The following is a 60948-nucleotide window of genomic DNA, read 5'->3' on the forward strand; positions in this document are numbered from 1 at the left end:
GATGCAGGAGCTACGGAGGCAGCCTGCCGGCCGGACCTGCCCTCAGAGTTGCCCAGCAAAGGCTTCGATTTGGTGACATCTGAAATAAAATCTGCGAGTACCTGGACGTGACAGGAGCTTAGTGAAGGTGTCTCACAGCTGGACATCAATCACAGAGCCTCAGCTTTCTTTCATTTTTTATGTTTAAATTTCACCGTTTGACCCCGATAGGAACCCAAGAAAGAGTCTCACCATAAATGTACTTTTTAATTTTGAAGCGTCGGGTGCATACTTAACCACAATTATTCACAAATGAAGAATTTCACTGAAATAACAAATTGTTCTTTATAACCAGACTATATCTGCTAACCTTCAATCATTTCTCAAAACTTCTTCTTTCCAAAACACTGTTGGAGGACAAGTAGACGACAGCTTGGGACAGTGGCATTTGGGGCGTCAGGCTTTAAAGGAGATTAGCTTTGGGATTTTACCATTTCAGCAGGAACGCTTTCCAAAGGTTAAAAATGCCTTTGAAGTCCCTGGGCTCAAACAGCACCAGGGGCAATCGGACTGTAGTGCCTTTATTGTCATTCAAAGCCATGTTCCTTAATTGAGGCGGCACAAAGGAGAGGTACCATTTAAAAGTGACAGGAGAGGTGACTCAGCGAGGGGTCAAGTTTACATAATGCCCATAGATTCCTGAGCTAAATCACAGACAAGCAGACTCATCACAGGGGCTAATTATTTCTGCTGAAAGGGACCAGAGGCTGCAATTTAAACTCTGTGCTCCATTGAATGCGGGTGCAGCCTTTTTTCTCTCTGCATTACAACCATTCAAAAAGACCTTAATGTGACCATGAGATGCTCCAGAATGAACTCGGCCGTGAGCCTCATGCTGAAGCAGCAGCCAGAATGAACAGAGTTTTTCTGAAGCTTGTACTGGGAAGGATTACAGTGGACTGGCTCCCTCTGTTAGAAATAGAAATTAGGATTAATGTATGTGCAAACCATTAGCAACCCAATGAATTTGTTCAATTTAAGAAAGTAATTGATAGCTGGATTGTTTAGGCTAATGAGACTTCCGTTCGGCTTCCACCCAGATGTTGCATAAATGTTCCTGTTGGATTAGAGGATATCACAGTAGGTGCTATAGACAGCAAAGTTCCGGAACCTGGTCCCGGATTACAAGTCCCTGGGCTGTCCCAGCGTGGAACTTTTGTAGTTCCTGGTGACTTTTTTTGTCACAACAGGAACTGGGACCTTTATGCTAAATAAGAACAGCAGACAAAAAAAGTCTGTAGGTTAAACTTCACACATAATTTCATACAAAACTACTTTGCCTCGCCAAAACAATGGAGAATATATAAGTCGTTTTGTTAATTATTTGTTAGTTATTGACCGGATCAGTTGCAATCAAAACAGGACACAGCCTTTTATTTTTATTTTACATATATGACCCCGGACATGTTCATGACTCTTATTAAATCTGGCCAGCAGATCAACCTTTCGTTTTATCCACAGAATAAAAAATGACGTGATGTTATTCGGCTAATAAGCGCTGGCACGTTTCACCACCGGCACTGATGATATTAGACAAAAGTATATTGGTTAGTGATCAAATTTTCCGACGCAAAAAAAATGGATTCATTTATGTATTAAATGTAATTGAGGTACAAAAATAATTCCATCTGCTCAGTTTTTGCCCCAGCAGTTTCTTTCTGCATTTCCATGTAGTTTCCAACTTAGTGCCGGTGCTTGTGGTCAACCAATCAACCAACCGAGTTTGTGCGGTGGAAACACGACAAAAGTTCCCGGTTCTAGGAAAAGGTTCAGGTTCCAGGGAAAAGTTCCAGTGCTATGAAGGTGCCTACTGTTTGCCAGCCCTGTTAAGTCCAGAAATAAGCTGAAGTACCTGTTTGGTTTTGCCTGCTGTGAGGAAACACGTTTCATCATCCCAACCCTGTCACCTTAGAAACAACAGTTTTGTTCCAGAGCATCATTGTCAAGGTCACTCTTTCTGTTTTATTTCTGAGAAGAAAATATGAAAACACACAGCTGAACAGAGCCCAAGCCTGCTGCCACACCCCGAATACACACTGCCGTGCTCCAGAAGCACACAGACATGCTCCAAAACCCTCTTGCCATTCCTCGAAAACACACAGTCACATTCCAAAGACATGCAACCATGCTCCACACACACTCCTTATATCTGTTCACAGCATTACAGGAGAAATACATTTTATTTTGCAAATATGAATTATGAATGAATTAGGTAAGAAATTCATACTGCAGAGGATGAACTGGATTTATTACAGTCATAGCATTAGTTCGTTTATATGGCTGTATCAGTCCGTATCCCAAACACTGGACCAAAGACACTTATGCCATTTTATTCTAAATGTTTATCCTGTGCATTTTTTTTGTCTTTATTAAACACATAAGATGTTTGCTTTACCTGTTTCCTGTGTGTGGGAGGCACATTGCAGATTGGGATGCAAGCATTCTGAAACAAGGTAAGCACAGCTTATGTCCGAGTGCTGCGTCTATGCTTGGGTGCGTTCGGAGTGATGCTACACAAACGGTGTATTTATCTCGAGCTCCTTATCAGATTTCAGGTTTCTTCAGGGCTGCAGGACATAAACAGATCCCAATCCATGCATGACCTCAGAGATTACCTACCGCATGACAGAGATGCAGGTATGGTGCATTCAGACGTGCGATAGAGTTCCTCATTTACACACTTATAAGTGGCTGATGCTGGAATTATACATAAAACGAGAAAACAGCATCACGATACTCCTTTGACTGTCATTGGTCTTATCATTTTAATCAGTTAAAACAATGTCTGTAAGCCCAGACTTGGTCAGGGGCTTTTCTTCCCGCTAGATGCCAGGTTTCCATTCAGAAATTGACTGCATATGTTTTTCAGGAAGATCATTGTACTGAAAGTATAATCTGCCACTCATGTGAAACACTGAAGATGCTTCCTCTGCCAAAATATGAAGTCTTACATTGCTGTAACACTTGTGTTTTGTGTTTAATTAAAGGACTGTGTGGCAGCTGCCAAGGTACCCTAACCCAGACCCTAACGCTGACTCTCTGCCCCCCTGAGACATATTTCGGGTGTCCCTTACTGGCTGTCCTATAACAGGAATGAGGTCAGCATGAAACATCATTAGATGATACTATCCTAGTATGTAACATGTAAAATTATGAAGTCAGAAATACGATTTTGGCAAATTCAGATCAAGGTAGGAAAAAAGAAGGCTGTGTTTGTCACTGATGTTGCAAGCTATTTTTGTACCTTATGTTGGGCTGGTGTCCCCCCCCCCCAGGGGGTCCACAAAATGAATGTGTCCTGTCCAGGTGATCTACAAAATAAGTGTGCGCACTGTGATTGCTGGCATCCGATCCAGGGAGTCCCCCAAATGATTATGTGCCCTGTGATGGGCTGGTGTCTCTTCCAGGGTGTTCCCCAAAATTAATCTGTGCCCTAAGTTGGGCTGGTGTACCATTCAGGGGGTCTCCCAAATGAATATGCGCACTATGATGGGCTGGGGTCCCATCCAGGGGGTTCCCCAAATGAATTCTCGCCCTGTGAAGGGATGACATCCCATCCAGGGGTACCTCAGCAGACTATCTGTGGTCACAGAACTGACATGAACACACACTTCCAGTGAAGGAACATGCAGACAAATTGGACAGATCGCTGAGCCAAGGTAAAACCCCATATCCGTCTCTGAAGTAGGATCAGAGGCTGCCGTTTATGGTTGGTTTTGGCCCAGTTAATAAAGATTAACAGCACCGAATGTCTGGAATATAATTGCTCCTCCCCCCCCCCCCCCCCCCCCCCCCCCCTTCCTAACTTAAACCGTGCATCACAGCTAATTGCAGAAAAGATGGCCTCCTCTCCTTACTATTGAGTGCACCACAGCACTGACTGCCTCAGGCCCAAAGGGGGGGGGGGGTGCAATCAGCTTTGACCAATCGGTAATGAGGGTTAATCAGCTGATCGATTGGCCGCTGAGTGCCGTGGCCCGGCTCCTCTCTGACTGGCTCTAGCCCAGCCCCGGGGCAGAGGGCCGGGAACTTTTAATTATCAACAGCTACTCCAGTGACTGAATGGTCAATGGCTTCACTGCGAAGGCGCTTGAATAATAATAGAAAACAATGCAAGCGTGTGGGAGGTGAGGCGGGGTGGGGGTGGGGAGCTGGGGGGTAGAAGGGGGCATGATGCACTGGGATTTGTGTATCATTTGATAAGCAGTGAGTTAATTACTTTGTAGAATGAAAAGCCAGGCACCCTGAGAAAGGTGGCCATCGGCCGGCATCCCCACTTGCCTCTTTGTGGTTGTTTCTCGTAAATGAGCTGTACTGGTGATTTACTGGCCCTTTTAGTGCCATGTGGAAGCTGGCTGACAGAAGCAGAATGGCGTCATATCAGAGGCAGAACCTCAGAGCATCTCGGTGGCTGGAGCACATCACACTTACCAGCTGGGGCGATGCAAGAGAATCACCTTTTACTTTGCTGGTGGCATTTGAAAAAATGGGACCTGAAATGGGGCGTCCAAAAAATGGAGCCTGAAATGAGGAATCCAAAAATGGAACGTGAAATGGGGAATCAAAAAGCTGGACCTGAATCGGGGATTCCAAAAAATGGGACCGAAATTGGGAATTCAAAAAATGGGACCTGAATCTGGGCTTTTAAAAGAAATAGGACCTCAGCTGGGGAATCCAAATATAGGATCTGAAATTGCGACTCCAAAAAATGGGATCTGAAATAGGGAATGCAGAAAGTGGGACCTGAAATGGGGAGGCCAAAAACAGAAATGAAATGAAATGAAATGAGGAATGTGAAAGTTTGAGGGCTCTTAAGCATGCTGTAATCCCAGACACATGCTGCCTGGCCACACTGAGCTGTATACAGCTTCATTTACTATTTATATTACCATCCGCTGGCTTTATGTAGCCGATTCATAATTGTCCAGTTTTTCTAATTAATCACAAAAGATTTTTTGTTTAGCCTGAAGCTACCGTGGGGGTGACTCGCCATGGCGAATCAGAACCCATACATCAAACAGAGGCCTGCCTCTTAGCCTGGGCCTTCTGCTAGGGAGTGCTCCTCCCCCTCCCTGAGCCCCGTCCCCTGACCGCCCCCCCCCACCACTCTGCCATGTGCGCAGGCTCTTGCCCCAGGGCGGGGGGAAGCACACGGTTCTGTCCTCTGTCTTGTGACTTGTTATTTTTATCTGATGCTACTTTCCAGCCCGTGTGTGCGTGTGTGTGCGTGTGTGTGCATGTGTGGGTCTGTGCGTGGGCACGTGCTTTGGCATCAGGTCCCCACACACTGATTTACAATGTTTTACGTCAGACAAGCAGAACAATCAAGCAATTCTGAGAAAATGCCGCAGAGGTGCCTCACCACCGATGTTGTGCATGAACAGACAAGGTGCACATGCAGTGACAGGACCAGCGAACCGTTGAAAAAAGGACAGACATCCTCATCACCCAAGCTGCGCTGGGTGGCTTGTTTACTGTGCTGGAATTGATCAATGGTGCATTTTCATTGACAGATTCTTGTTAAAAATATTTTTTAATGTAATATCTAAGGACACACCTAACGTTTACTGTTAAATACCTGGTTAATATGGCTAACAGAGCAATCAACAGCAAATAAAACTGTGATGACATCATCATGAAACACATCAAAACACACACGCTCCCCCGGTACGGAGGAGGACGCAGCCCCCGGTACGGAGGAGGACGCAGCCCGTCGGGGGCACACACACACTCCCCCGGTACAGAGGAGGACGCAGCCCGTCGGGGGCACACACACACTCCCCCGGTACAGAGGAGGACGCAGCCCGTCGGGGGCACACACACACTCCCCCGGTACGGAGGAGGACGCGGCCCGTCGGGGGCACACACACACTCCCCCGGTACGGAGGAGGACGCGGCCCGTCGGGGGCACACACACACTCCCCCGGTACGGAGGAGGACGCGGCCCGTCGGGGGCACATACACACTCCCCCGGTATGGAGGAGGACGCAGCCCGTCAGGGGCACACACACACTCCCCCGGTACGGAGGAGGACGCAGCCCGTCGGGGGCACACACACACTCCCCCGGTACATAGAAGGTCGCAGCCCGACGGGAACCCTACTACCCATACACCCTCAGAGTCAGAACAGACTTTTTATTTCTCTGGAGAAACATTGAATTTATACTTTTTAACTCAATAAGATTCTGCCTAAAATTGATATTGGAGCAAGATTGACAATGAGGCATCAGACAGTCACATGAGAAATAAGCCAGATCTCAGAAAGGCTTGATCAATGATGGCCAGGAGACAAATGGGCTGAGATCTTTTAATCTCATTTCAAAGGATCGTACTTAATTCTCCAAAATGCCACACAATCTTCTTTTGTCCAAAAAACCTTCTGTGAAAAAAGGCAGTTTTAGCAAATATATGTCTGTGGTGTTATTGTGTTGTACTGATCTCGTTTGTGTCCAGAAGTAAACCTAAATCTCACTGTAAGTTCATGGTTCCTCTATGACTGCTGGGACTTCTGAGCTCACGCTGTACTTCATGCCCCTGAAATTCATAGTACCTGTATCTGCTCCTGACCAGGGAGGTATCTCTGGCTAGGCCTGGCTCCCGCACTTTTTGCATAGGCACACCCAATTAATAAGCTGCTTTTTTTGTAATAAATCTGTTATTATTAGGCATTTTTCCACCACAGGAAACTTTATCAGAACCATTTTCTGGAACAGGATTTTTTTTTGTGTTCCCAACACAAGACCCTTGGCTCAATTGTACTTCCTCAGAGCCAGTTCAGTGTTTCCTTTTTTAATTTCTACTATGGAGTAGGTACTTTTTTTTCAATCATAAACTACATGTGGAATTATTTTGGTACCACAATTATATTTATTGCATTAATGAATATGTTTTTGCTTGCTTCTCCATATTTCTGCACTGGAAATTCAATCAGTAACCAAGATATACTTTTATCTGTTGTCAGCGCTTATTATCAGAATAACGTTCCAGCTTTTATTTATCCTGTGGAAAACAAAAGATTGATCTTGCTGGCCATATTTAATAATGAATTATAAACATGTGTCGGGTCATATACATAAATTACAGCTCTGGAAAAAATTAAGAAACCACTCCATATTTTTCAAGAATCTGCATTGTTAAATCCAGGTTTAATCCTGGTTCTGCTGGCAGAAGGCTGCACAGTTGTTTCCAGGTTCAAAATTTCTAAGACAGCAGTACACAAGAACAAGGTGAAGCAGGAGGCACTGGGAACAACTAAATACCAGCTGGGTAGACAGTAAAAGCATCTTAATAATGCCAGAGATGACCATCAACTCATCCAGCAGAACCTCATGAATCGGAGGATGACATCAAGTGACCTTCAAAAGGAATGAGAAACATTAAGTGGTGTGAAGTGCACTGTTAGGACAGTTTGTGTCAAGCTCTTAGTAACAGAGCCTTAAGTCCCATAAAGCAAGGAAGAAGCCCTTCATTAATGTGAAGCAAGGAAGAGCCAGGCTGGAGTTTGCAAAAAAATGTATATTTTACACAGATGTATTCCAAAAAACTGAGAAATAAGTGAAACTAAAAATATTGCTGTGGTCTCATTTTTGTCTAGAGCTGTGTAAGTAAAAGCCTATGTCCAGATTTTTATTGTGATAAATCCCCCCAATATCTAAGAAATTACTAATGAAAGGATTTGTTTGTGTCCTTTTTTTGTGGTAACAGTGTAGTTTTGTATGCAATTATATGTTAAGTTTAACCTATGAGCTTTTTGCATCTCCAATGCTTTATTTAGCTTAATGATCACAGTGTCTGACGTACGGTGGGAAAGTGACACACAAAAGGGTCCAAGAACTACAGAATCTCCAGCTGAGATAGAACAGGAACCAGGAACTAGGTTCCCAAACTTTTCTGTGAACGTTAATATTAACTAATATAATTTTAAAAAATTATGGATAGATATGACTCCAGGAGGACATCAAAGGGCCTAAAAATGTTCTCCATTTTTGCAGTGGCCTATTAGTCCAGCTGCTATGTAACCGATTGAGTGTTTCTGCATCAGAATCGTGATGACAGGTTAGCAAAGTTGGTTGTGAGTGTTTAGTTGTGTCTGTGATGTTTATGGCTTATGATGCATGTGACGTTCCTTGTTCTAACGTGATGCATTTTAATTTGTGTACGAGGGGGTGCTCTTGATTCATTGTTATAGAATGTTTGGAAAAACCATGAGACTACTTCAGACTATTAGCGTGCGGAGATGGCTGCGGTAGCTGAGAGACAAACAGGCTGCCACTAAAGTTCAATAAGTTTGCTAAAGAATTTAAATAATACGTTGCTGTGTTGGAGTCTGATTTTAGAACTTTACAGTTACATTTTTTATATAACATGGCTTTTATGAAGTTGTTTTCTTTGCCCCAACATCTGCTATGGGGTGCTTTGTTCAGATTCTGAATATAGTGTCTAGTTGTACTAACTTATCAGAGCAGATTGCTTTGATTTTTATGTCTATTGAGGGATGTCATTATGATGACACAATAGGCCAACGCATAGCATTTGTAATGTACTTTAAGTGCTATTGAGCTATATTGGACTGTGTGGCCCACCCACTTTTATTCTGGCCTACCTGCATTAATAGGTCACTGCCCCTGACGCTCCCCTTCCGCCGCCGGAGTGCTTAACATCCTCACTGGTGTGTGTGAGCGTGAGCAGAATGTCCTGAGTGCAGGGTTTGTTTTGAGTTCTTATGGAGACACAGAGTGAACTCCTCTTGTCCCCCCCCCTGGGGAGATATGCCTGCAGAGGCAATGAGGGGCAGCTGGGGGGTGTCGGCATGGCGAATGGGTCCTGCAATGTCCCTTTGTCCTCCCAACAATCCAGAACAAGCGTAGGGAGTGACACTGCTGACGGCCTGAGTGCCAAAGGCTTTCAGGCACCATTCTGTCACATGGTGCCACCCGTATCTACTCCGAGCTTCAGGGAGGTTCTGTCACACACTGCTTCTGCTCTGCTTCTACCTCGATGGTCTGTTTATTTTGAAGAATCCCCCCCTCATATTTTTCCTTTCTCCACCCTGTTTTCCTTGATGGTGTCAAAAGCAGACATGACAGTGTAAAGCAACAAGTGCAGCTTATAAGTATTGGTGTAGTTGGATATGTTAATTATACAGAAGAGGTTTGTAAATGTGCCCTACTGGTGTGTCACCTGACAGCTGTATCCCCCCCCCCCCCCGGGTAGATGAAACCAGCAGTATGATCCAGAGCTTCAGGATGTCCAGCATGACCCCTAGGGTGTCCGGGGTGTCAGTGACGGCTTGTGTGGCTGCATGCTTGCCCCCCCCAAGGCAATGGCATCAGCGGGCTGGACCGACAGCGTCTCAGAGACGGGGCTCAGTACAGCACACTGTGCTGGACATCTGGCTACTAACGGTAATGAGGTCACAATGTGACAGGAGCATGATGAATGGCTGCTTGATCCCGCTTCCTTTGGTCAAGCGATATGTCTGCGGGGGGTTTGCCCTGCTGCTCCGGCCCCTCGCAGCCCAGACAGCGGCTGGCACGCCAGGAGCCTTTGGTAAAGCTGCCCAGTGAGGACACTGATGGTGTCCATCATCGGTGCTTATGGAGCCAAAGGAGCGACGGTGTGGGCTTTCCTCATTCGGCGGGAATTAGACTCAGCCGTTCTGTTACAAAGGTGTATCTGTCATATTTAACTGCATCAAGTTCAGCTAGGGACTGACAGTGGTGAGAGCACGGCCTCCTTCAGCAAGGATGGGTGGAGGTTTAGGAGCAGCACAATAGATGCAGGTCCTCCCTAAGTGTGAAGACAACAAGAGATTCATTAGGAAGGGCAGTAATGCAGGATTTGACTGGCTTGGGCTTGTTCCTCAGCAGGTCGTCTGAGGGAGGATATTCAGTGCAGTTAAAAAAAGTATTTGCATGTTTTAAAGTCGCTGTAATCTCCAGAACAAAGCAAAAATGTCATCCTCTCATCATAAATATGACAGGATGATCGTAATCAGCGCACTTCCTTCTCGGCAGCCATCTGTGCCCTCAGTTTCTCTAACAAACAACTGTACAAGTCTTAATGCTACTACACAATTCACATAGTGAACCTTGAACATCCTTTTATTCTACTGACAGAGAGAAACTAGCCACTTCTTTCCGATATGCATTTACTATCACGCCGTTTAAGGATGCAAATGAAGGCACATTTGACAGAAATATTCTGGTGTCAAAAGCTGAGATAATTAGTCAGGATGATTTTTTGTTTCTGTATGGGGGGGGGGGGCGAGGTCAGGCTTTTGAACTGAGGGAGAATTTAGCCTGTTACTGACGTGTACCTGTGTGGTTGACGGGAGCTTCATGGCAGAGGTTTGTGTGTACCCTCTGAAGGTGGATATACAGACGTGCTCTTCACGCCTTTACACAAAGCATACAACTTAGTGAGGCTCTTGTTTCATTATTTTCACTCTAGGTTCAGTCCTCCAGGTTACCAGCAGAGACACCCGCCCAGTGACTAGCCTAGGATGCCTTTTCATGTCTGGTGGCACTGGCCGCTTTGTGGGGCTGTCTGGAGGCTGGACTGCCTGCCGTTAGACTCCCTAATGTCCAGATGCTTGGGCTTGTCCTCCACATTCCAGCCTATTGTTTCTTGAATGGCTCTTTTACTCTCCTCACAGCCAGATGTGGCAGGAGGCCGGCTGACGTCTGGACCTCCCGGGGCAGCTCTGCGGGTGTCTCCACAGCATTTCCATGGCATCTGAGCTAGCGTCTCCACAGGCATCTCCATGGTTTATCTGCCGGTGTCTCCACGGGCGACTCCACAATGTCTCCACTGGCATCTGCAATCGGCACAGCATCTCCATAACGTCTCTGCCGGCATCCTCACGGACATCTCCACAGTGTCTACACAGCATCTCCGTGACGTCTCTACTGGCCTCCCCGCAGGTATCTCCGCAATGTCAGCATCTCCATAGCGTCTCTGCCGGCACGCTCACGGACATCTCCACAGTGTCTCCACAGCATCTCCATGGTGTCTCAGCTGGCGTCTCCACAGGTCTCTTCACAGGTGTCTCTGTGGGCATCCCTGTGAGCATCCCTAAGGTCATCCCCACAAACATGTCCGTGGGCATCTCTGTGAGCATCCCTATGGTCGTCCCCACAAACGTCTTTGTGGGCATCCCTGTGAAAATCCCTATGATCGTCCCCACAAACGTCTTCGTGGGCATCCCTGTGAGCATCCCTATGGTCATCCCCACAAACATCTTCGTGGGCATCCCTGTGGGCATCCCTATGGTCGTCCCCACAAACATCTACATGGGCATCCCTGTGGGCATCCCTATGGTCATCCCCACAAACATCTCCGTGGGCATCCCTGTGAGCATCCCTATGGTCATCCCCACAAACATCTCCGTGGGCATCCCTGTGAGCATCCCTATGGTCGTCCCCACAGACATCTTCGTGGGCATCCCTGTGAGCATCCCCATGGTCGTCCCCACAAACATCTCCGTGGGCATCCCTGTGAGCATCCCTATGGTCATCCCCACAAACATCTCCGTGGGCATCCCTGTGAGCATCCCTAAGGTCATCCCCACAGACATCTCCGTGGGCATCCCTGTGAGCATCCCTATGGTCGTCCCCACAAACATCTACATGGGCATCCCTGTGAGAATCCCCATGGTCGTCCCCACAAACATCTTCGTGGGCATCCCTGTGAGAATCCCCATGGTTGTCCCCTCAAGCATCTTCATAGGCATCCCCAGAGGTGTCTTTGCGGGCATCTCCACAGTCATTTCCGTGGGCGTCTCCATGTTCACAGCAAGGCTGTGAATGAGCTCTGGGAAAAAGCAGGCATGTTCAGCATCTACTCTGAACACACTGAAGACCTGACATATTCACACCAACATGTCTGCTTCAGGTGCAGCCATCACCCTGAAGATTCCTGAAAACAACCAATGTGGAGCTTTTGTCTTTTCTTCTCATTTCAGATCCATCCCAAAAGAAGCTTGAGAAATACATGATGCATGTGTATCTAATATACCTGACTATACCAACCAATAAAAATACCATACATACTACAAAGATTATTAATTAATGTTTTTTATTAATTTAGTTCAAATTAAGATATTTACAAGGGTTTTTATTACTTAAAATTTTGTAGAATATTTGCAATATGCACTGTCCCCAAACTACAACTGGGTTCCTTTCAGACAGACAGGTCATATTTCAAAATGGATATATGCCTGAATAATCACACTGTCTGTGAGTATGAGACTGGTAGATGCGTGTACAGTACAGTATTTTCCCGTGACAAGGATCATACGGCACGCAGTACATATTAGCTAGTGTTGCTCTGCCGTATGCATGGCCACCCGAAATGTATTTTTACATGCATTTACTTAAGTAAATGTGCAAACTGACGTAAGTCACATAGGTTGTATGTCAGGGACAGTCTGTATTTATTTCAACATCACAACAGTCATGTGTAACTTTGTAGAGTAAAGCTGCTGTCTCACTAATGAGCAGACAGTTGTGTTCTTCTGCCTCCAGTCCTGCAGGGGGAGCTGTGTTTGCATATCTCCCCCACAAACTATGAGCCGCCCTGGAAGTGCTGTCAGTTTATAGCGCTGGTTTATTATTTGAATGGCACATCATTTTTCAGGGGAATTTCCAGCCTGAACCGGTGGCCAGTCTGAGGTGTGAGCTGCTACCCCTGACATACCTTAAACGCAGCTTTTAGAAAACAATATTAATCTTTGTAATTAGGCATGTGCATAACAAATCGAAAGAGACAACAGCACAGGTCTAAGCTGTTGTTGTGTGCAGCCAATAAAACGATAAATTCTGTGTTACTTTATATAAGAAATTCCCACAGATGCCTGAAGAGATTTTTTTTTCTCCCTGATTTTTTTTTTCTGGACTCAACACTCCACTCCCTTTAATGTGTAGTTTCACGTCACCTAAAGTGACATTGCAGAAGCTGATTTCAGGGTCCCCCCCCCCCTAAGACTGTGACATGTGAGCCCTCCTGTGATGCTCCAAAGAAAAAGAAAGTTGAGCAGGCAGAGCTAGAAGGTTCATGCTTGACTTTCAAGGCAGAACCAGACAAGTTACCTGCTGGTGTAATAGGCATTTGTTGATGTGTGTGGCGCAGCTGTAAAAACCGTGACAGATGCCACCTTTTTTGTTTCACATCCCCTTTTCCTTTCCTTCTGCTCTGAAATTGATTTCTGCTTGTTTGGTTTGGCAGTAATAAGATCAGCCGAAGGATTACATTTCAATGGTGTAACACCACCATCCCCAGGCAAATGATTTGTCCAAACTTAATAATAAAATACTTAGGATGTATTGTCAGATGTAAACAGTTCTTCTAATAAAATGGTGCCTGAGGTAAGAGTTCTTTAACTTGTAAAACCCTATTTGTGTTAGCCTGTACATTCTGCTTTTCAAACCATTATGATAATATATATCCTATTTAGCTTGACAAAAAGTCACAATAAATGCAGAGCTCTTAAAGGGGAGGTTCCGAATGGGTGACAGGCAAGCATAAATAAAATGATCCCACACAAACACAAGCAAGTAAACAGTTGGCCTGACACAAGAAAAGGCCTTAAAGGATCTCTGAGGCGAACAAAACGGGTCAGCTGCACTCACACAACTGGTCCAAGACATCAGACCCGATTATTAACCCCCCTCCCACCTGCCCTGTAAAAAGTGCCCTTTTTAAACAGTCGGGTGATTATAATTCTGCTGCACTCTGAGGGATTTTACAAGCTGAACATGCCATCCTGTGAGCTGCTGAGGAAAGAACCTGAACTGTGTTTTTCAATAACGGGCCAGTTTAGGTCAAGAACCCCCTTAAAGTGGTCAAGGTGCTTATGATAAACTTCACATGGAGGTGAATCGTGGAGGTGCCAGCTGGCCCCTGAAACTCCACATGGGGGGGATTCGGCCCCTGACCCTCCACAAGGAGGTGAATCATGGAGGAGCCAGCTGGCCCCTGAAACTCCACATGGATTAGAATCGGCCCCTGACACTCCACAAGGAGGTGAATCAGGGAGGTGGACGCCAGTCCCTGAAACTCCACATGGGGGGGATTCGGCCCCTGAAACTCCACATGGAGGAGAATCGGCCCCTGAAACTCCACATGGAGGAGAATCGGCCCCTGACACTCCACAAGGAGGTGAATCAGGGAGGAGCCAGCTGGCCCCTGAAACTCCACATGTAGGAGAATTGGCCCCTGACACTCCACATGTAGGAGAATTGGCCCCTGAAACTCCACATGGAGGAGAATTGGCCCCTGAAACTCCACATGTAGGAGAATTGGCCCCTGAAACTCCACATGTAGGAGAATTGGCCCCTGAAACTCCACATGTAGGAGAATTGGCCCCTGAAACTCCACATGTAGGAGAATTGGCCCCTGACACTCCACATGTAGGAGAATTGGCCCCTGAAACTCCACATGGAGGAGAATTGGCCCCTGAAACTCCACATGTAGGAGAATTGGCCCCTGAAACTCCACATGGAGGAGAATTGGCCCCTGAAACTCCACATGTAGGAGAATTGGCCCCTGAAACTCCACATGGAGGAGAATTGGCCCCTGAAAGTCCATATGGAGGAGAATTGGCCCCTGAAAGTCCACATGGAGGAGAATTGGCCCCTGAAAGTCCACATGGAGGAGAATTGGCCCCTGAAACTCCACATGGAGGAGAATTGGCCCCTGACACTCCACTCATATAACTCCATTATCCACACCGGCCACATGGGGCTCTACCCAAACCGATCAGAACAGCTGTCTGTTATTACCAACGTCAGGGGTTAAACCAACAAGGCCGCATCGACTCTTGCACTCCCCCCATAATGGGGAGGGTGGGGGGGGGGTCATAAAAAGGCACCGTGTGCCAATTGAGCGCCTACAATTAACAGATTAGGGTGATAAAGAGGTTGCATTGCTGCGAGGCATATGATGGGGGGGGGGGGTAGCCCCCCACACCTCCAGGGCACGCTAGGCAGGAGTGCGCTCTGCCGCTGATGGGGAGGCCAGATAATCTTCCCCCCTCCCCTCAGCACTATCTTGCAGAGCCCACGCCCTGGAGCACCTCGCTAAAATACCTGTTCAATATTCTGGGGGTGGGGGCATGCCGCGCCGTCTGCAGTGGGGAGATACAAAAGCTGCGGAGACAAAACCCGAGACATCTGCTAAAGCGATTTCCAGTAAATATGTTTGACGATTATTGTTTACAGTGACACTGGTAACACTTGAAGACATCAAACCGCATTTATATTTGCTATGAAGCAGATGGGCCCACAGCTATCCATTAAAAACCTGTCAGCGGCTTCAACTCGCAGTTACTTTCACATCTTTGCTCTGCAATTTGTATTAATTGCCATTTGGGATAATTATCATTATTAATTTACAGAGAATCAATCTGTTTTTGTTTCCCCTATCACATTCGTCGGACATTCAGATGCAAAATTATTCTGGTGTTTTCAGGTATTTTACATTTGTTCTGTAACTGACATAGAAAACTGCACCACAAACAAAAACCTTTACTGCACTAATATCTCTTGTGAGTAGCAGTACACACTAGCAGCAGTTAGCGGTGACGTCCCAAAGGGGTGGAGGCTCAGTACATCCCTGCAGGACGCCGACAGCTCCCTGTGCCCTCCTTCCGTGGCAGCCTGACGAGCTTGGGCACACACACACACACACACACACACACACACACACACACACAGGGGCCATCCGCAGGCCTTCGGGCATCTGCACTTTATCAGAATTCCGTTTGGGTTTTCTCTTGCACCTTTAACTGCTAATACACTATCTTCAGCTGCTCCTCTGCCACTGCCACCATAAAGCACTGTACATCTAATACATTCAATCAAATGTGTTAAGTAATAATTAACCCAACCTCCCACTGCTCTAATTGCATCTTATTAAAGACCATATGATTCTATGATAAATATGGAGCAAAGTAGAGCTGTTTGATTTGTAAGCACAGAACAGGAACAATACAAACTGAAGTAACCAACTCTTAATTATCAATGAGGTTTCACATCTTGTTTGATAGCCTGAGGCGATGCTGCCTTACACTCCTAATGGGATCTTTAATGTAACTTGTTTTAACACAGTGCTTGTGTTCTTCCCCTCCAGTTTAAGCAGTGATGCTCATTTAGCTGACTGATAAAACTGTGCCAAATTCCCCATTGCGTCTTTTGGCCATAAATAAACGTAATCATTCTGTAAATCAAGTCGTGTCCTGTTACAGTTACTGTGAGCTCAGGTCTATTTACACTGATCAGATATCAATGACCTTGGGACAGGTTGAGCGAGTGGATCACCTGCAGTGCAGCTTTATGGGGAAGCTGTGTCCGGGTGCGGTTCGGTTGTTATGTGTATGACTTTGTGTCACATCATGGGCTGGTCATCCATAGTTCCTCATAGCATTTGCAAACACAGCAGTCCAGAAGCACAGAAACCAACTAACCTGGTAGAAGTGCAGCGTCTATGCTGAGCCTAAGCTAAGTCTTTACTGAGCCTGTGCTGCCTCTGTGCTGAGCCTGTGCTACCTCTGTGCTGAGCCAGTGCTGAGCCTGTGCTGAGTCTTTACTGCGCCAGTACTCAGTCTTTACTGAACCTGTGCCAAGCCTGCTTACAAAAGCTGGGATCCATCACCACTGTCATATGTGATGATTTGGGTCATTCCATTCAAAGGAAATACACCTTCATTGACTTTCTGCTGTGGCTGTAACTGGGTTTGTTAAGAAAATGACGCTCTGTGGTTTTGGAGCACCTTCAGCCATTGGCTCATTCCAGCACGATGTGCCGAGAAGCACTGCTGGGGATCTGCTGCCATCAGGTACCACAGCACCTCCTCCCACTGTGGCAGCCCCCACCCACACCCATAACACGCCAGGGCAGCCTTTAAAAACCAATACTGACACCCTGCATGATTATGTTCATCACATGCAAGCCCCACTTCAGCTATGTTATTTATATTGTTTTGCGTACTGTGCGTGTTCACATTTTGTGTTGAATTTTGCATATGTTTGTATCACTTCACATTATCTTGCTCTACAGATGTACACAAGTAATAACAATATTGATAAATACAGGCATGCATACATATTACATAAAAAGTTATCACTGAAATCAAATGACATAGTTTCAAATTGATTTTATATATATACGTGTGTGTGTGTGTGTGTGTGAGAGAGAGAGAGAGAGAGAGAGAGAGAGAGAGAGAGACAAAAAAAACTGTTATTTTAACTTTGATGTTTTGGGATCCATTTTTCAAGTCCCAACACAGATCTGTGAATGCAATCAAAAAGCTAAAAATGCCAAAAGTCTCATTTTTTGTTTGGTTACTTATGGTTAAGGTTAGGGCTGGGTAGGGGTTAGGGTTGTCATGTTGGGATTAAGGTGTTGCCCATAGAAATGTCCCCACAAAGATATAATTACAAACCTGTGTGTGTGTGTCTGTGTCTGTGTGTGCGTGTGTGTGTGTGTGTGTGTGTGTCTGTGTCTGTGTGTGTGTGTGTGTGTGCGTGTGTGTGTGTGTGTGTGTGGTGTGGTGTAATATACAGCATGACCAGAGAACCAAAGGAGTATTCCGGAGAAGCATTTGCGTTAGACGTTGGGAAAGTGAGGCAGTAGATTTGTATTGATTAATCAAACTTGAAATATTCGTCAATTCCTGTCAGGAAAACGCATATGAACCAGAGGCCTGGTTAATATATCTGTAGCATATAAGGTTATATTATACAAATGACAGTAATAATAAATGATGAATAAAAACCCTTTCTATAGGCCTATTTATTAGTTGGGTGCTTTTTTATCATCCTCTTCAGTGTTCTAGTCTAACTAGGTATATCTTAAATATATTGTAAGAAATTAACGCTACAGTGCTGATTTAGTGCGATAATTCACGCTGGTTTAGTTGTATTTTGAGCTCGTGTAAATTAAAATGAGATTGAGGTTTTGTTCTCCCTGTTTATTTGGCGAACAGCAGCTATGTGGTTTTGTGTTTCTGTCGGAAGCTCCATCCGCGCTCTTTAAATATACCATTGATGTGCTAAAGTACCCAAGCTTACTTCAAGAGTAATGCGATTAAGAAATTACGGGATTTTTGGTTTATATAGTAAATCGCAGTTTGTGGACCCGAAATCCTTAACACCAGAAATCCATCCAAACACAATTACCGGGTCTTTGAACCTCTTTGACGCCCATTCGGATGCTCTAAAGCTTTGCCGTTATTTAGCAGGATAAAGTAAGCAAATAACCAGCAAAAATGTGATAAGAATCCCGAGCCAAAAGTTGGCGGTATGCATTCTAATAAAATTAAGGAAAAAAAAACATACAAGTGAGCTGCGGGGCCGAGCCTGGGAGTTCATTAGGGGTCCCCGTCCGCGCGCGCAGTAAGTCCTTTATCACGGGGCGGCACCGGCAGCGCCCGCAGCCATCACCGCCCGGGGCAAGGTGTCGGGACACCAGGGCCGCTCATCAAACTTCATAATAACGCCGCAGCTGCGGTGTCACCCTTTGTGATGGGACAGATAGCGGCGAGATGGAGTAGTCCTCTGCTTTGCTGTGAAATGATCATGTTTATTAATTCAGTCAGACACATGAGCGCCTCTCTTTCTTACGATTCTCTTCCCGGAGAAACATGCGATTTTGTAGCAAATGGTCCATTTTACTAGAGTCATTTTTCACCGTTGCTCCACGAAAAATAGGGCAATGAATCTACATAGCTTAGGTCAAGGGAGTGTGAATTGTAACAATCTATTACTATGTTTTCCTTTGGTTAAAATGATAAAATTAGTATTTTGCATACCAAAAATAATAAATATAGAATAAAATGCATTCATTATTAAATAAACCTTTGATTAACTCTTTTCGATAGATGCCCCCTAAAATCCCTGTTATTAAATCTAGTGCATTAATAAAGAATAATGATAATTAATTGTTGCCTAAAGGGTAAATGAACTGGTTGTTATAAATATGTTACTGTTACCCGATATTTTTTCCTGTTAATGCTTACAGGTTTCTGTGGGAATAAGTATAGAAATAAATGTTGGAAAGCAGTTTTCAGGTATCCATATTCCTCTCGTCACACTAGAGCCCACGCCGAGAGCAATTATAAAACCTGATGCCAGGGTTTGCGGCCGTAGATGTACATCAGCTTCTAATTACATTATACTCAGTCGGAAAGGATGGTACCGAAATCTACATCTTCCATCGTATACAGTATGAATCTTTTTACTGTTAACATTCACATGAGCAAGCAGAAAAGATCTGGCGCTACATGTCCAAATGATAGAAAAACAAATCCGCGACCCTGAGTCTCACTGTCCATGGCACAAATCGCTTTCGCTAATGCTTCGTCGAGGCAGGTGCGTTTATATACATTAAAATTGCTTTAAAATATTCACCCTTTGTGCCAAGCTGTATTTATCCATCTTATTATACAACACGTCGCCAAAAGCACAAATGCAATGCAGTATTGAATAGCACAACAACAACAACAACAACAATAACAACAACAACAACAATAATAATAATAATAATAATAATAATAATAACAATAACAGTGGTTGGTATATTATTGTTATCTTTCTTTTTGATGTTGTTATAGAAAATGAAAACAACACGGGTTAAACTGGAAGAATGATTAAAGTTGCCCCACCAACTTTGCGTTTAGTTACCATGAATTAACCCAGTGGAGACCTTTAAACGCCGCATGGGGTCACCATGGCTGGAGGGTTTGGCGAGTTACGACACCGCGATATCTTGAAATACCAGATTGTGCGTTTAGAAAAAGCAACGTTTAATATGCGCTGTAAGTGTAAGCCGTGCCACCGGAGGTTGGTGAAGAAGGACCCTTCGTGGTGCTGCTCACTGGAATTTAATTGCTAAATTGCTTCATGTTGTTTGTGCTCCATTGTTCTCCTCCATGAGGTTTTAACTTATGTTAAAACATATGCCATTGTATAACATATGTAATATACTAAATGTTTGTCTTATCTGGCTCATTTCCCTTTTATGAGAGATAAAGTGAAAGGAAAGCGTTGTTACATTGTTTCCATCTAAAAACAATCTATCCGGCATTTTCAATGATTATGCAAATTTCTGAAAATTGTACGACAGGTTTTATATATCGTGATATCACCCTTGCAGTTCAATGATCTAGTATATCAAGTCAAGAAACGTTAATAATTAAAATCCATGTTTTGTTTCTCTCTGAACTGCCCACTAAGAACGTCACGAGTAATATTTACATTGGTTGACAAATATTTGTATAGAAGGCATGGGAAATACCCCGTGACAGTAACGAGAAGCAGAAATACAAAGTGGCAGATCTGAGAAAGACGAGCATAAACAATGAGTAGCGTTATATATATTTAGTTTAAGAGTACGGATTAAAGGCTTACGCGTAAATTATTTTCTGAGAGAATTTCTCTAGGGTTACATAACTTGTAAAGTATAGGCAAGCTATTCTAATACAACGGCTATATTAAGAAACCCGTTTATTTTCTTAATATCGAACTTAATTTTCGTGGATGGCCAAAAAATACCCTACATTTTAAATATGCGATGTTTGGCATAATTTCATGGGTTGCGCCAATAACTAAATTATCCTGCTAATAAAAGTAGCCGTAAAAATCTGTGATAAAGTTTTCTTCAAGCCCCAAAAGATTGAACTCGTGATAATCACAAAAGGTGGCTGAACAGACTCCCTTACAACGATTTAAACGTGGGGGTTTACAGAAGCAAGTGTTTGTTGGACAAAGTCGTTTATTGGAATGTAGGAGGAACACGGATAACAGGTATCCATTCGTCCCTTTGTGTGTCTTTGACTGAGCGCCTAACTCCGGAGAAACCGATTACAAATGAAGGAAGTAATGGAAACCTCTCTAATCAAACCTCATTTCGTGTTTTATTATTCTGTACAAAATATGTACATAAATACAATTTTAAATGGCGTTGTTTGTCTAGCGTGGAGACGTTTGTTAAATGCTCACGTCATTTGCGAGGTCTAAGGTTTGATAAAAAGAGACAGCTCTCAAATTGAGCTGATTGAAATGGCGTGTGCCTGTCTGACGGGAGCCAGCGCGAGGGACAAAGCCCGTCGAAGCCATGACCACTCGAGCAATTATTCCTCCACGCTGAATTTGGATTAGTGCGATGGAAAGAAGCATATGTTTGGCCTGAGGCGGCACCCCCCCTCCCCCCCGGCTGGCTTCATAAAATGCGGAGGGAGAGAAAGACTGAATCCAGAATATAAACTATACCAAGGCAAGGAGGAACGTTATCTATATCTCGCTAACTATACATATAAGTATTTTCATGTCTTTCCATATTCTCTGTGTCATACTGCTTCGGTTGCATTTATAAAATTTGAAAAATAAAAATATTTTAAGAACCAAAATTATTTTTAGATGTCTTTGGTTAAACGTAAGTGGAGCATGAGTAAATAAACTGTCCATAAACTGAAAAGAACATTTCATTCAGGCATGGTTATCAATTTTCCATCCATATTCTGAGCACTTAACCTGGCCAGAGTCTCCAGGTGATTATTAATTTTATATTTCAAAAACTAGATATGTTTGCGCTTAAATAAGTGTATACCACTTGAAAAAAACAAACAAAATTATTGTATACATTTTAATGCTCACTGAGTAATTGAAATTATGATAGTATGCAGGTTCTTGGGGCCTTTTAGCTGAATTCCCTGTAACGTGACACATCAACTGATACTCGTCAGAGCGTTGGGAACTCCGATTGCAATTTTAATACAAAATGAACGAAAACGTCCTCTGAGTAACTAATAAATACCTTGCCAAGTTTGTGACAGAAGGCTTAATACAAATAAGGGAATAGGACTTAAATAAAGACCTTCCTTTCATTCTTTACTATTGTTACTGGACCGTTAGCAAATAAAAAACCTGAGAGGAAATAAATACTGAAGCCCTACTATGACTCTCCCAAGAGTAACCAAGAAATTATTTTGAAAGAATTATCCCCAAAGGGAGGCGACAACCTACAGTTTTAACGTAGAAACTGGCGAGAATTATTTCAACCATTGTGTATGTTAAGGTCTTACGTGTGTTTAATTTGACTCTATTCATTTTAGAATTTGTTTGTTTGTTTATTTATGTAATTTTTACTTTATAATGATGCAATTTATTTTTTGTTTATTGCAACGGTACTCCGAAATAGATTGCTTCAGCCTGGAAAATAGTAAAGGAATTAATCCTTATATGTGAGATTTTTGCATCGCTTCGAAAGACTGTACCCTCTCTTTAATTACGGAAAATCCAGTTGACTTCTTTTTGGCAGGCTACTTAATGTTTGTAATCGATGCAATGATGCCTCAGGTAATCATAAAAATAATAGCTGATGAGGTCATGGACCTTTCCCACCAGATGGGGTTCTGTTTTACCCCCTCACAGCAGTTAGGGAAGGGGGTAAACACCGCGAATGGGTTCATGTTAAAGCCCAGAACAATTAGTCACTTTGTCGCTTCATTAAAAACGTATGAAATCACGTCACATGATGCCGCCACATTTATACAGCAGAATGGATGTGCGAATTTTACATTATTTCATCTTTGTTTTAGATGATTTTATATTATGCGGCTCATAAAGATTCATTCATACTCACTGAGGCTTAATTTTGATATAAAACAAAATTTCACCAATGTAGCCTATCATAAGTAAGCTTGCATTGATCAATAACATATGCAATTAATGAAATAAAAACGAATTCATGAATGTCCTTTTCATAGTGTGAATCTAGTATTGTTTCCGTAGTTTAAACTATGTGCTCTTCTATTTGATTGCTTGAAACAACACGCTTTCTACGGGTTTTAAGATAAACACAGTCTGTAAATATCACATGCAATTATCCAGTTAACTTCAAGTTAACGTTATAATAGTGTAGGAAAACTTCGTGTCGTCTGTTACAAGTTTAAATGTCTTCAGTTTGTGAAGCCAGGGGCTGTTGGCGTAGTTTGAGAGAAAGTTCGTTTATAGAAAAAATACTGCATGTTCAAAGAAAAACAACAATTTTAAAAATACTGCAGTTACAGGCTGTTAGCTCGTGCTAATATTTTAACTAATTACTGCTGTTTACCAAAGTAGACGTCTTATCATGCAAAAAAAAATATAATCGTTTTTCACTCCTTTCTGGTTAAAATACTTTATACTGTATCAAGCACACGCTAACACTTACGCCTACAATGTTTAAACATAAAATTATAAGATGACATAAAGGAAGTTCACCCACACGCTGCAATACGCCTGCGCGGATGGGATGCGCGTGTGCGCGCCACGTCTACTGACGCATATACGAAAGTAAGGACAGGTATGTGCAAAATGCAGTAATGAGCAAATTCTGTATCACAACAGAATAAACTATATGGCTTTGGATATTGGTTTTTGCATTAAAAGGCGCTGATCTGAGAAAAAAAAACTGCAATTGATTTATCTTAAAACGAAGGTTAAGGAGCCTGGGTATTGAAAATCACAGCGGTCTAAAATGTCGGGTGTTTTGTTTTTAATTATTACTTCAGGAGCTGTTCAGCCGGTGCCTCTAGAGCTAAACTAAAATGACAATGCTGCACAATTTCTTAGGTAGATTATTTTAGGTTAGAGCAGCTAAGAAGAGGGCAAAGTCGTAGGATCTTCCAGCAAGAGATCGTTAAAACGTAACCACCATAATTAATTATTAAAGAGCATGATGTATCTTTTAGATGTATATTATGATAAATGGTGATATTCAAAGTGTATATTGTTCTGTAAAAATAATCTGGAGCATTTACACTGAATATATTTATTAAATAACATTTCCACTGACACTTCAATAACAGCAATAAACTGAAAAACAAGTAAATGTCGTTTTAATACGGTTCCCTACAAGATGCAGGCGGCATTCCTATTTATGAGTGGGCTATTGTGCGCCCCTTTAGGCTCGACCAGACAATCCGAGGGGCGGCCAAGAGAAAGACCCCGGACAGACAACGGCGCGGCTCACCTGCTACATAACTGTGACTTACAGTTAAGTCAAAGACACGTGCTTCTGTACTTGATTTATCTCTAACTGCTGTTTTTTCCACCGGACGGTGATAAACAAAATACTGTCCAATTATTAATGTTAACATTTTTGCTTAAGTTGAACAGATTTCCTAATGACGCAGCCTTCCATAATAAACCAGCACGCACAAAAAAAAGAACAGGAAATGAACCAAGCAAATGTGCGTTAAGACGCGGAGATAGTGCTTAAGCATGCATCACAAGGCAGCCAATCTCAAACTAACATACACGTGCTTCTGTTTTCTTGGCCAACTGACAATATCACGATGAAGAGACGCTTTCAAAAGCTTTAATGCAGGCCTACATTCACTGCTTGATGATTAGTGTTTTATTTTATTTTAGGACTGGTACTTTAGACTTGGGTTTAATACCTTTCTCTAGAATCCGAACAACTACTATAAAAGTGTTCAGGTAACATTTGTTCAGTGACATATCGGAAAGATCTGCATTGAAATTAAAGTTTTACTGTACTGTGTGAAGCAACGGTTCAAACTGTTTAGAGTACAGGACAGTCGTCAAGGTGACTGTGAAATCAAGTGGTGTAACTGCACCAAAGAAATAAACAAACAAGCAAATAGGTAAGCCAAATAAATAAATACATACATAAACTGCCAAGAAGATATACTCGCTGCAGCAACAAAAAATGAAACAGTTTATAAGTAAATAAAATTTGACATGAAGCGTATCAAATATTTATTTTTCTGGGCAACAAAGGACTATAATACATTAACAGGCAAGGGATCCATTGCCAGCTTAGGTCTATACAAGACACCTTAAACCTCCGATGGGTACATTGGACGTGTAGATATCAGATGGCCCCAGATCAGATTTTTAACTGATTCAAATAAAAAAAAAATCGAAAGACAATATCAATTTATTGCTTTTATGGTGCTTCAAGGGAAGAACGATAGGTGAAGAGTTCAAGTTGGCACAACACAGAGGTCTGAATAATTAAAAATACATATATAAAATAAAAAAATCCAGTTCATATTGTCGTCTGGGTCTTGCTTTGCGTCATTCAGCAAAAACTGTACGCAGTAAGAATGAACAATCGAGACAAGGAAAACTAATTAATATTAAATTTGCTTCAATGTCGCCTCGGCATGCTACAAGCGTAGTGAATGGAAGTATCCCCAAAACACCCCAACTTCTGTTTTCTAATAACCATAAAACCACATGAAAAACTAATATAATAATTAACCCACTAAAACAGGAGGCACCAGATAAATAAAAAAAGTTTCAACAGACGCACCGTATTTACAATTCCCATTAAATTACACATAAATAAATATATCCATAGCAGAACACAGATTCCCTTACATAACAGTGAATCGTGTTGGAATTCAGAGTTCAAATTGGTCGCCAGGAATTAGTGTACAGCTTAAGTCATGACATTTTATTCACAATACTGATAATATTCATCATCTTTTTCTTTGTTCACACGGCTACGACCGTAAATCGAGATGGGGGGGGGGGGGTTGCTAAATATCAGTCCGATATAGCTCATAAGAAGAAGGCATACAGAGGAAGCCCCCCAATGTGGCACAGAGCCTTCAATCCGAAACGGTCTTCTGCGCTTTTCACGCACTCTTCCTTTTCTGGTAGGAAAGTTGTCACTTCTAGTGAATCCGTAGTCGATTTGTGGTAAAACAGAAAAATCACAATATCAGAAATTGGCACGTAACTTCTTGATGAAGATATATGTTATGTATATGTTGGCGGTGAAATCACTTTCTGTGCTTCTCGTCCTTATCTCCACTTTTAGTGCCGCTGTCTGAGTGGCTGTTGGGGTTATTGTTCAGGTACATTTTGTCCATGGCCTTAATCGCTTCTGTCAAGTAGTTCTGTAACGCCGTAAGGGAGGCGCACAAGGCCGGGGTCCCGAATCCATGGGAAATGAGGCTGAAGTGTGTCAAACAGCTCTGAATCCCGGGCTCGAGAATAGGCTGCGGCCGGGAATTCCCCAAGGGCGAGCGGTCCTGGGAAAGCAGGTCTGTGAATTCCTTGCAGATTTGTCTAAAAGAAATACAACACAGTTATAAAACTAATGTCATTAACAACACACGTGCATTTAAACAGGAAATTTCTGTTTAAAATGTACTCGTCATTATGACTTGTCCTTTACTTGAATAATGTTCCTGAACGTGGCTTTTATTGAATACGGTATTATAAACAGCTCTAGTCACCTGAAAATAAAATGACGCAATATCAGCTGCTTAGTTGGACATGAATGAAAAGCAACACTATATTGGCACGAATAGCTGTATTACGTTACAGCTCCTGTCATTTGTTGGGGGTACGGCTCATATTAACCAACCGAGTGAGAAGCAACTTCGCCATGTTCATGTTAACCTGTTATGCGTATTACAGCTCGACTATCATGTTTTACGTGATGCTTGTATAAATGTCTGAAATTAGGAAGAAACAGATCATATGCTTTGCAAAAACATGCAGAATTATTCCAGTTCTTTGCAACAAGAATAAAATATAAAGGCACTAATAAAATTACCTCGGGCGAATTATGTAACAATCGATGGGGTGTTTACGGGGCACACTGAACATTAAACAACATAGTAGCACTTACTTTGTTGCCAATAGCATGTTTTTTCTTTGGACTTGTTCATTTGGGTCAGAATGCTGACGGTTTACATATTCAGCCATTGCTTTGGCTGGAAATTCAGTCTCGCACACATAACCAAAATCTCTGGCGAGATGCACTGCTTCGCCTAAAAAGGAGAGGGGGAATTGATTATGTATCGCTCTAAATGACTGACATCAAATCTTGAGCAATTAACACTTTCACTTAACACATTTTCCATGTAATTAACTCAGGAAAGCCCGCATTGCAAAATGTTAACTTAGACTGCAATAGCCTTTAATAACAGTTATACAACGGGTAGCACGATACCATACACACTTGTCAAGGTTTATGAACTATAAAGTAAAATTAAATTAAGCGAAATAATGCATAACAGTGGCGCTGGACTGACTACTGTTTATTGTAAGGTAGTCAAGCCTTTTAAAGTTTCTGTTTTATGAACATCGCCATTACGTACTCGAACTCTGAAAATTTATGGTCATTCTACTGACGTCTGACTTTTTTTATTAATCTTTCTAGATTTTTATTTTAATTTCCCTAAACAGTTGGTATTTACTGCAAGGTTTCCTGCCATAAGACCCGACTCCGGAAGAACGCATGCGCCAATTAAGGCATCAAAGCTTGAGTCCAGCAAACCCGTTCTCATAAAATGGAGCGAATCATAAACAATAGCAGCACTTCCCCTCACAAATAATTTGCTGACCTCTGTTCGACACCATTTTCTTTATCTCAAGCAAATTATATATTTGTTCGCGTTTATGCATGTAATTTGCTACATTTAAAAGAAGCACTGATACATTGTATTCGGTCTTATAATGTAACAAATAACATGCACAAGGAACCAGGTTTCCCCATCAATATTCAGATGGCACCTACGAAATATGTATCAATTCAGCATAAAATAAATGATCCATAATCATGTGCATATGAGTGTCACGGAAAGAATGAATATTTGGAAATAATGCTTTAATACGAAACTGTATAGCTAGATTATTATTATTATTATTATTATTATTATTATTATTATTATTATTATTACTATTATTATTGTTGTTGTTGTTGATGATGATGATGATGACGATGATAGTAATAAGTAGTTGTGGTTTCAGTAGTAATAGAATCATTATCTTTATTATCACCATGTAATCATTATTATATCACAAGTTAAAAATAAAGACATGCTCTGCAAAGAGATATTTGTAGTATTACCTAAGATAATCTAAGATTGTTTGGTATTTCTCTGATGTCAACGTGCACTTTCACTCCGATTAAATGCAGCAAGTTTACGACGTAAGGAAAGGTACGTGCTCCTTAGCGCACCCAGGCCTGGACTGGCAGTCTGGCATTCCGGGCATTTTATCGTCGGACCGGTGGGTATGTGGGCCGGTAAAAATGATTGTTTAACACCCCCACCCCCGGAAGGTCGGCAAAATTGTCAAATTTATCGTGGGGACCCCAAATTCCAGGGGTCGATTTTTAATCCCAGTCCAGTCCTGACCTGCACGTACGTCACTTCACATTAGATCCTCATCATAAGGGAAGCGTATCGTATTGCAGGCAGCGCCAAATAACCGGCGCAAGGGGCTGAGCTGACTGCACTAACGACAGTACTCACCCTCGACTAGTGACGTCAACAACGTAACATTTGCCGCCTTGCGTCTGCCTGCTGGTAGGTTTAATCCAATCTTATCCAACTTTTCTCGTAAAGACCTTCCGCCGTTTTTGGATTTGGCTCTGCGAAAAAAAATAATAAGAATGATAAGATTTTGAATTGTACATTACATGGAAATATGTCTATGTTAGATACATGAAATGTTTGTGACAGCAAGCACATGAATGACAGCAAGCGCCTGAACTTCCAAATGAAAAAATAAATCATTTTTTTTTACTTCTCCCTATTTGCAAATCAAATGAAATTCAACATTTATAACATGGTTTTGATTATATATTTCTTTATCTTTATTATAACTAAACGAATGTTTACGACTGGGCCTTTCATCTGAAAACAACACGCAATACATATGTGGTTAAAGGTTTGGTCACTCCGGATACAGACAGAATTTTACACTTAACGTCAAATGTAAAGTTCATTGCTGAATCTGATAAACTACTGCTAAATATTGTCATACCTGAATGATTTAAAAGGAGAACATAAATAAAATTTAAAGCATTGCGCATATATGAAGAGGGCTATTTTTCCAAAACTTGTAACACAGATATTATAACCTGATTTATTTATGTATTATTCATTCATTTCAGTGATTATTTACAATAATTTGAATGATTCTAAGTATTGGTGACCATATTTTTAAATGACTTTGAATATATTTAGTATTTCTACCCCAATTGTATTAGCCTGAGAAGCAACCGTCGCCTCTGGAAAACGGGCCGTGTCGTCACGAGTGGCGCGGCTCTTAATAGAATCGATGGCCGTGAGGGATACAAGCTGATTTCAAACCGACATAGAATGGGACATGTGTGGCTATAGTATACTATACAGTTAGCTGGAATATGCAGAGTATGAATAATAACATTAAAACAGCAAGGTCTTCCTCACCTCCTGAGCACACCACCCAGCAAAGAGGCGTTCAGGCACTCCGGCGGAGACAGGCGTCTCTGCACTTCTGCCACCGTGACTTTGTATTTCGATGTTGAGCTGAGAAGCGACAGGCGACCCGGAACAGAACAGAATACTTCGTTCGGATTCACCACTCCGCCGAAAAGACCGTCCTTATTTATAGGTATCGAAGACACGGCATTGCTGTTGTTCTTGGATAAAGAAACAGGACCTAAAACAAAAGAGTACTTCACATACACTGGAAATCGCTTTCATTTGCGCAATGTAAATACAAGCTAAAGGCACACGAAGTGTGTACCACGTGTGCCCCCTCACTCAAAGGGTGATTTAATTGTTTTATATGATAGGTCATATTAATATGACACTCATTCTACAAAAAGGAAAATACACATCACAGTAGTATTTTTCGATTTAAACGAAGTTGGACGTACTTAGTGGGACTATATTATATTAAATAGTACAGTCTATATATACTATATATGCTACACATTTATAAAATATATGTCTATAAAATATCACACATTTTATGATAATATATCTGCAAAGCATTGCTCTCTGTCACAGTGGTATGCTACTTTCCTATATAAAAATGCTATATTAATAAAAACAAGTGTAAATTAAGCAAGAATCCAATACATAATGTGTAAAGTGCATAATTTATGTATATTATGATTTTTGTTCAAATGTGCATAGAAATGTGCAGACTTATTAATCCGATTCATAAATCCAGCATATCAACCCCAGGCCCCAGCCATGCAGAAAGTTCACACCGAACCAACGTTCACTCCATAAATCCGCGCTTATACGTAAAATAAACAAAACCACTTTGTTTAAAGCGCGCAGGTGTAGGTCAAAACGGGATCTTTATACGCATTATGCTCCTCTACGTGAGGGTTCCGTCTGCGTATCCAAAGACAAAGAGACTAACACTTCGGGATAGATCACTCGTGACATTAATGGCTCAGGGGAGGGGGCAGAGACAATAGGAGTTAAACGAACTCTTGAGATTACTAATATAAAAGCCAATTATCACGTTGATCTGGAAATTGTATTTCTGAAGATTTATCATCTCTCATCTGACCATATAAAAGGTTCGGCAGAAATATTGTTTGATACAGCGTGATGTTAAGAATCATTCCAAATTAAAAGAAAATGAAACGACCGTTATATAATTTTTATACCATTTAATACGCACAGAATACTCCCAAGCTGTAACCGAAAATGTGGGTAAAATATTGAAGATAGAGGTGATACGATGCACTGACAACCATTACAACAACAACCCCGATAACAAAAGGCCTAATAATAATAATAATAATAATAATAATAATAGGCTTCAGAATAATAGTAGTAACTTCATGTGGATACATGACAGTTGTGCTGATTCTAATAATTAGATTCTAATAATCAGTTCTAAATTATTGTAAATATTTTTTCCCGTTGCAATTGTCCAAGACAGAACGAGTTACAGTCCCAGGTCGTCTCTGAGTTCTTTCACGTGTAAAGAGATAAATACGGGACACCGACAGATATACTTTGATGTACTTTGAGGTTTAAAGTGAACGTTAACTTTTGAATATATCAGCCTCTTGCAGCCACACTAAACCATGTTTTCTCCGGATTAACAACGGGTTGTCGCGTGCTACGCCAGCTTTCTGAACTGCTTGCAGATCGCTGAGACACGCCTGGCCTTTCCAGGAAACTGCTTACCTTTCTTAATTACAGTCTGGTCTGGGATGTGTAATCCTTGATCTTCGACATGCTGCAGTAAAATACAAAACATTTATATCTTCTCAGTATGTAAGCTAAGTAATTTAGTTGTAGTGTCTGGTGTAAATAAGTTGTTTTACAAGGACAAAGAATTTCCGTTTTTCTCCCTGAGATTTCAATTAATAATAATTCAGAATCGCTCCTTGACTTCCCTTTCAAGTCTAAGGCCTATGTCCACGCTTAAGCTGCTAATTACTGTACTATATACAACAATGCATTACACGATCCGATATAACTAGATACAACTTATCATGTTTACATTTTACCAATCGTATTTAACATTCACCACTTTTAAGTTGCTGGGGGAACAATTATTTTCTATTTTCCCAGCGCAATAAGAGATAAATGTAAATCCAGCTCTGCATTTAATTTATGCTTCCGCTAATTGTTCGCTGATTCCTGGCGGATCGCACTCTCCGGCTTCATTACTGCCGAAGCCTCTGCGCTCACATTTGAGTTCGCCCGACGCTCCATTCAGCGAAACACAATTAAAGTGATGGGGGTGGCATTTAAAAATTACGTCTGAAAATGACAGGGGAGCCTGAACATGCCATCCATGAAATAATCACAAACTGGACATAGTCTAACATCACAGGCCTGATTTTAATGGCTTGGTTTTTCCCACTCGCTCTCTATGTATCTTTAGTACGTTTATATATTTTTAAATGTACATCATTGAGAATTTACAGCAGTTAACTATCTGTTATTATTTTGAATTACTAATATAATAATAATAACAACAATAATTATTACTAGTATTATTATCAATAATAACAATATTGTCACTAACAATACAGACAAAATCGAAGTACCAATAAAACAACCTTTGAAATTCTACCTCCTTAGAACTGCTTGTTATGCACATGGTTGCGAGCAAACTGGTGTAAATAACTGGTGCTTTTTGCTAACTGTTCGTTTACCAAATTAGTTCAATAATAATAATAATAATAAGAAGAAGATTACGGTTACATGTAGGCTAAATAAAATATATACTTGTTACCTGTACATCATCTAAAGAATGAGGTATTCCATGGATAGGGATAGAATCTGTGAGTCCAGAGTCAATTCCGTGACCCGACGGCAGTAGCACTTCTCTCCGGTAGTCCCTACACAGCTGATGGGGTAAGCTGCGATGCTGATGCAGCAAACTGCTCTCCTGGCTCTGCCTTTGTCCCGGCCAGCCCGGGTGCTGCGGCTGCGGCTGAGCGTGAAGAGGGTTCAAGGAGTAGGGGTCGTTGACGTGCGAGTAAGGGTCCTGAGACTGGGGATAGATGGGCTGGTAAGGTGGAGGAAAGTAGGGAGGCTGGAAGTCGGAGTTCGGAGTGTGGGAGAGCGGTGGGGCGCTTGCATACGGAGACTGACCCACGCTCCCCAGCTGAGGTAACCTGGCTGTCCCATTGCTGGTGCCGTCGTGACGATCCTACAAAAAAAAACTCAGTCAATAAATCCCCCTCCCAAACGAGAGCCACCTTTCCTTAAATTCTTTAATAAACACTCATTAAACCAGCACGTAAAGTACGATCACGGCAAGCACAGCACTTTCTCACTGGCTGTTTCTTTGGAAGGTATACATTAGCACACATTTATGTTTAATTAACGTTTAATTAAGTAATGTTCATTTTCTGTTATAAAGTTAAGGTATAATAGCAACACTAAGCTACATGTAGACGATAAGAGATGACGTGTTTAAAAACTAATTTAATTCCTGCTATAGTGACATCATTATAAATATTTTGTTTCCAAATTCTAAATGAACAAATACGAAACATGCAACCCCATGCAACTATGATCACAAAACATCTGCAGATTAAATGCTTTTTCCTCTATCTTTATTTAAAATATTTTATATTAAATCGTTCATTCTTCAAATTTGTTAACAATGCGAGGTGATGTTAATAATAGTAATAATAATAATAATAATAATAATATTTTTTAAAACGAAGGTAACCTTTCGAAATGCAATGTTGCAATGTTGAACTCATTTAGTGAAACTCACCATTGCGGAAAAACTGTGCACTAACATCTGCGAAGCTGTTCGGTTATTTCAAGCAGAAAGCTTTTACAAAAACGCTGATAAAACAACGAAAATAAATAAGACCAAACAAAATAACCCAAAACGCCGCTACTGCAAAATCAGAACGTCAGCGTTAAAACGTGCACTGTCGGGGCGCGGTAATCCATCAGAATTTGGTTAAATTCCTTTTGCCCTTCATTTGATTTTTAAAATTCAGTATTTTGTCTTGCGGATTATTATACGAACTTTCTTATATCCTTCTTCTTCTGGTTCTGTCACTGAGCTGTTGCCTCGCTTGAGCTCATATTAGCAGCGGTCTGCTTCTCCGCTTAGTTTCCTAATACAATATATTCATGACTATTAATATTACACGAATACTTAATAAGAGAAGAATAGTTGGAAATCGAGCGTGAAGCGAGGAAGCAACTCAAGGCAGAGACTGTACTAAATGACGTCCATTGAATGAAGAATCAGTGTATCTAATCAGAGATGGAGAGGAAAAGGGAGTGAGGGAGTGAGGGAGAGAGGGAGACAAAAAGGAACATTCTCCAGCGTCTGGCGAATCAGAGAGAAGGGGGAACATTTTAAAAGGTTTGAGGCCATGCAAAAGTGAAAGAAAGGTAAAATGAGGGGAGAACAAGGGCAAGAGCAGTGAAAGAACCAACGAACATCTAGATTTTGTTCGGAAACCCAATAAATTTTCCCGGTACCTCGATTGACATATTTTATCGTTTATAGACACCGATTGTCTATGAACTCAGTCCTTTTCAGGTTCTGTCGTTCTTTCCAACAAATTTAACCTCGTATATCCAAATTTGAAGGATGGAGAATGATTTAGCTCGGACCTATTCAGAAGTTTGTCATACAAATGGACAGACAGTGTATGCATATCCAGTCTACTCTCGCGATCATTCGTAATGCTTCAAAATGCTTTTAAGCCAACCGTGAAAAGTACTTATTTCTACATGAAAGTGTATATATGAATAACCTTAAAATATGCATTATTATGAAGAATATGCAAATGGTCTGAAATCAAGTATACGGAAAGAATCCAATATAAATATATATGCATGTTATTATTATTATTGCTATTACTATCTTTTCGGTTTTACGGGCGTGTCTAACTGCAAACGCGAACTCAAACCCGTTTAACTGGCTGTACAGCTCCTGCTGCAACTCCCAAATATAACTCTAAACCTTAAGTATCTTTATGGTGCAGTATTACAAGAACAAGAATAGATCGAGCTAACACGCAATATGCCTGCTAATTACGGTGAAACAATTACACAGATTTTTGTTTGTTTTAAAGCAAATTTGATCAGTGCACAGTTTCAAGTCCTTTCTGTCATTCGTCGCATCTGTCGTTCGTCGCAAATTTTAGAGTAATAATAAGTATATATCCTTTAATGATAATAGATATTATTATTGTTAGAAGGAAAAATTAAGCGATACACGTAATGCAAATAATTTATTTTAGATTTTTTTGAAAAACCAATAAGATATTTCAGTACTTTACGTTTACATGTATTTGGTCTACAGTTTGTTCATTTTGCTTTTAAAGAAACAAATGACTCTAGGAAACTTGTTACTTTTACCTGATATTGCTAATACTTTTAATCTTGTTATATATTAATCATTAAAATATTGTTTTTATATCTGCTTGTACAATACAGGCTTTTCCACTGCGGACATTTAAATGGAAGGATAAAAATAAGACAATTTGAAGGTTTATTTTTATAATTTAGTAGAAAAAAACTGTTTCTTACCTCACAATCTTCGTATTTAATATTATCTGTTAATTTCCAAAGCATTTTCATGGGCTGTTGTGAGTATTGTTCCTCTTTTATGTAGTAAATTCTGCCTTAGCTGAAACTATTTTGTTGGGTTGGCTGTCCGCGCTCTCAGATCTCCCTCTAATGGTGGAAGTGAAAGCTCCCGCTCAGTCGTGTATTAACACACTCGGTCCTTCATTAGCATATCAAGAGCTGTTTGATTTCCATCTTTCCAACACCAATATGCACAGGTTAGAAGAGCGGGGATTTCTCTGGATTATGCGTCCGATCGCAGAAGCATGTTTGGTCTATACCATCTTACATACGGACGTAATGAAGTCCGGAATGAATTTTAAAACGCAACAGTCCCAAGACTCAAATAGGAACGCAAAAAAATGAATGAATGAATTAATGCATTACACCCGCGCACACAAACACACACATAAATAAACTTAATGAAATATTTAAGTATATCGCAGATTTTACTGACGAACGCGACATATGTATACCTGTACAGTAAAAGCACACAATGAATTGATTAAAAAGTAATTTAAAAAAAGGAATGTATTTTTCCAAATAAAACAATAACCTCAATACATGTATTGACTTTTTGAATTATATTTCTTTGTTATTTATCCCCGTACTTGCCGTTGACTTGAAACTGAACTGTTGTTTTAGTCCTGTTGAGAACCAATCTTACTATTGTCATGCAAAATCGAATGGTTCTCATGCTTATATTAGGTCGATTGACAACATGTATGTTACATTTCAGAAATGTTAATTAACACAACAACATACTCGTTCAATTTGAATGACAAGCGGCATTGCTGCGGTTCAGCACAATTCGACGGCGACAGAGAGCAGACATGCCGACCGAAACAGGCCGCCAACTCCCATCGATATTACCATTTTTGGCGGGGTGACTTCAAATTCTGTTGTCATTAATGAGAGAGTCTCAGGAAAAAAAGTGGGAATTATCTGCGCTGAAAAAGTTACAACATCTAGATCTGTGACTTTTTTAAGACTGAAACCTAAAAAATATGCTGAACAAATCAGCGTTGGGTTATACATTCCTTGCATGAATTGGCCTATGTAAGACATTTAGAACCGAATCCTAACTTTTCAGTTGTTTTCAAAACTTACCCAAGAATGTTTTTTTCCTCAAATAATTTAACTCGTCAAAATACAACATATAGTATTCGTTATTTTCCCGTTGTTTTTTAACATTTGGCGTACTCTGTTGCTTTAATCTGTGGATACCAAAAGTCTATAATTTTGTATTTTTGCCTTTCATTTTAAATACGATGGTTCAAATGCAATGGTTCTATCTGCGAAAAATGATAAACAAAACTGTACCTAATACAGATTATATAAATGATGTCCTATTTATTTTTATGTTAATTTAATGATTTTCACATACAACAAAACAGGACTTGCATTCCTTCGCCGTTACAATCGCTATGAACGTGTAAATTTGGATACTATATTAATTTCGCAATTGATTCATTCCTTGCCTAATAGCCTAAAGAATACTTTTTAGGCATCTAATCAGACCTGGCCTACATCACTTCCGGGGGTAAAATGCATTTTAAAAATTGACAACATTTCGAAATGTTTTAGATTAGTTAAACTGCCGAAGAAATTGTAGTTAAAACTGGGCCTTTACAATACCATACAATAATAGCAATTAAATATGTCATAAATTAAACTGCATTTGGGCCTACCTGCCAATCCCCCATTTTGGCCATTATTGACATTATCCTGTCTTCTTTCTCTGTATGGCGGAACACTCTCCGCCTTATCTCATTGAACCACTGATCTCAAAGCCAATTTCTGCTTTACCTGAAAAGGATAATCACACCTGGTCCTAAAAACAGTATGCCACCTGGTGGCGCATGCGCACTACACGAGACTGGAAACTGCGAAGATACTGAAATTAATAAACGCGCCATTTAAGTCGTTGAACTGTCTTGATTTTGACGCTGTAAAAAACATTCATAATGTTTTTTTTAATTGCCGGCAACAGGCCAATAAACTAACAAGCAAGCTAACAAAAGCATAAATAAATGGCGCTAGTTTGAGAAGTACGTAATGTAAATTGTAACAGCTTTATGTATTGCTTATTTGCATCATGTGTATGTGTTTTTGTTTTTATAATACTCCGTGAAGGGTACTTTTTAAAAAAAAGTTTTGCTGCTTGAGTGTAGTGACATTATTAAGATTAAAATCATAAGTAATTCGTATGATTGTAATAACTCTTTTATCTGCATTGTATCTGGATAACCACGATTACGGAACTTGAATTACAAATTGTTCAGTACCGGATTCGGCTACAGCCGTGCATAATATCTATTTTAAGTCGAGTATTATACTTGTACATATACGTGAAGTATAGCCTACATATATCCGATGGTCTTTCTTTATCTTTGTGATTTTACTGTGCAAAACAAAACGGCGACTGTTGCGCCTGTTAGTAATACGTCGGATTTGAGTTGAAGTTAATTGCGATTATTTAGGCCTAGTTTAAAACAGACATTTCACTGAACATGGTAACGTCATGTATATGACGAAAATCTGCTTTAAGTATACTGAAATATTCCTCCAAAAATGTATGATGAAATTATTTTAGAATATGTATTCAGCAGTAGTACAATACTAAAATGAACTCTTGTGGTTGGGGAAAACTTTGAAAACATACATAATCGCTTGGCTTGGCGCGCACAGGTAATAAAAAATACTAAATAGGCTACTATTACTTCAGAGTTCGTTACTCCACGGTCCCAAACGGGGAGCGAGGCTGTGCGAAGTCGCGTGCTTAGTATAATCTATAAAGAACATATCTCTGATCGCTGTCTCTAAATGTACATAATTACTGCGCTATATATTTAATACATATTTGATTAACATTTTGTGTAAAAATTCAGTTAATGTGTTTTAACTGTTTTGCGTCTCTACAGATATTCTAGATATGTTTAAAATATTTACTGTCTTTAGTATTTTATAGCCAAAACAGGAATTCATACGCTCTCTTATTTAAAATAAAATAATCTGGCATCTTGATTTCATAATGATAATTTTCACTGTTTTCAAGGTGTAATCTGTGACTATAACAGTACCGCTTAAAAAACAGAATGTGGAATTCTGTTCAGCTAGAGTATAACCGCAATGTAATATACAGAACTTTACGCAAAGCCCGACAAACATCTTATCATCATCCATCTGTCAACCAACCGCGTATCCAGGACAGGGTCACGGGGGCTGTACAATATCTTAGGAAGTATTGGACATAAGACGTTGGAATCTCAAAACCGAGAGGTGTGGGGCCACGGTGATCCCTCTTATTATCGGATAAAAACAAATATGCAAGTCGGTTCATTAAATGCATCGCGTTATGTTTTATTTTTTCGTCCGTGAAGGTATATTACAGTACTACATACACGAAGAGAACACTATGCAATGATTCACAATTAGAGCACATTAACTAAAAATGCACTGAAATCTTGAGTCTGTTTATAAGTGGACGTGCAACAAGACAAATGTTCCGTTAAATGTAGGCTTACTTATCAGTAGCACAGACACAAGAAAAAAATGCGTTTAGTATTTTATGGAGTATACTGTGTTATTAGCATGTCAGTCGCCTGAAGTTCGTTATAGTCTAAATTACAGGATAACTTACAGTAAGATCATTTAAAAATGCATTGCTCTTTGTGTGAGTGCGTTGTCGTTGTTACAGGACATTAAATGGCATAACATAGCATTAACAGAATGTGAACGTGACCGTAGTTTCATACAACAAAGTCACTCGACATGTAAGGGACATTTTTGTCCAGTTGCGCATCGAACACTAGGAACAGAAATACATAAATGCATGAAGTACATGCACTGGTCTGTAATATTACAGTGATGCGATAGATACATTGAAGTTAAATTAATACTCCTGGCGAAGTAATTTTGTGCATGTTAAAGCTTGCATACTTGTACCTAGAAAAGATTAGAGTATGTGTGTGGGGGGGAGCGACTGTATATGTCTCCAAAATGTAATAAAAACCTGCTATTTTGATGTTGTAGGGGAAAACTCGTGTTTATATAATCTGTGACTGCAATAAAAAATACTAAATAAATGCCAAACGTCCTGCATTTTGTTTTGTTACTTATGGTTAAGGATAGGGCTCGGTAGGGCTTAAGGTTGTTATTGTTGAGATTAAGGATTTGCCCATATAAATGAAGGGACGGTGCCCACAGACATATGAATTCAAACGTGTGTGTGTGTGTGTGTGTGTGTGTGTGTTAGAGACTGAGAGAGAAAGAGAGGAGGCGATAGCAGTCATAGGCCTATTCCATTCTTGTAACTAATAGAAACTGCACTGTTGCTGTGGTAATCTTTTAGAGTTAGTATTTTGAATTTTGGAGATATCACTAGTAAAATCTGGAATATGAGCGGCACTTGGCTAAGCAGAGTATATGTAATATGGAACAAAACATGTAAAGACACGAAAAGGAAGCTCAGATATTGCGCACAGGAACGGTGCAGGCAATGAAAAAGTTATGACTGTTAGCACGGACGGTAATCCAAACACTTTCATCTTATTTTCACTTAGTCTGGGGTATACACACCGGATACCAAGATACCGCTCCTCTAGTGAGATTTATTGCTCACATTTCATGCACTTTCGGTAACCACTTATCCTATTCAGGATCGCGGGAGCCCAGAGGCTATAGGAAATCAGAATACCCGGAGGAAAGGCCACGATAATACATGCAAATTGGGCCAGGGTGGAGACTCGAACCCTGATCCCAGACGTCTGAGGCAACAGTACTAACTACTGGGCTAGCGTGCTGCAGCTGTTCAAATTCACTTTAAGAAAATACCGGAACCCTAGGGCGTTTCAAATAGGAACGCGAGCGAAAAATCCAACAGGTGTCTACAGATATACTGTACTAATGCACGAAATATATGTTGTCCGACTCGTTTTACATTCATTCTCTGTGAAGCGCAGAGAACTCATACTTGGTCGTCTGGTGCCATCTAGTGGCAGCCCGGCATTATTATTCGAAAGAGAAGTGTATTTATGGCCTTTTAAAAAATTCATTCTCGTTTGAATAATACGTATATCATCTATCTATCTATCTATCTATCTATCTATCTATCTATCTATCTATCTATCTATCTATATGTGCTACATCCACTTTTAGTAAATTTACACTCTTGTGTCACCTATTTGGAATATTATGCTGCATGCGAATGTTAACAGGATAAATTTTATGTCCAAAGGTGAGTCTAGAAATATCCATAAAAATCCACAAAGCTTTATATGCCATTGGCTAAATGCATGTTTATTAACTCTGATGGAAATTTAGAGTTTGTTGCCAGTTTCAAGACTGATATCTGGACTTTGGCCAGTCAAATCACCCAAAGAGAGTGAATCACCTTTTGTTAGCCTGACGGCATTTAAAAGTAACTTCTAACTTCAAAATGTGGTCCCGTTTACGCCTCAGCGTCCGTGGAAACTGATTCGCGGCGTGTCACGTGTTCAGCAGTCCTCTCGTTGGTTGGACGACCAAAACAAATCCGGTATTTTTTTCAATAACCCTGGGTGATGTTAGAAGTTAAGTTGTTTCCACCCACCGTAATGTAGCAGGAGTCAGACCTCCTTGTACACATGAATCAGCATTTGTTGTGCGTTAATCTAGGGGAAGCACATGTGGGTCATACTGTGTCACTCCGTGATCTTTTAAACTGACCGTCTGACCGTTTCACTGAGGAGCGACGGAAATCGGTGAGATGGAATCTTTTTGTCAACGAATTACTTAACCAGTAATTCAATCAATCATAAGCATTTTTTAATTTTGATTTCTAATTTTTGTTAGAAAAATATTTTCGGCGCGATTTTCATAGCGTATGTTAACGTGCCTCCGTGCTTTATTACCATCCTCCCCGACAGCCGATCCTATAAATGGAATCTTTAACGATAATGTCTGTGTACTTAAGTGATTTTACTTGGATACTAGTTAACTAACATTCACTTTGTTCTGTAGACCTGTACAATTAAACACGCAGAGTGTATCTCTTTTTAGATCTTCAAGATGTCCACAGACTGGGCTGGGTATGGTTACGCTGCCCTTGTTGCTTCTGGGGGAGTATTTGGTTATGTCAAAGCAGGTACGTCACATAATTTTTTTTTTAACATATTTGTGCTGTTTGGCTGGGTGCATCCCGCTTTGGAGATTAGGAAAAATGAGGAAAGCTCTTCTAGCTTGGGGCTGCAGTAATCGCTCGGTGTCTCTGTGGTTCTTCAATGCGATGTTGCCCCCCCCCCCAGGTAGCGTGCCCTCCCTGGCTGCAGGTCTTCTCTTTGGCAGCTTGGCTGGCGTTGGTGCCTACCAGATGTCTTGTGACCCAGGCAATATCTGGCTGTCCCTAGGTGGGTGGACTTGTGCTTGGGAAGCCTCACTTTCAGGGAAGTTCTATTAATTGCTTGTTATTGTCGTGAATAATTAGCATAATCACCTCCAACTTCTTTCTTTAACAGCCACCTCAGGAACCCTGTCTGGAATCATGGGAACGCGTTTTCTAAAGTCCAGGAAGTTCATGCCTGCTGGACTCATAGCAGGAGTGAGGTAACAATCATCTGTACTGGCAGCACGTCGTGAGCTTGCTCTGTCTTCTCCGCTATGTTCACGAAGAGCCGTACTGATGCGTGCTGTACCGCTGCAACTACAGTGACACTTTGCCCAAATTCATGTAGTCAACAGTATCCTCTAAAAATGTGATACACTTTCTAGAGTAATTTACAAGTAAATGTAGATTTCACCTATCCCGTCTTGATTTATGTGAAACGCACAGATGTATGTACAGGTCAGCGCCAGCTTGGGGGATCATAGGTCAGGGTCAGCCAGTATGCAGCACCCTAAGAGTAACTGGGGGTTTTCTGGCCTTGGGATTTTAACCAACAACCTTATCAGAGTCCAAACCCACTGAGTGACAGACTGGCTTCCAAACATGGTTACACCGTGGTAAAATACAAGTTCACAAAGAGTATCTGAAGACAGTATTTTGCAGTGTGCTGATGTTATGTAGTATAGCTGTGTAAAGTTCCTGTAGCTAATGTTGTGATGCCCTTTTCCTTATGCAGTCTCCTGATGGTTGGAAGGCTTGGGGTGGCTCTGTTGCAGAACCGTGACGGGAGCCAGTGAAGCTGTGTTTGCAGATCAGGATCTCCACCATTACTTTTGTAAAAAAAAAAAAAATGAATAAAATAATTTAAAAACAGTTTTGAAATTTTGTGAATATAACTTGAATTATGCATATGACATTGGGTAGTTTCATGTCAAAGTTAAACAGACAGTTTTGTTCTCTGGGTCATATTTCACTTACATTTTCCTATAAACATAACATGCAAACATTATTCTAAAAGCTATAAAACCCAAGTAAGGCCCCCAGGAAAAGGCTAGAGATTCACTAGTCAACCAGTTTTTTCTCTTCTTGCACTGTTGTCTGCTAAGCTAGATAGCTCTTGTTTATCTGCCTCTGCTGTGTTGAAAAAGGTGTGGTGCTGGTCTCTCCTTAGCCAGGGAAGCTCTGTCCACACCTAAACAGGGCCGTGGTTTCCGATAACGAATGATCTTAGTGAATAACGAACAGGATAAAAGATGTAGGTAAATAATGAGTGAGTGTTTCCCAAAACCGTTAGTCATCCGAAATTTAACAAACGATCTTAAAGTGTCGTACTTTGGCTTCTCCCCAGTCACACCATCAAGAAAAGCACAGGCTGTCGGTAATGGGAACATTACTGTATTTCACTTGTCAGATGTATGTTATATAGATGTTATATCAGACATGCAAATGTAATAATAATAAATCAAAATGCACAAAATTAAGACCAAAAGAAATTTACCTATTTGACAAAAGTATACAATTGGGCTGAAAACTGATGTGGGTTTCCTGCAAAAAGGAACAGGGATGAGCAGCAATAGGAAAAGAAAGCAACACTTCTCAAATGAAGAGGTAAAACATCTTAATAATGAGGTGTTCAAAAATAAATGTTAATAAAATAATTACTGCAATGTTGAGCAGCATATCATGCAAGAATAAAAGCAGAGCAGGATTAAGGGGAAAATTTCAGACCCCCCCCCCCCCAAGGACTTGTCCAGGCACCAGAATCAGGTTTTCCACATGCCCATAGCACACTGTATAACAGTGTGTGTTCTTTGGTGTGCAGTGTTATACCCCCAGCCATGGTTTGGGGATTCAGCACTGGAATCAGATCAGCAAGTATTAGCTAAGAGGATGCCTGCTGTCTCCCAATAACCAGCCACCAGCAAACTTGCCATCCTTCGCAACCTGACACTCCAAAGCTGGACCAGATATAAGCGTCGTGTGTAACTCCCAGGCCACTTGGCAACAATGTCTGTAAAATGTCCTTGATGGTTGCATATCATATGGACCCTAGCACCAAGAGACCTTTTAGATGGGTGCAGATGGGTTTCAAATGGCTCATTATTTCTATTAATTGTTTATTACTGAGATGGTCCAAGGGGTTCATGTCTTCATGCAGTGATTGATTAGCTTGTTATGTGCCACGGTTGTGTATGAATTATACAGAATTCATACATATTCAGAATGTATGAATTGTGCTTTATTCCATTCATGAATTGGATTTCCATCTAGTAGTCAAACCAAAGCAGCAGGCGCGCCAAGCAACAGCCAATGACATTTCAACATCATAGAAGACGTCTGAAAAATTTTAATGTATTTAATAATTAGGGTTGTGATCTAGAGACCTGCGCGGGACGAATTTTTCTGTCCTGCTCCTGCCCGCTCCCGCAAGTTTCGGTCCCGCTCCCGCAAAAAAATATATATTATTTTCTCCAGCTCCCGCCCGCAGTATTCAAGTTTTGTCCCGCTCCCGCCCGCAAAATCCCGCAGGTAAACATATAAGTAGTTTTATTTTTACCACTTCTTCCCGCTACTCTGTTATTTGTTTCACTTGCTTCCCTTTTCAAGTGTGTATAAAAAAGAAACGGAAAATAAACAAATATGTTTCGTTTTATTTGAGTTTAATTAAATGGAATGATGAACATGGACACGAACGAGGAGCTTTTCAGAACATAGAAATACACTCAGAACAGTTAGAAATAGGCTAATAATATTGCAATGAAACAAAATAATAATAAACGTTGATTTCTCAAGTGGTCAAACAGAAAAGCATTTGGCCTAATACTGCTTCAGAGCGTTAGCCTTTAATGTAGTCGTTCGTGTTGCTTTTGTGCAGTAGATAAATAATAGAGTACTTGTTTTTAATAAATAAATTTTAAGATAATTCCATTTTGCGGGAGTCCCGCGATTAATTCTATTCTCCAGCAACCCGCACATACATGAGGACCTTACCGCCCGCACCCGCAATCACCCATCAAATCTTGTCCCGCGCCGCACTCGGTGCGTTGGGTCCCGCGGGACTCGCGGTTCTCCCGCGGGAGTGCAGGTCTCTATTGTGATCATCGTCAGCGTGCCACTCGAAATTCCTCCGCGTGCCAGTTGTGGCACGCGTGCCTAGGGTTGCCGACCCCTGTGTTACATTATTAGCGAAGTTAGCAAAGGATGCACCAAGTGTAAGTTGTTATTTTCATCAGACATTTATTTGTACTGCTAGTTAAATGTGTTTCCTATTAGAAAACCTTAGAAAACATCGATCCGTCTTCCAACTGATTATAGGTAGAAATACATGTCAATGTCAAACTTAGAAATGTTTGTAGTTCATGCAAACATAACCAGTGAGGAAAGTGACTTTCCAAGATTTGGATTCAAAGTTGCAGCCTTGGTGTGGCCATACAAGTTAGCAATGGGGGAACCAAGATAGCAAAGGGGGGCACCAAGTTAACAAAGGGGCGCGGACTAGGCAAGGGGTGCCAAGTTAGCAAAGGGGCGCCGACTAGTCAAGGGGGCGCCAAGTTAGCAAAGGGGAGCCAACAAGGCAAGGGGGCGCCAAACTATAAAGGGGCGCCAACTAGGCAAGGGGGCGCCAAGCAAGCAAAGGGGCGCCGACTAGGCAAAAGTGTCGCCAAGTTAAAAAGGGGAGCCGACAAGGCAAGGGGGCACCAAGTTAGCAAAGGGACGCTAACTTGGCGCCGACTAGGCAAGAGGGGTGCCAGGTTAGCAAAGGGGCGCTGACTATGCAAGAGGGGCGCCAAGCTATAAAGAGGCTCCAACTAGGCAAGGGGCACCAAGCTAGCAAAGGGGCGGCAACTAGGCAAGGGACGCTACGTTAGCAAAGGGGCGCCAACTAGGCAAGAGTACGCCAAGCTAGAAGGGGCGCCAACTATGCAAGGGGGTGCCAAGCTAGAAAGGGGCACCAACTATGCAAAGGGGTGCCAAGCTAGAAAGGGGCGCCAACTAGGCAAGGGGCGCCAAGTTAGCAAAGGGGCGCCGACTAGGCAAGGTTCGCCAAGTTAGCAAAGGGTCGCCGATTAGTCAATGGGGTGCCAAGTTAGCAAAAAGGTGCCGAATAGGCAAGGGGGTGGCAAGTTAAAAAGGGGCGCCAACTAGGCAAGGGGGTGGCAAGTTAAAAAGGGGCGCCAACTAGGCATGGGGGTGGCAAGTTAAAAAGGGGCGCTCACTAGGCAAAAGGGGCGCCAAGTTAGCAAAGGGGCGCCGACTAGGCAAAGAGCGCACAGTTAGAAAGGGGTGCCAACTAGGCAAGTTAGCAAAAAGGTGCCGACTAGTCAATGGGGCGCCAAGTTAACAAAGGGGCGCGACTAGGTAAGGGGCGGCAAGTTAAAGGGGCGCTGACTAGGCAAGGGGGCACCAAGTTAGAAAGGGGCGCCGACTAGGCAAGGGTGCGCCAAGTTAGCAAAAAGGCGCAGAATAGGCAAGGGCGTGGCAAGTTAAAAAGGGGCGCCGACTAGTCAAGGGGGCGCCAAGTTAGCAAAGGGGCGCCGAGTTAGCAAAGGGGAGCCAACAAGGCAAGGGGGCGCCAAGCTAGCAATGCGGCGCTGACTAGGCAAAAGTGTCGCCAAGTCAGCAAAGGAGCGCCGACTATGCAAGGGGGCACCAAGTTAGCAAAGGGACGCCGACTAGGCAAGAGGGGTGCCAGGTTAGCAAAGGGGCCCTGACTATGCAAGAGGACCACCAAGTTAGCAAAGGAGCGCCGACTATGCAAGAGGGGCAACAGGTTAGCAAAGGGGCACCGACTATGCAAGAGGGGCACCAGGTTAGCAAAGGGGCGCTGACAATGCAAGAGGGGTGCCAAGCTATAAAGAGGCTCCAACTAGGCAAGGGGCACCAAGCTAGCAAAGGGGCGCCAACTAGGCAAGGGTACGCCAAACTAGAAAGGGGTGCCAACTATGCAAGGGGGTGCCAAGCTAGAAAGGGGCGCCAACTAGGCAAGGGCGCCAAGTTAGCAAAGGGGCGCCGACTAGGCAAGGGGCGCCAAGTTAGCAAAGGGTCACCGACTAGTCAATGGGGCGCCAAGGCAAGGGGGTGGCAAGTTAAAAAGGGGCGCCAACTAGGAAAGGGGGTGGCAAGTTAGCAAAAAGGCGCAGAGTAGTCAATGGGGCGCCAAGTTAGCAAAGGGGCGCCGACTAGGCAAGGGGCGCCAAGTTAGCAAAGGGTCACCGACTAGTCAATGGGGCGCCAAGTTAGCAAAAAGGCGCCGAATAGGCAAGGGGGTGGCAAGTTAAAAAGGGGCGCCAACTAGGAAAGGGGGTGGCAAGTTAAAAAGGGGCGCTCACTAGGCAAAAAGGGCGGCAAGTTAGCAAAGGGGCGCCGACTAGGCAAGGGGCGCACAGTTAGAAAAGGGGCCCTGACTATGCAAGAGGACCACCAAGTTAGCAAAGGAGCGCCGACTATGCAAGAGGGGCAACAGGTTAGCAAAGGGGCACCGACTATGCAAGAGGGGCACCAGGTTAGCAAAGGGGCGCTGACAATGCAAGAGGGGTGCCAAGCTATAAAGAGGCTCCAACTAGGCAAGGGGCACCAAGCTAGCAAAGGGGCGCCAACTAGGCAAGGGTACGCCAAACTAGAAAGGGGTGCCAACTATGCAAGGGGGTGCCAAGCTAGAAAGGGGCGCCAACTAGGCAAGGGCGCCAAGTTAGCAAAGGGGCGCCGACTAGGCAAGGGGCGCCAAGTTAGCAAAGGGTCACCGACTAGTCAATGGGGCGCCAAGGCAAGGGGGTGGCAAGTTAAAAAGGGGCGCCAACTAGGAAAGGGGGTGGCAAGTTAGCAAAAAGGCGCAGAGTAGTCAATGGGGCGCCAAGTTAGCAAAGGGGCGCCGACTAGGCAAGGGGCGCCAAGTTAGCAAAGGGTCACCGACTAGTCAATGGGGCGCCAAGTTAGCAAAAAGGCGCCGAATAGGCAAGGGGGTGGCAAGTTAAAAAGGGGCGCCAACTAGGAAAGGGGGTGGCAAGTTAAAAAGGGGCGCTCACTAGGCAAAAAGGGCGGCAAGTTAGCAAAGGGGCGCCGACTAGGCAAGGGGCGCACAGTTAGAAAAGGGCGCCAACTAGGCAAGGGGCGCCAAGTTAGCAAAAAGGCGCAGAGTAGTCAATGGGGCGCCAAGTTAACAAAGGGGCGCCAACTAGGCAAAAGGGGCGGCAAGTTATAAAGGGGCGCCGACTAGGCAAGGGGCGCCAAGTTAACAAAGGGGCGCCGACTAGGCAAAGGGGCGCCAAATTAGCAAAGGGGCGCCGACTAGGCAAGGGGCGCCAAGTTAACAAAGGGGCGCCAACTAGGCAAAATGGGCGGCAAGTTATAAAGGGGCGCCGACTAGGCAAGGGGGCGCCAAATTAGCAAAGGGGCGCCGACTAGGCAAGGGGCGCCAAGTTAACTAAGGGGCGCCAACTAGGCAAAATGGGCGGCAAGTTATAAAGGGGCGCCGACTAGGCAAGGGGGCGCCAAATTAGCAAAGGGGCGCCGACTAGGCAAGGGGCGCCAAGTTAACAAAGGGGCGCCAACTAGGCAAAAGGGGCGCCAAGTTAGAAAGGGGCGCTGACTAGGCAAGGGGGCGCCAAGTTAGCAAAGGGGCGCCGACTAGGCAAAAGGGGCGCCAAGTTATAAAGGGGCGCCGACTAGGCAAGGGGCACCAAGCTAGCAAAGGGGCGCCAACTAGGCAAGGATACGCCAAGCTAGAAAGGGGCGCCAACTATGCAAGGGGGTGCCAAGCTAGAATGGGGTTCCAACTAGGCAAGGGGGCGCCAAGCTAGCAATGGGGCGCTGACTAGGCAAAAGTGTCGCCAAGTCAGCAAAGGGGCGCTGACTAGGCAAGGGGCGCCAAGTTAGCAAAGGGGAGCCGACTAGTCAAGGGGGGTGCCAGGTTAGCAAAGGGGCGCTGACTATGCAAGAGGGGCACCAAGTTAGCAAAGGAGTGCCGACTATGCAAGAGGGGCACCAGGTTAGCAAAGGGGCACCGACTATGCAAGAGGGGCACCAAGTTAGCAAAGGGGCGCTGACAATGCAAGAGGGGTGCCAAGCTATAAAGAGGCTCCAACTAGGCAAGGGGCACCAACTATGCAAGAGGGGCACCAGGTTAGCAAAAGGGCGCTGACAATGCAAGAGGGGTGCCAAGCTATAAAGAGGCTCCAACTAGGCAAGGGGCACCAAGCTAGCAAAGGGGCGCCAACTAGGCAAGGGTACGCCAAGCTAGAAAGGGGCGCCAACTATGCAAGGGGGTGCCAAGCTAGAAAGGGGTTCCAACTAGGCAAGGGGGCGCCAAGCTAGCAATGGGGCGCTGACTAGGCAAAAGTGTCGCCAAGTCAGCAAAGGGGCGCTGACTAGGCAAGGGGCGCCAAGTTAGCAAAGGGGAGCCGACTAGTCAAGGGGGGTGCCAGGTTAGCAAAGGGGCGCTGACTATGCAAGAGGGGCACCAAGTTAGCAAAGGAGTGCCGACTATGCAAGAGGGGCACCAGGTTAGCAAAGGGGCGCTGACAATGCAAGAGGGGTGCCAAGCTATAAAGAGGCTCCAACTAGGCAAGGGGCACCAACTATGCAAGAGGGGCACCAGGTTAGCAAAAGGGCGCTGACAATGCAAGAGGGGTGCCAAGCTATAAAGAGGCTCCAACTAGGCAAGGGGCACCAAGCTAGCAAAGGGGCGCCAACTAGGCAAGGGTACGACAAGCTAGAAAGGGGCGCCAGCTATGCAAGGGGGTGCCAAGCTAGAAAGGGGTTTCAACTAGGCAAGGGGCGCACAGTTAGAAAAGGGCGCCAACTAGGCAAGGGGCGCCAAGTTAGCAAAAAGGCGCAGAGTAGTCAATGGGGCGCCAAGTTAACAAAGGGGCGCCAACTAGGCAAAAGGGGCGCCAAGTTATAAAGGGGCGCCGACTAGGCAAGGGGGCGCCAAATTAGAAAAGGGCGCCAACTAGGCAAGGGGCGCCAAGTTAGCAAAAAGGCGCAGAGTAGTCAATGGGGCGCCAAGTTAACAAAGGGGCGCCAACTAGGCAAAAGGGGCGGCAAGTTATAAAGGGGCGCCGACTAGGCAAGGGGGCGCCAAATTAGCAAAGGGGCGCCGACTAGGCAAGGGGCGCCAAGTTAGAAAGGGGCGCCAACTAGGCAAAAGGGGCGCCAAGTTAGAAAGGGGCGCTGACTAGGCAAGGGGGCGCCAAGTTAGCAAAGGGGCGCCGACTAGGCAAGGGGCGCCAAGTTAGAAAGGGGCGCCAACTAGGCAAAAGGGGCGCCAAGTTAGAAAGGGGCGCTGACTAGGCAAGGGGGCGCCAAGTTAGCAAAGGGGCGCCGACTAGGCAAGGGGGCGCCAAATTAGCAAAGGGGCGCCGACTAGGCAAGGGGGCGCCAAATTAGCAAAGGGGCGCCGACTAGGCAAGGGGCGCCAAATTAGCAAAGGGGCGCCGACTAGGCAAGGGGCGCCAAGTTAACAAAGGGGCGCCGACTAGGCAAGGGGGCGCCAAGTTAACAAAGGGGCGCCAACTAGGCAAAAGGGGCGCCAAGTTAGAAAGGGGCGCCGACTAGGCAAGGGGCGCCAAGTTAGCAAGGGGGCGCCGACTAGGCAAGGGAGTGGCAAGTTAAAAAGGGGCGCCAACTAGGCAAGGGGGCGCCAAGTTAGCAAAAAGGTGCCAAATAGGCAAGGGAGTGGCAAGTTAAAAAGGGGCGCCAACTAGGCAAGGGGGTGGCAAAGTTAGCAAGGGGGCGCCAAGTTAGCAAAGGGGAGCCAACAAGGCAAGGGGGCGCCAAAATATAAAGGGGAGCCGACAAGGCAAGGGGGCACCAAGTCAGCAAAGGGACGCCGACTAGGCAAGAGGGGTGCCAGGTTTGCAAAGGGGCGCTGACTATGCAAGAGGGGCACCAGGTTAGCAAAGGAGCGCCGACTATGCAAGAGGGGCACCAGGTTAGCAAAGGGGCACTGACTATGCAAGAGGGGCACCAGGTTAGCAAAGGGGCGCTGACTATGCAAGAGGGGCACCAGGTTAGCAAAGGGGCGCTGACTATGCAAAAGGGGCGCCAACTAGGCAAGGGTACGCCAAGCTAGAAAGGGGCACCAACTAGGCAAGGGTACGCCAAGCTAGAAAGGGGTGCCAACTAGGCAAGGGGGTGCCAAGCTAGAAAGGGGCGCCAAGTTAGCAAAGGGGCGCCGAATAGGCAAGGGGCACCAAGTTCGCAAAGGGGCGCCGACTAGGCAAGGAGCGCCAAGTTAGCAAAGGGTCGCCGACTAGTCAATGGGGCGCCAAGTTAGCAAAATGGCGCCGAATAGGCAAGGGGGTGGCAAGTTAAAAAGGGGCGCCAACTAGGAAAGGGGGTGGCAAGTTCAAAAGGGGCGCTCACTAGGCAAAAAGGGCGCCAAGTTAGCAAAGGGGCGCCGACTAGGCAAGGGGCGCACAGTTAGAAAAGGGCGCCAACTAGTCAATGCGGTGCCAAGTTAACAAAGGGGCGCTGACTAGGCAAATGGGCGCCGACTATATAGGCCAAAGGTATGCCAACTAGGCAAGGGGGTCGTCAAGTTAGCAAAGGGGCACCGACTAGGCAATTAGGGCATCAAGTTAGCAAAGGGGTGCCAAATTAGCAGAGAGGTGCCGACTAGGCAAGGAGATGCCAAGTTAGGAAACGGGGTGTCAAATTAGCAGTGGGAGCACAGACTAGGCAAATGGGTGCCAAGTTTGCAAGGGAGGTGCCAAGTTAGCAAATGGGACCCTGCCAGAAGTGTGATGGGGCAAAAGAGGCCCCTACTATGCAAGGGGGTGCCAAGTTAGCAATGGGGGAGCCATGTTAGCAATGGGGGATGCGAAGTTACAGTGGGGGCGCCGACTAGGCAAAAGGGCACCAAGTTAGCAACAAGGGAGCCAAGTGAGCAAATGGGACACTTCCATCAAAAGTGTGAAAATGGCAGCAGTTTAAATTTTCCCATTAAGGTCAATCTGTGAATTCTGATTGGCTGATGGTTGCTCTCATTGACTTTGAATATGTGAAATTTAATTGGCTGGAGGAGAGGACCTGGTATCGAGGCCATCGACTAAATGTCACCAGTTGCTTTAGTGTGAACTCACGACTGTTTGGTGAGTTTAGCTTCAAAGCTTTAAGAGTGGCAGATGTTTGAAAATCCTCTGAGTAAAAGTCAATTGGAATAATGGGATGTTCAGAGTGATGGGGGGAGGGACAGCTTACAAAAGCATAAGCACACTCCACCACTATGGGACAAAGTATGGAATGTCTGTTAGTTGTACTACTAAAACTGTAGGAGGTGTATAGAAAGTGTATAGAAAATGGGGGGTGGAGAATAATAACAACTAGAAAGGAAAGTTTGTGAACAAAGTTGAAAAAGCCAGCTATATAAATTAAAGAGCATCATTTAAATTGCATTGGAATGATGTAATGATAGGGATGATCGGAAAAATGTAAATTTTGGGAATGATTTGGATGCTGGGATGATTGAAATGATTGTAATGACTGGAACGATTGGAATGTTGGAATGATAGAAATGTTAGATGACTGGATTGCTAGAAAAATTGGGGTCATTGGATTGATTGGAATGATTTGAATGTGGGAATAACTGCAATGTTTGGATTCATTGCAAAGTTGTAATGATTGGACTGAATGGATCGGATGATTGGAAGGATTGGAATGATTGAAACGATTGGACTATGGGAATGATTGGGATGATTGTAATGATTCGGACATTGGAATGATGGGATAGATTGGAATGATCAGAATGATTGGAATGTTTTGATGATTTGAATGATTGGACCATCGGAATGATTTGAGAGATTGGAATGATTGGAAAGTGTGAGAATGGCAGCATATCAAGTGTTTCTAGAATGGCAGATGATCTAATTGACCAGAAAATGATGGCAAATTTGACAGATTTTCTACATACCTGTTTTTAGATTGGATGAAATATGATTGGATGCAGGATTGTGGGCATCCATCAAATTTTGCCAGTGAAGAGCTTATAAAAGCACATCCCCAACTCACAGCTATGGGACTGTCAGGCTGCGGGGAGACACAGGACACAGGACCCAGTCTGCGCGAGACTTCAGGTTTATTACAACCATCAGAACAAACAAAGCTAAAATGAGGAGCTGAAATCTTTGTCGGGGACGAAGCGGAGAGTTCAGTTGCCGGGGAGTCAGTCCTACGAAGTCACTACACCTGGGGGAATAGAAAGAACAGGAGGCAGGAAGAAGCGGGAGCCGGGGTGACAAGGGATCCAGGGCAGGCGGACGAAGAGACGGGAGACAATTGCTCAGTATGGCACATTAGTAGCAATGGCTACCGTGGGGCTGCCGTTGGATGCAGCACCGGACCGCACCGCACCGGTTTAAGGAGGGAGGTGTGGATGGTGGGACAGATGTGATACATGCTGGGTAACTGCAGCTGGTATGACAAGGGTCCCACTTTCCGGAGTACCTTGAATGGACCTATGAAGCGGGGTGACAACTTAAGGCATGATGGCAATTTCAGGTTTCGGGTCGACAGCCAAACCCGTTGTCCGGGTCGGTAAATCGGGGCTGGGTGACGGTGATGGCGACGGTCAGCCGCAGTCAGCTGTTGTTGTGAGAGATGGATGAGGGCGTGTCGAGCTCGTGACCATACCTCACGGCTGCACGTGTACTAGTCCTCTACGGCCGGAACCGGACAGGGAGATGACTCCCAGGGAAAAAGCGAAGGTCGGTACCCTAGGACACTCTGGAATGGGGTGAGCTGGGTAGCTGGATTTGGCTGGGAGTTCTGGGCGTACTCCACCCCACCTAAGGAAGGTGAATTGCCCACTCCATGGGGCGGTCCTTACAGATAAACCGTAGCATCTTGGACACCTCCTGGTTGGTACGTTTGGCCATACCGTTAGACTGCGGATGATAACCGGAAGACAGGCTGAGAGAAATGTTTAGTTTCACACAGAACGCTTTGAATACCTGTGATGTGAACTGCGGTCCTCGATCTGAGACAATGTCCTCCGGGATTCCGTATAGCCTAAAAACCCAGGTCAGTAACAGGTCCACCAGTTCGGAGGCTGACGGTAACTTGGACAGGCGGAGAAGACGACACATCTTTGAGAACCAATCTACGATGGTGAGAATGACTGTATTCCCCCGGGAGGAGGGCAGGTCGGTGATGAAGTCCATCGCTATGTCGGACCAGGGTCGTGTAGGTACCGGCAGAGGGTGTAGCAGCTCAGCTGGCTGGAATGTGTAAGATTTTAGCTGGGCGCACTCCGGGCAGGAGGACACATATTTGTCCATGTCCTATTGCCACCGAGGCCACCAGTAACGGCACGCGAGCAGTCGCTGGGTGCCCGCTACTCCCAGATGCTCAGATCTTACCCGTTGGACACCTAGCTGGCGCCCCCTGGCATTCGTTAGCGTTGCGGATGGACTCGTCCAGGGACCATATGATCGGAGCTGCGAAGCAGGTCGGAGCCACAATCGGGGTTGCTTTGTCCTCGCCTATGGGAGGATCATATTGTCGTGACAAGTCATCTGTTTTCGTTTTCTTCTTTCCCGGGAGAAAAGAAACCTTAAAATCAAAGCGGGTGAAGAACGTGGCCCATCGTGCCTGTCGGGGGTTTAACCTCTTAGCTGTCTGCAGATACTCCAGCTTGCGGTGATCCGTCAGCACCATGAAGGGATACGCCGCCCCCTCTAGCCAGTGGCGCCATTCCTCCAAAGCCAGCTTGACGGTTAACAGCTCTCGATTCCCAACATTGTAATTCCATTCCGCTGGAGAGAGTTTCCTGGACAAATACACTACAGGATGACGACGGCCGGTTACCTCATTGCGTTGAATGACGCCAACATATTGATCATATAATAAATTTACTTTCTAGAATGTTGATTTTGATCTTGTATATGTACGACTGAGTGAAGTGTACTTATATTTCCGGGACTGTAAGAGAAAAGCTGTGTGTAACAACATATATTTGTCTTATAATGGCCCTGAATTTGTGTATTTAACTGTGTGTTTATGTGTCACAACCCGCATGCCTTTTTCCCCGTGTTCCCTGTGGCGTGGCGCTAACGAGTCACACCTGTTCCTCATTTAACCCTGCCTCTCATTTCAGCCCTTGTGTGGATGATCCCTCTCGTCTGCTCCCTCATCTGTGGTGTATATAGTGCTTCCTGGCCCTGAGCTCCCCAGTCCCGTCATTGTATTGTTGCGTGTGTGATCCTGCTGCCTGCCTGTGCTGCCCCTCTGGTTAGCCTGCGCCTTGTGTTCCTCCCCTGCTCCCCCAGCCTGGTTTTGACCCCTCGCGGTCTGTTTATTTTTGCCTTTTGTGTTGTGTTTTGTTGGAATAAAGGCCCTTCTGCCTTCCCCAACGCCTGCCTTCGCCTACCTCCTTCCCAAGTCATGACTTATGTGTGTTGCCATTTTTGAAAAGTCTGCAGTAACTTTTATTATGTGTCCTTGGGTCGTCAGATGGAGTTACTTGTGTATTAAGTATATGATAGTATATTATATTATTATTATGAAGTACAGTATATTAAGTTCTCTTTTACAATGGTGTACAAAAGGACAGTCAAGCTATTTCATAGGTAACACAAAAGTTGAATTATTTCATTCTGAATAACGTGACATTTTTATAACAACTATACAATATATGTTGTGTGTGTTAACATATTTAAGTCTAATTCATATTGAAATAAATGCCGGCAATGCAGACCAAGCTCTGACACCGGTTGTACAGGGACCGAACAGCCCTTATAAGGCAGCCCGGCACCCCGTACTCCATACCCCATAGTCCCCACAGGACTCCCCGAAGGACGCAGTCGAATGGCTTCTCCAAGTCCACAAAGCACATGTAGACTGGTTGGGCAAACTCCCCTGAACCCTCCAGGACCCTGCCGAGACTATAGAGCTGGTCCACCATTCCACGGCCAGGGCGAAAACCACACTGCTCCTCCTGAATCCGAGGTTCGACTATCCGACGGACCCTCCTCTCCAGCAACCCCGAATAGACCTTACCAGTGAGCCTGAGGAGTGTGATCCCCCTATAGTTGGAACACACCCTCCGGTCCCCCTTCTTGAAGAGGGGGACCACCACCCCGGTCTGCCAATCCAGAGGCACCGCCCCCGATGTCCACGCGATGCCGCAGATGCGTGTCAACCAAGACAGCCCCGCAACATCCAGAGCCTTGAGGAACTCCAGGCGGATCTCACCCCCCCCCCCCCCCCCCCACCGGGGCCCGGCCACCGAGGAGCTTTTTACCCACCTCAGCGACCTCCACCCCAGAGATAGGCGAGTCCACCCACAAGTCCCCAGACTCTGCTTCCTCATTGGTAGGCGTGTCAGTGGGACTTCGAAGTATTCCTTCCACCGACCCACAACGTCCCGAGCTGAGGTCAGCAGCGCCCCATCCCCACCATGAGGTGATGCTGCACCTCTTTCCTGCCGAGCCGCTGGATGGTGGACCAGAATCTCCTCAAAGCCGTCCGGAAGTCGTTCTCCATGGCCTTGCCAAACTCCTATACCCGAGTTTTTGCCTCAGCGACCACCGAAGACGTGTTCCGCTAGGCCCGCCGGTACTTATCAGCTGCTTACGAAGTCCCACAGGCCAAAAAGGCCCGAAAGGACTCCTTCTTCCATTTTATTTCTAATTCCTTAAATTCAAAATCAAGTACCATTTTTGTGCATTATCGTAAGGTGCATTATTGTTATTTAGTGCAAAATACTGCATTAATGACTTTTTTCCTGATCTATTTCGGGCAACCACTGTGTCTCTGCAACAGAATAGCAGTCAAAAGTTCAAGTAAAGAACGACATAGATATTAAGTTGACAAGCTGGTTGAATCACTAGTTAATCTTTGAACGAGATATAGCTGCTTTGGTACTTTTAGGAAACTACTTTAGTTACGAAGACAGTGGCACCTGTAGAATTCTACCCAGTAAAAACATTTCTTCATTCAAATATTTTTAAGTAACTGATTACAATAGCACATTTGAGTCTGCCCAACATTTTAATGACTAATTGTAGTAATAACATTTTAATTAGAAGGAAATGCTATACTTTTGGACTGACAAAATTAAATTGGCCCAACTGAAATCAACTAATATAGCCAACAACAGTTAACGGATAAAATCTTAAATACAAGGTGAACACCATGGAATTGTCATACATAAAACAACTGTTATGGACAGACAACTGAACTGAGCAAATGATTAACTTCTTATTCGGCTAATTGGCCAATTTATTGTGGGTAAACTTAAAAAGAATAATATAATCAAAACGTTTTGGTGAAAGAAAACTTTTTTAAAAATTTAGAAACCCACCGTGATGGAGGATGGTAAGCCACAGATTTTTATTGTTAGTTCGTTCTGCATCGGCTTGCTGGAGTGATCTGGTGTATGCTAAGTGGCTCGTTGATTTTAGAATTGCTGTAGTACTTATTGGTGTTATGGAATTCTGAATGGTTATTTTCCAGTGGATAGGATTCTAAGCTGGGAAAAACTAAAGAATCCCATTTGTCCATTCTGAGGCACCTCCCCTCAGAGCCACACACCAGATACCACTAAAAAACCTTTTCTTTTTTTTTTTTTGAAGCAAAAGAACCCTTAATCAACACCCCCAAGCCTGATGAACACACTGCAGCCAACACTCAATAGTCTTTCCTATATATGAGCTTTTATAGTTTCCTCTATTCAACACCATTGCAATGGCTAAAAAAATCTGTTCGCTCAAAGGCAGTACCATACAATGCTATGCAAATATACATCGAACCCCATTGGTCTACAAGGGAGTGGCCGGTTCCAGGAGCTACACGGCAACGGGCGTTACAGCAAACCTAACACTTTTCTGCATATATTACCCATCATCCAAGGCGAAGACTGATAATCAATATGGCCCCCCATTACAGTATCTCTTACACCACTACGGCGACCTGTACCGTAAATCTTTAAGAATCTTTCTCTGACTCAAAGCCAACATACAATCAAAAGTAAGGTGAGAACTAAGAATGATGTTTGTTTCGCTCACAGAAATACGGTTCTCTAACCATCAAGAATAATTAAAACTAAGCTGACACAAGCAAAATTTTAATGCCAAAATAGAAAAGGCTTTAAGGTCCATATTGGTCAGTCTTTCTCATAACGGTATTATATTTATTGCTGATAGATGTAGATCAAAATAAACACCATACAGTGATAATTTAACTTGTGCCTTTGCTGTGCACGAATACATTTACATCGTATCGACATAATTTATTTATATGACGCCTACAAGCGAGTCGAACCCTTTTTTCCAGTAATATACGGCACTGTGTCACTTTATTTTTGAAATGTTATCGATATATTTTACATCTATTCCTGAAAATACAATGTTTTAAGGAAATGACCATGTTGCAAGGAAATATACGTTTTAAAGGCGTACTTTTTATATTATTTAGTTTACCCGCTATAAATTGGCTGATTAGCTGAATAAGATGTTTATCATTTGCTCAACTTAGTTGTCAGTCCCATATAGTTGTTTACGTATGACAATTACACGATGTTGACATAACTTTATAATAATTATTTCATCCATTAACTGGTGTTGGCTGTATCATTTTAGTCAGGCCAATGCGAATTTATTTGTCAGTCCAAAATTACACCATTTCCTTCTAATTTACATGTGATTCTACAATCAGTCATAAAAATGTTAGGCAGTCTGTAATCAGTTACTTAAGAATTTATGAATGAAGGAATGTTTTTACAGTGCAGAAAGAACGCGTGCTGATAATTCAACCCGACTGGAAGGCGTTAATATTAATGAAGAAAATATTATTCCTATTGCTGATTGGTATTGGATTGTAGTTAAGAATTTTTAATTGGAAGGAGGAAATATTTTTACAGTTAATTTTTAGGTCTACGATTTAAGGCATTGATAAAATAAAATAAAATAAAATAAAATAATAGGCTAATGGATTTCGAGAATAAGTAATAATATTTCGGTGAAGCCTATAGGAGTCAAAATGAGACGGGTATTTCCCTGGTTAGTGTCCCTGTGAAATACTTAAGGACATTTTTTGCAGAATAGCCTGTAATCTCTATTCAAGCGACAAGTGAGAAGAATTAAAGCTGATTCGAAACAGCTGCACAACAAACCAAAACGTCAGAGTTCTTTGTAGGAAAAGGTTTACAAGAATGTTACTGCCATTTTTAATTAAAGTTCAGAATTATACACACTCAAAAGTGCGACACGTCACCATAATTATTTATATGTAGTAAAGCGTTACTGAATACTTTTCATTTTTGTGTTTTCTGATGTTATGTGTTTCGCATTTGCAGCATGACTGCTAAAACGTCATATTGTTGTTTCAAATATTTTACCAGTAGATGCCGCAATAGATCTGTAACAGTCGACGTTTCGGTGAATCACTGGTGGAGTAGCGTAATACAGCACAGACTGAATTTGTACAACTTCATTTCCGCATCATCAGTCAACTGGCCGATGACACTACCCTTTTTCTTAAAAATTCAGATCAGGTTCCCTTAGCTCTTAATACTATTAAATTGTTCTCCAATGCTTCTGTGCTTCTTCTTAATATGCACAAATGTGAATTATTGCCAGTTAAACAACTCTCTCTTTCCAGTGTATGTAATATCCGAGTCAAAGACACAATAACCTACCTTGGAATAGTAATATCCAAAAATCCAAAACTTAGATGCAATTTAAACTTCTTGCCTATCTTAGAGAAAACTGAAAGAAAATTCAACCAGTGGCTTCAGAGAGATTTATCTCTAAAAGGAAGGATTCTCCTTTCAAAGGCAGAAGGCATTTCACGTCTAACATACACAGCCATCTCTTTAGAACCCGATAAAGCAATATGTAAAAAGATTGATCAACAATTATATAACTTTGTATGGAAAAATAAGACTCATTACGTTAAGAAATCTGTTTTATCCAACAGCTACATTAATGGCGGTCTTAATTTTATTGATTTTGCAACGTTAAACAATACCTTTAAGATTAACTGGTTGAGGAATTACTTGAAAAAACCATCCAGTATATGGAATATTATACCAGAATATGTCTTTTCACAGTTGGGAGGCTTGAATTTTCTATTGTTATGTAACTACAGTATTGAGAAGATCCCTATTGCTCTTTCTAATTTCCACAAACAAGCACTCTTAGCATGGTCTATGATTTTCAAACACAATTTTTCTCCAACCAGTTACTTCATTTGGAATAATAAGAATGTATGTTATAAACATAAATCCCTATTTTTTGAGAACTGGTTTAAGAATGGTATCAATCGGGTTAGTCAGTTATTTCATCAGAATGATTACTTATTTACTTATCAAGAATTTCTTTCTCACTATAATTTTCCTGTTACTCCAAAACAGTTTACCACTGTGTTTGGTGCTATTCCGAATGGTGTAACTATGTTATTTAAGGGCTATAACAGTGCTTTGATAAGTTCTGAAATGCCTCTCCCAGACCCAGTTGACACATACGTAGGTGGGATATGTTTTAAATCTACTTTGAAAAATAACAGAAATATCCCACTGCGCATAGTGACGTCGGAATGACATCTTTAATATGTCGTTTTTGGACGTCCAATTTTGGTCCACTGAAGGGGTTGTTTTGTAACGCCAGGCGACGTCTTTTTTTGACGTCTAATGAACGTCTAGTATTGACGGCCGTGGGACCTCCATGTATGGGCTATTTATAGTCCAAATGTGGTCGATGTGGACGTCTTATAATACCAAAAGCAGACTAATTTTAGACATTGTGTATGTCGTGTCTCGACTAAATTCATATATAAATGAACAATTTCACCATGCTTTCAACTAAAACTTAAATTTAAATAACGTATTGCTGCGACGGGCAGACGGAGGTATCGCGAGCAGAGAAACACGGAGATTACTCTGTCGGGAAACATCCACTCAATTAATAATCCGTATAAGGATTACATCAGGCACCCAAAAAGCACCAAAGATAATTATATGTAAGAAACACAAAGTAGTCAGACGACGAACTGTAAGACGCATCCACGGTGGGACATTTATGTAAGCTAATTACACACGAGGATCAGACCGGGTACACACAAGACACATGTAAACACATGCGCAACAATAAGGAATTACCTATTAATTAACAATAACAGCAACAACACAACAATGGCTATTTACAACTGCACGCGGGGCATGCTGGGACATGAGCCCCGCCGGTGCTACAGTGTATACAACAGAGCAGTACAGAGCTAAAGTAAAAAACATAATTTAGCATTAACCTGGTTTAGCAAGCTGGATGTTAATTTGTTCGGCATCAAGCTGCTGCCAGATTTTGAAATCCCGCGTTCTGCACGTGCACAAAAGTGTCCGCGAGGGACGTGGATAAAACTGTTACAGCTGCTCTGCACTACTCAGTTTTCACATGGTTTTCAGAACGAACATAAAAAACAATGCACGATATAATTTATTGTCATATCAGCGCAAATGCACATAAAATACGTACGCATTAACATAATAAATCATGTTTGTTTCGAAATAATCATCTGTATTCCATTTATTATGTTGATAACAACAATGTTGATATTTGTAAATAAAACTATATTTCCTGCACCTGTCGTAGTCGTCCAAATAACGTCAAAAAAATTACGTTCAAATGTTGAATGTCATATTGACGTGCAAGTTGGGTCATGGATGGACGTTCAAATTGTGGACCTAGTTTGGACGTTGTATAGATGTCCAGAATTG

General features: G+C 43.0%; 2 protein-coding genes across 10 annotated transcripts; one reads left to right on the forward strand and one right to left on the reverse strand.

Annotated features, from left to right (window-relative positions):
• Window positions 1–23996: 23996 nt before the first annotated feature.
• Window positions 23997–42113, forward strand: tmem14ca (transmembrane protein 14Ca). Of its 4 annotated transcripts, none has more exons than XM_023806119.2 (5): window positions 23997–24074; window positions 40919–41003; window positions 41164–41265; window positions 41374–41461; window positions 41977–42113. In XM_023806119.2, exons 2-5 carry the CDS (start codon window positions 40928–40930, stop codon window positions 42035–42037), a joined length of 327 nt encoding a protein of 108 aa, XP_023661887.1. In that variant the 5' UTR covers window positions 23997–24074; window positions 40919–40927; the 3' UTR covers window positions 42038–42113. The 4 variants fall into 4 exon arrangements, with proteins under 4 accessions (XP_023661887.1, XP_023661885.1, XP_023661886.1 ...); XM_023806117.2 differs by lacking the exon at window positions 23997–24074 and adding an exon at window positions 40410–40620; XM_023806118.2 differs by lacking the exon at window positions 23997–24074 and adding an exon at window positions 40623–40740.
• LOC111840824 (transcription factor AP-2-alpha) lies at window positions 24791–36703 on the reverse strand. Of its 6 annotated transcripts, none has more exons than XM_023806115.2 (8): window positions 36568–36703; window positions 32420–32477; window positions 32058–32318; window positions 30998–31049; window positions 29267–29498; window positions 28325–28443; window positions 26695–26836; window positions 24791–26126 (listed from the first exon to the last, which is right to left on the reverse strand). In XM_023806115.2, the coding sequence occupies exons 2-8, from the start codon at window positions 32453–32455 to the stop codon at window positions 25838–25840; spliced, it is 1131 nt and encodes a 376-aa protein (XP_023661883.1). In that variant the 5' UTR covers window positions 32456–32477; window positions 36568–36703; the 3' UTR covers window positions 24791–25837. The 6 variants fall into 6 exon arrangements, with proteins under 6 accessions (XP_023661883.1, XP_023661882.1, XP_023661881.1 ...); XM_023806114.2 differs by lacking the exon at window positions 36568–36703 and adding an exon at window positions 34838–34992; XM_023806113.2 differs by lacking the exon at window positions 36568–36703 and adding an exon at window positions 33054–33939.
• Window positions 42114–60948: the final 18835 nt, after the last annotated feature.

This window comes from Paramormyrops kingsleyae, chromosome 1, assembly GCF_048594095.1.
Source record: "Paramormyrops kingsleyae isolate MSU_618 chromosome 1, PKINGS_0.4, whole genome shotgun sequence".
NCBI classification, from domain to species: Eukaryota; Metazoa; Chordata; class Actinopteri; order Osteoglossiformes; family Mormyridae; genus Paramormyrops; species Paramormyrops kingsleyae.

Bases quoted from the DNA above. Each gene is read 5' to 3' on its own strand.
- LOC111840824 (XM_023806109.2), bottom strand. From the start codon at position 34,888: ATGAAAATGCTTTGGAAATTAACAGATAATATTAAATACGAAGATTGT. The intron at 28,444-29,266 runs GTGAGGAAGACC...TTTTTTTCGCAG, and splicing joins CTGGGTGGTGTGCTCAGGAG to AGCCAAATCCAAAAACGGCG. The intron at 26,127-26,694 runs GTAAGTGCTACT...TATTTCTTTTAG, and splicing joins AACATGCTATTGGCAACAAA to ACAAATCTGCAAGGAATTCA.
- tmem14ca (XM_023806116.2), top strand. From the start codon at position 40,743: ATGTTAACGTGCCTCCGTGCTTTATTACCATCCTCCCCGACAGCCGAT. The intron at 41,004-41,163 runs GTACGTCACATA...CCCCCCCCCCAG, and splicing joins ATTTGGTTATGTCAAAGCAG to GTAGCGTGCCCTCCCTGGCT. The intron at 41,266-41,373 runs GTGGGTGGACTT...TTTCTTTAACAG, and splicing joins CAATATCTGGCTGTCCCTAG to CCACCTCAGGAACCCTGTCT.